Source organism: Eschrichtius robustus, chromosome 1, assembly GCF_028021215.1.
Source record: "Eschrichtius robustus isolate mEscRob2 chromosome 1, mEscRob2.pri, whole genome shotgun sequence".
Classification (NCBI taxonomy): Eukaryota; Metazoa; Chordata; class Mammalia; order Artiodactyla; family Eschrichtiidae; genus Eschrichtius; species Eschrichtius robustus.
Window position 1 is genome coordinate 73,903,867 of NC_090824.1, and position 65,875 is coordinate 73,969,741.

Genomic DNA, 65,875 nt, shown 5'->3' on the forward strand with positions numbered 1-65,875 from the left:
ATCTCCTCTAAGGTTTAAAGACATTTGTCTTTCTCATCAAGCTTCTCCAGTGTCCTTGCTCAAGCCTTCCTGCCATAGACACCTGCTTCCTTATTCCACATTCTCACAAATCCACCAGTACCGTGTTTCATGACTTAGAAGAGTTTTTCCCTTTTTAGTGAGGATGCACTCAGGATGAGATCTGCAACAGCAGCAGTTTTAGAATTAATCATTCTCCTTGTTTGTTTTTAAAGCCCAAGTTAATAACTCCTTCAAAATAAATCTCAAAACTGAGTAGACCAATTATAATCAAAATTCTGGTGCATAGCCTTGCACGTCACAAACCACTGCCTTCCCCAGGTGTGCTTCTGAATCATTATATATTGTTTTCTCAATCTGTTCATGTCATTAATAAAGGCAGATGGAAAAGCAGCTTAGCTCTTTGTCTTTTTCCCCTGTTGGATCCTGCATTAGTTGTCTTCTTTTTGCCCCTTCAGACCCACTTTCCACCCATCCACTCCCAGCCAGGGAGGCTGGCGCACATGGACATTATCAACATACTCTGATGCCTCCAGCTTCTGGTTGGGATCGGCTGGTGGAAAGCATCAGCAGGACATGGAGATGGAGGGCTCAGAGGAAGGTGCAGGTATTTACTACACCGGTTTGTGCCCTTCCAGTTCAAGAGGGATACCTGCATCCCACTTCCCATGGGTGGCCCTTTTCTTGTAGCTACTCTCTGGGTGCCCCAGAGCTCCCTTTCTGAGACTCTTCAAGCCAGAGGTGGTATCCATTGCAGTATCCTTTGCTGGATACTGTAAAATTCAAAAATTCCAAATTCAAATACAAAAATTCTTCCAAACCGGGAGTTCTCCAGTGTATGATCTCCTCCAAAAGGGAGAGTCACACACGAAAAAGACAAATACTAGACCTGAATGTAGACTAGAGATAGCTAGTGGTTGAACCTTGGGTGTCTCTAGCAATGCCTTTAGGGCCCACAGGGTGGTTCTTAGTCTGTAAAGTGAGTGGGATAGACCACATTTACAAAGTACTTTCCTTTATAGGAGGAGAAGGGGAGAAGGTCCTATTTGTCCCTGCTTGCTGCCCTGATGGGCAGGGTTTCCTCCATGTGGGACAGAGCCTGGGGGCTCTGGCTGTCTCTCCTACGCAAAGGATCAGGTAAGTGAGATGCGGGGGTGCCTGGAGAGACAGGAGTGTTGTGCTTGTGTGGACACAGCTGAAGTTCCTTCCCTCACCTGAAGGGGTCAGCAAAGGCCCAGGAAGGGTAGACACATCTTGCCTCCCAGGAGAGAGAAAATTCCCGATAGGCCATCAGTTCCCAAGGGATAGGCCCTAACTAGCCACTGTGTGATTTCTCTGCTTGGGTGTGGACCGATCCTCCCACAAGGCTCCCCTAACTGCATGGAGATGCTGGCGCTGGCCTTAGCTGTTGAAGAATGGGCATCTACGTGGGATACAGGAACGGGAGTGGGCCCGAGGGCCCAGATTGAGGGGGGGCACAAGGGTGTAGAATCCCCCAGCTCAGCCCTCTTGGACACTTTCCCTGGGTTGTCTGTGCCCTGTCCAAAGCCTGTAATCAAGCCATCAAAACTAATAGGATGATTTCCACATTAAATGAAATTGTGGATGAAGAATGGGGATGGAGGAAACCGACTAATGGTTCTAATGTTTTTTCCCAACCTTTCACTTCTCAGTAAAGTGCAGTCATCTGACTCCTTGTTTGTGTGCTAAGAAAATGATGACTCCTCTGAGAAGCTCTTAGCAATAATCGTTTTCTTCCTTGTTCCCTTATGTCTATTGGGTGGGTTCAGGCAGGAGAAACCATGGCAGAGATGGGCAGTAAGTCACAGTCTGCCCCGTAGGAGAGCTTCTGGCTTCCCACCAGTTTCACTGCTTGACATATGTGAATAGTCAATAATATTTATTTTTTAATTACAAGAGTATGACAAGAATACACTTTTTATTTTGGCCACGCCGTGCAGCTTGTGGGATCTCAGTTCCCCGACCAGGGATCAAACCAGGCCCCATGGCAGTGAAATTGTGGAGTCCTAAGCACTGGACCGCTAGGAAGTTCCCCAAGAATACACTCTTATTAAAAAACAGAGGGAAAACAAAAAACGTCGTTTTACTTGACTCCTCTAGTCTATTCCCTTCCTCAGAAGTATCTGTCATTGTTGATTTGGGAAATTTTCTTCTCTATATAAGTCGTGGTTTGAAAATACATCCACAATTATTTGATACTACTCTTCAAAAGGTGAAGACTAATCCCCCACACCTTAAGTGTAGGAGGTACTTAGTGGCTTGCTTTCAAAGCATAGAGTGAGGCAGAAGTGGTGGTTTGTGGTGTCTGAGATCAGGACTGGAATGGTGTTGAGTCTTTCTCCTCTTTCTTGCTCTCTGGGACCACCTGCTCTGGGGGGAAACCAGCTGCCATGTTGCGAGGATACTCAAGTAGCCGTAAGGAGAGGCCCATGTGGTGGGGAACTGAGGCCTCCTGCCAATAGCCATGTGACTGAGCCATAAAGAAATTATTATAATATTAGGTTCTGCCTCTGGTGAGGGCACAGGTTCTCTTGATGTCAGGGTTCCCTGTTCTTGGGAATGAGCAGAGGACAGAGCACATAATCCCCAGGGACATTTTTCTGTTGACAAGGATACCTGAGGGTTTATACAACAGGTATATTTAGCTCCAGAGCTTGGGTTATGTGGTGGTTGCTTATATTTGCTGCACGAATTACCCTTCAGGATTAGAAGATTTATTATCTCAGCTGCTGGGAGAAAGCCGTCAACAGTCAACCCCCTTCGGGATTTCTTTAGCTGAAGAGCGCCCTTCTTCCAGCAGCCCACATCCAGTGATCGATGAATGAGTGGAAAGGAGCCCAGCCCTCTCACCCCAGCTCAGGAGAGCTCTGAAGGGTCATCCCATCTTCAGAGCTCCCCGCAGGACTGACTGAGATGTTCCCTTGAGACTGCATTCAGCTAGACTTCATCCTTTGCCCAACCCTGCTTCCCTTTCTTCCTAACAAACCTCCTACATGTTAATCTCCATCTCAGAGTCTGCTTCCTGGGAAACCCAAGCAGGGATAGTGGGTACCCAGGAGTGGTCTAAGAAAACAGATGATGAGACAGGGTTTTAGAGCTGGATTACTGGCCACCCAACTGGCATCACTGTTAGGAGTGGTTGCCTTTCAGGAATGAAATCGGCAATTTTTTTTTAAAGAAAAATGTATATCTTTCTGTAATATTTGACTTATCATATCCATGTATCATATTGCTTTCATTTATAAATGGTTAATTGCAAATGTCTGAGATGTGGTATTATAAGCCATTTAAATTTCATTCTTTACATTTTTTGTTTTAAAAATGATTGAATGCTATTTAAGAATATCGAGAAATCAGGAAAAGAAGTGGGGAGAGGGTTAATATTTTGTTCCTGCCTTTGAGGCTTCAAAACATATGTCAATTAAATTCTAAAACTTCAGACAATGCAGCCTGGTAGAGAATCCATTTGTGTGTCTTCACCTGGCAACTTCTCCAGTCCCCACTCACCACCTCAGCCTCCCCAGTAAGAGAAGCCACCTCCTGGTGGGTTATGTGTGGGTATAAAAGGTGTGCGTGTGCATGTGTGTGTTGAGTGGTGTGGAGGGATAATGCCCCCTCCCCTGGGTTACACCCGGTCAAAGGGTACCACGTAGTGACTGACACAGCCTCCCCATGTTACCACTCAGAGCAGCCCTGAGCCCTTCTGGTGAGGCATAAACCTGATTTGGGGCTGACAGGGTCAGGGCAGGTTCTGGCATCAGTGAGTCCTCTTTCCACCGCGACGGCCTCCTTCTCTCCCTCCACGATTCTCTCTCAGGGGCCACATAAGTGGTCCTGCCAGCTGGTCTTGGTCAGGGAAACCCCAGCTCCTCAGAGATACTGTAGGAAACTTGGCTGTCAAAGGGACTCAGCTTCCTTCCTCTCAGGGGTCCTGCTTCTGTGTAAATGTGTAGGAGCAGAGAGATATGTTTGGGTTTGTTTGGATGCCTGAGAGCATCCAAGAGCTACGTACAATATCATATTCCAGTGGGTATATCAGAGGAGGCTGATGGGACACCATTTGCTTACAGAGTCTGAATCCAGGCCCTCATTCAGGTTAATATCCTTTTACTGTTATAACAATAATTCACAAAGGGAGAAATCACTCCGTTGTTAAATCCTGTTACATTCCTGGTAACCAGGGTTAGATTCGCCAGGAAATTACTAGGTTTGGTCAGTGCCCTCAGGTTACGTCTCTCTTTGTCTCCCTGGGAATGTCATGCCTTCCCGGAGAGTATCAATTCCTCAGAGGCCCTGGGGGAAGGTTAATGATTCTGCATCTCCAGCATTTTGGCTCAGACACAGGAAACATAACTGGACAGTGTGTGGGGCTGGGGAAAGGAAGAGTTCTTCCTTCTAAGTTTTATGCCAGCACTTCATGACTCTGCAGCTGTCTGTGGAACCCCTGCTCCTGCTGTGGGATCAGCTGTCCTCTTTCTGTCTTAGGATTAGTGGGGCCACTGGTTTCTCTTCACATCTGATTTGGAGATGCTAAGGGTGTGCCTCTAATCCAAGCCCTCTCAATTATCCCTAATGATTCAACAGAAATTTATTGCGTAGCCCTATGTGATGGCCAAATGACCACACACTGCCTTAGGCTTAGAAAATTTATATGCCATTGGTAAACAACATCATTGCAGTGAAAAAACGAGGCAGGTGTCCAGGGGTGGAGAAGGTCATCCAAGAATCTGCTTATAGCTTCAATGCCTTCAGGGCATGAAGCCACAGGATAGCTAGGATGGAGCTAGGAAGGATCAGGGCAAGCTCTAAATAGGAGGAATAAAGAAATCTACATGTACTTAACTCATATCCTGGATGGCCTCTGGAAATAGGCTCCCAGCTCCAGTGCCCTGGTGGATAGCTGTCCATTGTAGTATTGTGGCATCTGAGTCTCTGCATGTGCTTCTCCCCTAAAGCTGTTCTTCCTCCTGAAGTTGGTGGCAGGTGGTACCACCTGGGAAGTCAACTGGGGAGGCCATAGCCCTTGTGAGTAGGAGGGATTCTGCCAGAAGGAGAAGTCATGGCCATCCTAGTGACTGTCACCAGGGGGACGAGAGGCCATTAGGAGACTCCTGCCCCCAACCAAGACCTGCCTAGGGAGTCCAATTCCTTCCTTTTTCTGGGCTTCAAGGAGTCTATGCTCGAGGTCACTACTAGTGGTGGGGAAAAGTGGCTGCCTGACCCTCCTCCTCCACACTTGCTTATGGTAAGCTAGGCTATGTTAGATAATAAGCAATCCCCAAATCTCGGTGGCTTAACCCAATAAGAATTTCTTGCTTGTGTCACAGTCCAATGCAGGGTCTGTGGCACTCCTGGGCAGCTTTTCTTCAAGTAGAAACTCAGGAAGTCTGGCTGTTTCTATCTGGCAACTCCATCATTTCAGAATCCTTCACTTCCAACCATACAAACTGGAGAGAGAGGGTGAGCCAAGGTTCTTGTGGGACAGTTTAGGGGACAGGCACAGGCAGAAATTATGACATAGCTTCAGTATAGTCGTCAGGGAGGCTGAAGCTGCAGCCTTTCCACGTCTGCGGGAGAGGAAAAGGGATGGTCAGCACCACACCAGTCCCTGTTATATTCATGCAGAGGCTTCAGTCCCCATGGTTATTGCAACTACTAACAGTTTTCAGAGGACCTTGCAGACCTCTCTCTCTCTCCATTACAGTGTATGCATTCTTGATTTTTTAAACCTTAATGGCCACCTGTGTACCGATGGCACATCAACATTTGATACCTAAGGCACAGCGTGATACCATGGCCACCACATTTGTAGTCGTTTCATGTTTGTTTAGCTGAATGAATGGAGAAGGGTAAGGACGTCTGAGTAGCCGTCTCTGAATCAGATTTGAAGAAAAGCCAGATTCAGAGGTCAGACTGAGCCAAAGGCAAGAAGAGATCACCACTTCTGCCTGCACATGGAAATGGCTCCAGAAATCCTAATCCTCTGGAATTCTGCTGTGGCACAGAGAGGCCAGAGTATATGAAGAACTGTGGTCAGTGGCAGACACAGAGAATTCTCGTTTAAAGGTAGTAACTCTTACCTCCCTGGCCTTGCACACAGGCCTGGTTATGATTCCCTGTGCTTGAGCCAACCTTGGGTTAATTCTCTTAGTCCTCAACATCCTTTTTGATTTGGTTTGCCCTTGTGTGTGTTGGCCTGGACTTGCTCCTCTGGATTGACTGATACAGAAGATCCTTGCTGGTCCTTGTCCTCAGAGTGAGGGCAGGTCCCTGAAGCCTGAGCTAGGCTGGGCCTGGCCAATGTGAACCTGGCTCTGGCAGGTGCTGTGTTGTAAACCTGTTAGTGGCTGTCTGAATTATCAACACATTTGATCTGCCTGCTCTTCTTCTGTACTAGGATATTACTATTACTAGCAATAAGGAACTTTACCAGTAAATGGAAAGGGCCAGGATTTAATGGTGTCCTGCTTACCTCTCTGTGGTGTGGGCTTTGGTCCTGTGTATTTTCACATGCTTTATTGAGGTATAATTGACAAATATAATTGTATATATTTAAAGTATAAACATGACGACTTGATATACATATACATTGTGAAGTGATTACCACTGTAGAGTTAATTAACACATCATCACCTCACATGACTGCATCTTGGAGGATAACCTCTGAGTACTTGGAATATTCTTCCTGATAAGAGTGTTTTTGCATGCCTGAGGTTTTGGATACACTGTGTTGGTTTGACCTCTGGTGGGTTGGAGGCTGGGTAGCTAAGATCAGTCATGTGAGTGTTTTATGAATGACTCCCAATAAAAACTCTGGACACCAAGGCTTGGGTGTGTTTCCCTAGTTGACAACACTTTGCACATATTCAATATTGATGCTGGAATTAAGCATGACCCCATACGACTGCACTGAGAGGGGATACCTTGAAGCTTGTACCTGGTTGCTCTTGGACTTCATCTCATGTGCTCAGGCTTCAGTAGTTGTGGCACGTGGGTTCAGTAGTTGTGGCTCACGGGCTCTAGAGCGCAGGCTCAGTAGTTGTGGTGCACGGGCTTAGTTGCTCCGTGGCATGTGGGATCTTCCCGGAAAAGGGATCGAACCTGTGTCCCCTGCATTGGCAGGTGGATTCTTAACCACTGAGCCACCAGGGAAGTCCCTAAATTAAATTTTTGACTTCTTTTTTTTTATTATTGCTTGCTTGTTTGTGTGTATGAGGTGTGTGTGTGTGTGTGTATGTGTGTGTGTGTGTGTTGAGTCATCTCAGTAGCAGGAATTTAAATTAAAAATCTGCGTGAGGGCATAACTTGGGGTCCAAATCCTTAGCCATGTTTTTCTTTTCCCCTCCATTGGTTTCTAACTTTGCAAAAGCTAATTTTCCTTGTAGTCTTCCAGGGGTCTATTTCTAGTTCATCTTTTTTGAGGGGTAGTCATTTGGGGTCCCAGCTTCATGACTGGAGTGTCCCCTACTGGACTTTCTTCCTTGGGCAGACCTGTTTTTTGTCTCCTATATCCTGGGAGGCCATGGAAACAGAAGCTAAAGGGTTTGGCATTTGTCAAAAAGGATTTGGAAAATACCCACACAGCAAAAGCTGACTGCAGGACTCAGCTTACTTCTCAAGGCTCCTATTTTCACTTAGTTTTTTGGTTTAAGACTGTTTAACTTTCTTGCTTGGGTTTAAGATGATACATTAAAACTTTTTTATCTTTGATTTTTAAATTATTTACGTCTGCTACATTGTGTCCTTGTGGTTTCTTCCTCTTTCTGGCTGTTTATACTGGCTCCCATAACCAAGGTCCTTTTTCTCTTCATACTTAAAATTTAGAAGGATGGATGAAATATGCTCAAGATTATTAAAATACATGATCACATGACTTCTTGCTAAAAAAGTCAGAGCCTCCTCCCTGCCTACTGCATGCTATCTAGACACTCAGTATTAATACTTTCCTTGTTTCATGCTGTCTGACCACTTCTTTTTATTTCCCAGTGGTTTTTCAGGTTGCTCTTTGAACCTTCTCTAAGCTTCCCATTATTTTTTCAATTGTTTCCATTTATTCTTAACTACTTGTCAAAATCCTAACTACCCTTCACAACCCAATTTAAATAGAGCTTCCTTCATGAACTCCTGCCTTGTCCACAAGGCTGGAGAAAGTAATCTTTTCCTTGCTCAGATCCTGTAACTAGTAAGCATAGTAGTGATAATAATATTAATAATGTTTATTATAAATATTAAGACCAATTTAATTATTATTAAATTATATTTATAGTACTTATAATCTATACTGTAATTAATATTCATTTGAAAATCATGTTTATTATTTATTATAGAAAATATACATAACTATACATAGTCTCTACTATGTATACTTTGCTTGGTAATTGACATTTTTATCATGTCAATTCATCTTCACAACTAAGTATCATTATTTCCACTTAATAGATAAGGAAATGAAGGCCCAGAGAGTTTAATCACCAAGAATGTGCAGCTAGTGATGGAGCAGGGACCTGATTAGGTCTCTCTGATACCAAAGACCATGCTGTCTTCAACACACTAGTAGCTTTTAACCAATTTCGTGAAGCCAGTTCTGCAGAGGTGCTCAGGACTGCCAACAACCAACAGGGGATTAGGCAGAGGCCAAACAGTGAAAAACACTTTGAACAGTTTGAAAACCATTGTATTGGGTTAAATCACATACATTACTGGTATCTGGCCATTTTTGTATGTAAAAATGGCATTTAAAAAGTATGACTCAATCTAATACCACAGCCATCATGCCTGTGTTAGGCCTGGGAGAGGCCTTGGAAGTCATGACTCGTTAGAAGTCCTGGTTGTATATCACAGGTGGTCACAGAGGTCCAGAGGAGACACCTAGCCTATACCAGGCACTCAGAATGTGCTTGCTGAGTTCAGTGGCTGCTCCAGAATTTCAATATGGGAGAAGCTGAAGGGAAGCAATCCAGATGGAAGAGGGGTCTTAAGGCTACATCTACAAAGCACTGGACTGAGAATGAAAAAACCTCAATTGACCATTTTAAAGAGGGAGTGAGGGCAAAGCTGAAGGAGATAACCGGGCAGCTCTGACCTTCAGAGGAGACATGGCTTAGCAGGGAGAGAGGCCCGAGGAGCTGGGATACGCCCAGAGGGGTCTATTTTGGAACAAAAATTAGACTGGCCCAACTTGGAGGACTGATTTTGGGTGAATAGAGCACTTTGAGGAAAAGCTGTATTCCTAGGGTGGTCAGACAATGGAAAGCTTCGAATGATTGGGCTGGCAATTCAATGAGGGAAAAATGCTCCCTGGAGCACAGCCAGATTGCTCCTGCCCCAGGAAAAATGCTGGGTTCCTGGAGAATAACTGGGAAGACCCCACTCCCTGAGACCAGTGGGAAATCAGAGCAAGAGAGACAGCCCAAGCCCGTCCCACAGGAGAGGAGGAGCTGGGCAGGCTTTGGCATCTACCACAGGCTGTGGGAGACAGGGAAGCAGGAATTGCCCTGCAGGGGCTGGGGAAGCGGAGGGAGGGGAGGGCGAATGTCAGAGCTGGGAAGAGAGAGGGACCAGACTTGAGAGGGATTGAGAAACATGACTGCTCTTGTTACGGGCTCTGGGATGTCTCAGGGTCACCATCCTCAGGGCTCTCGTGCCCTGAGTGGCTGCGGTCCAAGAGAGACCACTTCTGGTTCCCCGATTCCGGACTCTGGGCCCTTCTGTCTGTGGATCCCTGTTCTGATTCCAGATTTCCTGGGCCTCTAGATTTGAGAGACTGATACTAGCAGATGGAACTCTCTTTTGTTTGCTTAGCTGCCCCAGGGTCTGAAAGTCACACTCTCACTTTTCTTGTTTTACTTGCTCAGCCATGCCTGCTTCCCAGGGGGAAGGTCGAACTCAACAACTGGCCCCTCTCACTCCCCTGCTCTGTATTTGACACCAAATGACTCCCTCCCTACCCGCTTCCCTGCCCTCACCCCCTGTTCTGCATGTGGGGCAGCAGCTGGCTCCGCAGCAGGGTGGAGAACTTCACATTCACGTCCAGGATCTGAAATCAGAGCAAATGAAGGGTGGGGGAGGGGAGACAGTCAGTCCAGTGCGCGTTTTCACCGTGTTAGCAGATATATCACATTAGATAGTGGGTGTGATGGCCTCTGACATGAGAAGTGGAGAGAATCCTGGCTTTCTTTGACATGCGTGGCGGGGAGGCACCCTGAAGATGCAGGAATATGGGGATCAGGTTGAGGACTCTGCAGACAGAAGACCCCAGAGTCTGCAGGATGTCTCCCCATGTCTCCAAGGGCACCAGTCAGAAAAGAATGTTTCATCTGGGGCGGAGGAGACATCAATCAGTGTGGGGAAGGCAGGCGTTATGGGCTGAATTATATACTCCCCAAATTTATACGTTGAAGTCCTAACCCCCAGTACCTCAGAATGTGACCTTATTTGGAAATAGGGTCATTGCAGATGTAGTTCAGATGGAGTCATCCTGGAGTAGGATGGGCCCTAATCCAATATGAATGCTATCCTTATAAAAAGGGGAAACTTGGAGACACACACACGCAACACACACACACACACACACACACACACACACACACACGGAGAACGGCATGTGAAGATGGAGGCAGAGATTGGGGTGACGCTTCTCTAAGATGGGAACGCCAAAGATTGCCAGCAAACCACCAGAAGCTAGGGGAGAGGCAAGGAACAGAATCCCCCTCATAGCCCTCAGAAGGAATTGCCCCTGCTGATGCCTTGATCTTGGACTTCTGACCTCCAGAACTGTGAGACAATAAATTTCTGTTGTTCAAGCCACCTGGTTTGTGGATTTGTTACTGCAGTAACACAGCTGGATTTCAGGGTTAGAGCCTTGGGCATTAAGCATCCCTGACAAGGAAGGGAGTCATTCCCTTCTCTGTGCCCCACATTTATTGTGATTATTTGGTTCTGTATTGGGCACTCCCTGCAGACTGGTAGCTCCTGGATGGGGGGGACCACAACTGCAATGTAGATACTCTTACCTCCAACTCACAGATGGGGGACTGAGGCTCAGAGTGCAGGCATCTGGCCCTGCTCTCTGCGGGTGAGTCTGTGAGTGGAGGGTGGACACATGGGAGCTGAAGACCAGCTCTGGGCATGGAAGCCGAGGTGGAGAGTCGCACAGAAGGTGAGGATGACGTCCAATCTGCCCCACCCGGCTTCCCCAGACCTCACCTTGTCCCAGACCTGCTCGCTGCTCCCCACGGTACTTTCCGTCAAAGGATTGATCCCTGGCACGCACACCAGGAAGTCAACACCCCTGCAGTGTTCCAGGACCTGTGGGGAGAAGGGGATATTAGAGGACAAGGGTCGGGGAGTGAAAGGAGGTTTCTGCTGCAGTGGGAGGTGATTCCTGTTTGCTCTCCCCAGGGCTGTGCCAGGTCAGACCCAGGAGAGGACCACACCAAACGAGGATGGAGAGCCATCTCTTTCAGGAAGCAGGCACTGAGCTTCAGGACAAGAAGGGGTGGAGTTACACCCCAGGTACCCTTTCATGTCCTCCTCCTAGTCCCAGACACTCCTCATTGGCACTGCTTCCTGAAGTTTCACTGTCAGCTCTCCTTTTCCCCAAGAACACTAGCTCTGACCGTACAATCAGGATTCCCTTCTCTACAATGTTCCGAACCCCTTCATATCCCTTCTCAGGGATCTTCCAGGAGGGCCTGGCCAACCTCTCACACTGCAGCTGGTGGTCATAACCAGACTCTTCTCCTCCACCAGCATGCTGCCTACCCCACACCTCCTCAGATCCTGTCCATATGCACTCCCCCCCACCCCCAACCCCAGCATCTCCTCTTCCTGCCCACATCTGTTGGAGACTGTGGGCCTCCTGGACAGGGGCTGAATGACACATAGTTGACTCGATTCGTGTCATGGTGCCTCTTCCCTAGTACTGGTTATAAGCTGCAGTATCCCCGTGGCCCCGTCTGTACCTCCTTGAATGCCTCTCACCGTGGCTACCAGCCACTCCCGGTCCTTGCCCTTCCCCACATGGCACATCGACGTGCCATCTCCCTGGTTGGGCTAGAACTGGGGTGGTCCGGGCATCACCCCAGAAAGCTCAGCCTAGAGCCTGCTTTTCTAGCCCTCCTAATGGTTTTCTGAACACAGACTTTCCCATAAGAAATCTTTTCTGTTTAAACTAACTGGAGTGGTTTCTGCTGCCTAGAATCAAATCCTGACATATGCACACATAGATTCAAAAATTATTTATTCATTGAGACCCCTAGGATAATAAATACTTACTGCACAGTCTTGCTGTGAAGGTGAGGACCAAACAAGTTAAGGTGTGAAAGGGCTTTGTAAACTGTAAAGTGCCTAAAATATAAGCAGTTTTGTATCTTCTTATAAGGGGTGATGTGTGTTTCATCATTCTATTCCTTCCCTTGAGAGACCTCTGGCCTCCAGCCTCTGGAGGCACCTCACCCCTGCTTGCAATGCCCTGCCTGGGCTGCTTTTCATCCCCCAGCCTCTTCCAGACTTATCTTTGTTTTCAGTGCATTAAAGGAATCCTTTCTGACCCCCCAAAGCTGACTTATTGTCTCTTCCATGTGACCTAGTGGCCCCTGTGCTTATTCCCCTTCTAGCATTTATCTCACTAACTCTAAGTGACTGTGTTGCATTTATCACTTTTAACAGGGTGCCCACCACCTAGTAATTGCTTAATAGATATTTGTTAAAGGAATGAAAAAAATGAATGAATTGAGATTTGGCTGCAGTGAAATAGTGATGTTGTAGGGGCCCCACTAGACCCATGAGTTAAATTCCTTAGTCACACTCTTCCCCTCTGCTGTCCAGTTGTGTCAGTTCAGCTCTGGTCTGGAAACATTTACTTTCAAGTAGCCATTCTTGGTTTTTAAGTGCTCAGGCTTTGAATGGCATCAGGACTTGTGTACACAGTGAACTTGTGTTTCCCTGATGTTTAGGATTCTGACCCTCTGCTCAAATCTCCACAAATCTATAGCTATGAACTGATTTACATAAAACCAATTCCCTTATTTAAGCACTTAAACTTTAGTAAATCTTAGGCAAATGTCAAAGCAGATAATGCTTTCGAAGCAAATATACACCAATTCATAATCTTTTTTCGCAGAAACTTAGCTCCTATGGTTCTTATTCATTCATTATGGTTCCTTACCTCCCCTTCAGCCAAGGATTCAAAATAGAAGGGTTTCCTTGTCCTCCTACTTAACTTTTTGTCAGTGTCGCTCCAGGCAGTTTATTCTTAAATCTCTGGGGCTTCATCTTGTCCAAGGACAGAATCACTTTCTCTCCTTTCCCCAAACCATTTCTCAGTCTTTTTGACAAGGAAGAATCTGCTTGAGGGAAGCAAAAGGCTAAGCATTTCTTTTTTTCTCTCTCTCTCTCTGCTTCTCTGCTCCCATCACATCTTTATTTTGGAAAAAAGATACAGAATCTAGGCGTATACTAGTTTCTTCATTCTTTCAACAAACATTTAATGGGAACCTACTATGTACCGGGCACACAGAATCCAAAGATGACTCTATCATAGTTTTAGTTTTGGTACTCAAAGCTCTCAAATTCCGAACTGGACCTGCAGACAAAAAATGGTTATTATCCATTGTGTTAGGAGAAAAATATGATTAACACAGTTTTATGGGGGCAAAAGGGAAGGAGGGGTACCTCACCTAAACTTGGGGTCGGAGTGGTTAAATAAAATATCCTGGAGAAGACAATACCTGAGTGGACTCAGGAAAAGGAGCTTCTATTATTGTTATTATTATTATTTTTAACTTCTTTATTGGAGTAAAATTGCTTTACAATGGTGTGTTAGTTTAAGCTGTATAACAAAGTGAATCAGCTATAAGTATACATATATCCCCATATCCCCTCCCTCTTTGGGTCTCCCTCCCACCCTCCCTATCCCACCCCTCTAGGTGGTCACAAAGCACCCAGCTGATCTCCCTGTGCTATGCAGCTGCTTCCCACTAGCTATCTATTTTACATTTGGTAGTGTATATATGTCAATTCTACTCTCTCACTTCGTCCCAGCTTACCCTTCCCCCTCCCCATGTCCTCAAGTCCATTCTCTATGTCTGCGTCTTTATTCCTGTCCCACCCCTAGGTTCATCAGAACCTTTTTTTTTTTTTTAAATGAATTTATTTTATTTATTTATTTTTGGCTGCGTTGGGTCTTTGTTGCTGCGCGCGGGCTTTTCTCTAGTTGTGGCGAGCGGGGGCTACTCTTCGTTGCGGTGCGCGGGCTTCTCATTGCCGTGGCTTCTCCTGTTGCGGAGCACGGGCTCTAGGCACGTGGGCTCAGTAGTTGTGGCTCACGGGCTGTAGAGTGCAGGCTCAGTAGTTGTGGCACACTGGCTTAGTTGCTCTGCAGCATGTGGGATCTTCCCAGACCAGGGCTCGAACCCGTGTCCCCTACGTTGGCAGGCAGATTTTCAACCACTGTGCCACCAGGGAAGCCCAGAACCATTTTTTTAAGATTCATGCTTTTTTTAAAAAAAGGTAAATGTTCACTGTAAATTTTTAAAAAAAATATTTGGGAAAATTCATGAGAAAATTCAGGGAAAAGTTGTGAAAGGCTTCAAAGTGGATCCAACTATGAAATGGGTTGGGTGTCTTCAGTGGAAGACCAGGTTTTGCCTAGCACACTCTTCCAGGTGATGGGATCCTGTGGGGTCACTACACCTTTCATTGCCTTTGAGCTATTTACAACTCCATGAGTTATAGATAACTGAGAGTAATGCAAATGATTCCCATCCATAGATGCAACTAAATGGTATCTGGAGCAGAGTCAATTGGTTTCCCTCCCCCACTGTGGAAGAAATCAGCTTTGCATCTATTAAGCAAATTTATGTTAGTCTTCCTTATGGTCTCTCTTTATGTGTGGTTCTTTGAATTAACTTTTGAATCATTTATAATATCTTAGTGGTTCCCTTCATGAATTATTGAGTTACATAAAAATTTTGGTACTTGTTCACATTATATTTGTATGACAGTCATGACTTTACCTTTTAAAAAATTATCCTTCAACAGAAGAAAGGAAAAATTTGATGTCAAGTTAAATATTGGTTTTTTTTTAAAACAATTCCCCTCGTTACCTTTCTACATATCCATTCTCATATAATATCCATGTATTCAATTTTGCAGAAAGGGATCACAGTTCTCATGGCTTTTCTTTGTTCCTTTCTCCATCCCTCCCTCCCTCTTCCTTCCTTTCTTTCCATCCTTCCTTCCTTTCTTCTCTCTCTCTCTCTTCCTTCTGTCCCTCTCTCTCTTTCTTTCTTTTCTTCTTTCTCTTCCTTCCTTCCTCCCTCCCTTCCTTCCTTTCTCCCTCTTTCTCTCTCCTTCTTTCCTTCCTTCTTTCTTTCTTCCTTTCTTTCCTTAGCTGATTCTTCTTTCTTTTTATTTTATTTTATTTTTATTTATTTATTTTTGGCTGCGTTGGGTCTTCGTTGCTGCGTGCAGCTGCGTGCAGGCTTTCTCTAGTTGCGGCAAGCGGGGGCTACTCTTTGTTGCGGTGCGCGGGCTTCTCATTGCGGTGGCTTCTCTTGTTGAGGAGCACGGGCTCTAGGCACGCGGGCTTCAGTAGTTGCAGCATGCGTGCTCAGTAGTTGTGGCTCGTGGGCTCTAGAGCGCAGGCTCAGTAGTTGTGGTACACGGGCTTAGTTGCTCTGTGGCATGTGGGATCTCCCCGGACCAGGGCTCGAACCCTGGTGTCCCCTGCATTGGCAGGCGGATTCTTAACCACTGCGCCACCAGGGAAGCCCTCCTTAGCTGATTCTTAAACGAAGAATGAAATACAGAGTTTGGGAATACAGGAGGGCACACCAAGCAAGGAAGGTAGCATGAATCAAGGCAAGGAGAGAAAAGCACAGTGGGAGAAACTACAACAAGTTTGGTATTCCTGGAACATCCAGTGTGAAGTGGGGATAGGCTGGAGATAAGGCTAGAGAATTAGTCAAGGGACAAATGGTGGCAGTTATTGAATGCTGAGACAGAGAACCTGGGCTTTATCTAGAGGGCAGAGGGAGACACTGAAATTTAATAAGAAAGGTGAAAGGGTCAGACATTGACATGGTTAGATTTTGGCCTTATAGAGACAACTTCTGTGTGTGTGTGTGTGTGTGTGTACACACGTGCACGCATGCATGCACGCGCACGTGCATGGGCTTATGCACAATTAAACTTTCCATCTTTTTTTGCAGAGGTGAGAGGTAGGAGGAAAACCAGGCATTTGGCATCCTCAAAGTCAAGTGAAGATAGCATCTATGGAGAAGAGTTGTCAGCTGTATCAGATGCTGCTGATAGCTGAAGTAAAAGGAGGACTGAGTACTGACCACTGGATTTTGCAATGTGGAATTTACTGGTGACCTTGACAAGAAACGTTTCAAAACATGATTGGAGTGGGTTTAATAGAGAAGGGGAAGATAAAAATAAGAGACTGTAGGTATAGATAACCCTTTCAGGTAGTTTTGTTGTTTAAAAAAAAAAAAAAAGGCAGAGAAGTAGGGCAATTGCCAGATGGAGAAGATGATTAAGAGGAGAGAAAAATCAACACATCCATAAACTGATGTGGATGATCTCAGTGACCCAGGATAGAGGGTAAGATTATCAGTGCAGGAGAGAGAGCAGATCACAGGAGGAATATCTTTGAATAGGCAGGAAAAGATGGGACCTAGAACACAAGGAGTGGGCTTTTAGCTAAGAGCACCTATAATTCATCCGGAGTAAGAAGAGAGAAGATAAATAGGAAGAAGTGTGCTGGGGGCTTGTGGAAGGTCTCTCCCATTGCCTAATTTTCTCACAGAAAAATGAAGGGAGGTCTTCATCTGAGAGTGAAGTGCTGGAGGTTTGAGGAGAAGAGAGAGAATGAAACAGTTGTCAAGAGAGTGAGAGAGTAATGGAACTAGAGCATGATGATGGGCAGCATTAAGGGCTCGCTTAAGATTGGTTAGTGATAGTGGCACTGGATTATGTATTTTATGATGCAACTTGATAAAATAAGCTTTAACTTATTCTAACTTATTTAACTTTCTGATAAATTCATATTGACTCTGAAGAAGACATTTGAAATTTTTATTCATGGCTTTTATTTAATATATCTTGAAATTTTGGTAGTATTGGAAAACAGTCTAAGGAGACAAGTGTCACTAAACAGTTCAACTTCATTCGTCCAAAGGTGATTTTTTTCCTAGCTAATGACACAATCTAGGGATTGAGTGTTGAGAAGAGCTGAAAAGAATTTTTTTTTGGGCTGCGACGGGTCTTAGAGGCGGCGCCCGGGCTCTTCACTGTGGCACAAGGGCTTCTCTCTAGCTGTGGTGTGAGGGTTTTCTCTCTCTAGTTGAGGTGTGCAGGCTCCAGGGCTTGTGGGCTCTGTAGTTGTGGTGTGTGGGCTCCAGAGCGTGTGGGCTCTGTAGCTTGCGGCACACGGGCTCTTCATTGAGGCGCGGGAGCTCAGTAGTTGTGGCACAGGGGCTTAATTGCCCTGCGGCATGTGGGATCTTAGATCCCCAACCAGGGATCAAACCTGCATCCCCTGCTTTGGAAGGTGGATTCTTTACTAATGGACCACCAGGGAAGTCCCTGAAAAGACTGTTTATTTTTAAATACTTGGAAACGCTAGTTTCAGCATTTACTATTTTGTATCAATGCTATTTTTGCTTTTCTCCAGTAGAACTCTCCCCCATATGTGTTCCTTGATAAGAACTGAAGTGTGGAAAGGTCCTTAAATGAAAATTGTCCACGCACACACTGCCCCTGACAATACATCTGAATTCAGAACATCCCAACACAGGCTAAAACACTTAATTTCTAATATACCAGGCTACACTCTTAACAAATAAGTATCAAAAGGAGAAAGATAGGAAGCCCTAAGGCATTTAAATATTAAATGAAGCATCCCAGAAACCAATATTTAGAATAGTCTTTGTTGGCAACTGGGAGGTTTTCTCGTTCTGAACCAAGACATCATAGTAGAATAATATAACTTTCTTCCCTTTTTGAGCTTGGCTAATGGTAAGGGGAGGTAGGAAAGGAAATTTTACATAACCTTGAACATAGGTGCTTTCTCAGGCAGATCATTTTTAGAAAGGACCACATCTAGAAGTTGAAGATCTGGAAGTTGATTTCTTTTTTAAAAAACAAATTTATTGAAGTCTATTTTACTATAAAAATTAAGTATACAATTGAATCATTCTCAGTAACTTTGCCAAGTGGTGCAGCAATCTCACTAAGACAATCTTAGAACATTTTAATCACTCCAATAAGATCCTACAAGCCCTTTACAGGTAATTCCATTCTTACCCCCAGCACCAGGCAACCACTGATTTACTTTCTGCCTCTATATATTTTATAAATTTGCCTTTTCTGAAGCTTTCATATAAATGAGAAAACTGATTTCTTAAAAGACATGTATGCCTACTTGGAAAGTCTTTACATATGTATTGTTCTACAGCATTCTCTTGCCAAAAGGATGGGACACTTGTCTCAGGCATATGGGGTTTTGGGAAGAATAATATCTGTATAAAATATTCTATATATACTTTAAAATTTTATTTATTTATTTATTTATTTATTTATTTATTTATTTATTTGGCTGGGCTGGGTCTTAGTTGTGGCACATGGGATCTTTAGTTGTGGCATGTGGACTCTTAGTTACAGCATGTGGGATCTAGTTCCCTGACCAGGGATGGAACCTGGGCCCCCTGCATTGGGAGCGTGAATTCTTAACCACTGGACCACCAGGGAAGTCCCTACATATACTTTTCTTACCTTGGGGGTGAGTCCCAGGTGCTTTGCTCAATGCCTGGAGAGAATCCGAGTGACAGTAGTAGCTCTCAGTGTTGTGCAGGTCCTCGGGTGTCTGGGCTGCTGCCACTCCTCTCCATGCTTTAGGTCAGGCCATCCCTTTCTCCTCCTCCCAGGACACACCCACGAGATCTCCATGCCCTCTTTCCAGCCTTCACTTTTTTGAGTCATCAGAGCCCCAAACTAGGATGGAGGTTCCTATTGAAAGACACCACATCATGTTCTGTCCATCATGTAGGGCCTCTAGAACACCTTCCCTTAACATCACAGCGAACAGTGACCTCTGTGACTTTCTATAGCACTGTACTCATCCGCTTCCAGGACCCGTGTTTCTTTTCTTGTATTTTATGTTAACCACTATTCATTCAGTTGTCCAAGTCAGAAACTTCAGAGTCAGCCATGATTCTTCCTCTCACTTCTTCCACATCCAACTGTCACCAAATCCTGCCAAAACTATATCTGCTCTACTTAAGTCAATCTTCTCCCCATCCCACTGTTGCTATATTTTATTGCGGTGGTCATGTATCTGGCCTGGAGTGTAGCTGTAACTCTTTTCTGCTGTTACTTCCAAACTAACCTGGGGTGATCTTTCCAAGGTGAAAATCTGATCAAGTCCATCTCGTTGCTAAAATTCAACAATGGCTGTCCATTGACTTTTATGATAAAGTTTAAATTCTTGGCTTCTTGTACTAGGATTTTGTTGATTTGTCCCTGACCTCTCTCCCTAGCTTCATTTCCCTTTGCTTTCACAAGCTCCTTTTACTAGAAACATAACAATTTCCCTGTATTTCTATGCTTGTGCCCTCATCACCTGGATTGTTCCTACTGTTTCCTCAAGACTCAGCACAGGCATCGTCTCCTCTGGAGGCAGTCACGTCTGCAGAGAAGCTTTCTTGGATACACCTATTTGGTCTTTCCAACCAAACTCCATGTCTCAGCCCTGTGCCTCCTCCCACCCCCAACGAGGCTGATCGTACCTTAAGGGCAGAGTCAATGTTTTATACTTCTCTAGAGTCAGGTTTGCATTTATTGTTTGGAGTTCTCTTTTTAAAAATGACGTCTCTCTTGTCTGTCGATGCCTTGAACCTCTTATGACACCATGAGGCTTGTGTGTTGTGACCCAGAGAGTCAAAGCCTGAGATTCAGCTGGAGAAAGTGGGCGTGTGGCCAAGCTGATATTGTTTTCTGTTACAATCAGCCTCTTTCTTCCTAAGGAGTGTCCAACGGCACTTTTTTTTTTTTTGAGTGTTTACTGTGTATCAAACTCAGGTTCATTAGGTGTTTTCATCTTTATAAAAACCCACTGAGGTATTGATAGGTGATACTATCCCCGTTTACACACAGGGAAACTGGGTCATAGATAAGTTAAATAACTTGCCCAACCACATGTAATCACTGTTCATCAGCTGTGGGATTTGTCTCCAAGCCCCATGCCCTTAACTTCTAAGATATCTATTTATAAATATCTATGTGTGTGTGTGTTTTATGGGTCCAATAATGAAATGGATCAAATGTTGTGAGCTTAAACTCAAACAGTTTTGCATCCTGACCCAACACATCTTTGGACGTAAGAGGGTGTCTAAATGTGGGCTGAAGATGAGAACCAAGGTAACTATGGGGCCTCTTTCCCTGTCCTGCCTTCATGTGGGCTCAGCCTGAGCTTCCCCTTAAGGGTTTGCTTGCCTACCCTTTTCCTAATTCCTTGATATAGGAATTATACCTGGAATAATTCTGTTCTTTTTCAAATACTGCATGTCTAAGTCTTGTAGCAAGATACAGGATTTCACAGCCAGTTTTAGAGTCAGGCTTAAATATACAGAGACAATCCTATATTAGACAGTTTCTTGCCAAAGTATGCCTAGTATAGTTTGGCTTTCCTGCTATGAGTCCACATATGCTTTTATGTTGTTTTGTTTGTTTGTTTGTTGTTGTTTTGGGCCACGCAGAATGCGGGATCTCAGTTCCCTGACCAGGGATCAAACCCGTGTCCCTCTGCAGTGGAAGTGCGGAGCCCTAACCACTGGACCGCCAGGGAATTCCCCACGGATGCTGTTGAGAGGAAGGTGATTTGCATCCTTGGCACCTTGACAGGTAACTGGCATTATAACCTACTCTTGCAAGTATTTGTTTTCTTTTTGATTATTTTATTCAGAACAAATAATAATATGACTCAGGTCATGAAGGTATAACTGTGTTCCTGCCCCAAGAAAGGACCAGTTTGTCCCATCTTCAGACAGAGGACTCCTAGGAATATCATATAAAATCATATATAAATATATAATTATATCTATACATATACATGTACCTATATACATAATATATACATATATACACACACATGCATGCACTGTAATTTTTTATTTAGCAGCTCTCATCCCATTTGCTTCATTTAACGTTTTTATTTTTCTTATAATTGCTTTCTTTTCCATGGTTCTTGATGAGGCAATTTTGTTCCTTCTATTTGCTCTCTGCCTCCAAATTTACCTTTAGCTTCACCTCTATGTCTCTGAACATATAATCAGCCAGGAACTCATGTAACTATATAACTTGGTATGTTTATATAAATGTGTTTACATGCTATACACCACTTTGTAACTTTGCTTTTGTCATGTTATAAGGTGTCTTGGAAATCTTTTTGCATCAGCATTTAGTATATTTACCTCATTTAATAGCAATTCTGCCCTTTTTGGCTGAAGGAGCTCGTGAGAATATACAGAGACTAGCAGCCATGTTTCAATCCTGCAGTAAAGCTGACGTCCAAGTGGGTATTGGTGTTCAAGTTGGACAAAAATCATATTGTAATGGGACCTGGGCTTGGCTGTCAGTGAAGCTGTTCTTCAGAACTCTTAGCGATTAGAAAGTGAGCAAACAAGAGGGCACAGAAACCTGTCACACTGACACAGTGGCAGTAGGGTCTTAGGGAGGCCATTCTCAATCTTTCTACCTTCAAGGAATGCTTGAAATAATTTTCAAGGAAAGGTCTCAAGGAATTCTGGCATAAACACTGTTATATTTGAAGCAATGGTTCATTACTATGATAGTAAATTACAGATATAATAATCCAATATTAATACTCAGTGTTCTTTTGAGTAGAGAATCATACTTTCTGTGGATCTGTTTACTATGGCCTATTTATTAGCCTACTCTTTTTGTGTGGTTTCCCCTCCCCACAAAGGATATTCACTCTATTGCACGTAAGTAGTGCACGCGAGGAGACTTCAGTTTTCCCTTGATTAAAAAAAAATCCTACTTGATTTAAAAAAAAAACTTAACTAAATAGGTCTAAAAGTTTTATCACACAATCATACTGTAAGAAATACTAATGAGGTATGGTACATGGTATTTAATATATGCAAGAGTAATTGTTTCTCCTATTTAAAGCTAAAAAGTTTTGTTTTGTTTTGTTTTTTTGGCCAATATATCTTGAATAGAATCAGGTAGCTAAAAATTAAGTAACCTTACTTAAAATTAATCTCTTTCTTTCCTTTTCATAAATTTTAAAAACTTTTAAGGCAAACATAATACATTTCTGTTAAATAACTGGCTTAACCAAAGTGGGGATTCAGTTTTTGAAAGGTCAGCTTGATAGATTTAACTTAAGCAAGGGTTGTAAATTTATTCTAATTAATGTTATTTATAATACAAAAACATTTGACAGTTTTGAAGAGTAAAGCAATTAATCACAAGCCAAAGCAATATGAATAAAAATAGCCTAAGACACTATTTTATTAAGACTGAAAAAGAAATTTCTCACTAAGTGACATGATCAGGCTAAAATAAAAGTCTAGCAATTACAAAGTTATTATGCACATATATAAGTTTCTTGATCTCTTCTGTAGGCCTATATATGCATATAAAATGTTATTTTTGAAGCTAAAAAGAAATAATAAAATCTGTGTTTTTCATTTAAAACCTGTGCTGGAAAATTTATGCTGGGACAGCAGACACCATGTCTACAACCTCTGGTCACCAAGGAGTTCGTCCAGGTTGGAAGAGGACAAAACGAAGAAACTACTGAAACCAGAGGGCAATAGTGTGAAGGAGTTATCTCATTTTGTGAATCAATGTCATCAGCTTCCTCAAAAACCTTTACTAAAATGATTGTGAGAGTGACTAATTTAGGGGCAGTTTCCTTGCTTTTGAATATTGCAGCATGGAAGAACACATTGGGGTTGACGTAGGACCCACAGCTCACTACTAAACAAATACAGATATCTATGCATGATCCAGACACACAGGAGGTTATTCCTAAGCCTGGTGGACTGGATAAAAGCTGCTCTAACACTTGTTTACTCTGAAGAAGGGGGATTATTCCCTTCCTATAAATGCCTAGTGGAACTCCCCCTATGAAGGGGCTGATATACTTTGTATGCAAACCACGGTGGATTAGTTTTATGGTGACCATGATATTTATCTCAGTTGACAAGATACTGTACCAATTCGGACCACTGAGTCACATTTCTTCAGATCAAGGAACGCACTCATCCTCAGAGTAATTTTTTAAAAATTATTAATTAATTAATTAATTTTTGGCTGCGTTAGGTCTTCGTTGCTGCGTGCGGGCTTTCTCTAGCTGCGGTGAGTGGGGGCTACTCTTCCTTGCAGTGCGCGGCCTTCTCATTGCGTTGGCTTCTCTTGTTGCGGAGCACGGGCTCTAGGTGTGCAGGCTCAGTAGTTGCGGCGCACGGGCTTAGTTGCTCCGCGGCATGTGGGATCTTCTCGGACCAGGGCTCCAACCCGTGTCCCCTGCATTGGCAGGCGGATTCTTAACCACTGCACCACCAGGGAAGTCCCAGGGTAGTGGTTTGATAGAGAATTGGAACAGACAATTGAACATTGGTTGCCTAGAGTGAGAGGGAGATAAAGGCTTGGAAGGCTGGTTTGTCGCCATCGTGAGTGTGTGCTCCGACTAAACATGGGGCGGGTTAGGAGGGTCCCCACTAGACAGATTCCTCCACTGTTCTGGAGGATCTGCGGAGGCATGATGGTATGACTGTACAATGTTTCCCACGGGGGGGAGGATGCTGGTGTGATCATACGATTTTCCCCCATATCACCTCAACTTTTTTCTCTTTTCTACACATCAGCTTTCTTTTTTTCTACCCCATGCAGTGATCCCAGTAAGCTAACTTTCATACTTGCCTACTCTCTTCCTCACTCTCAAGTCCAAGCAGCAGCAGAAACACTTCATGATCTCCTTTTACAGCATGATTTTTCCAAAGATTCTATTTCCTTTTAAATCTTGTTAATTGAAGCCAAAGTATCTTTCCCAAGCACTTTCATTGGCTTGTTCAACTGGCTCATGTGATAAAAAGGATCTGCTAAGTAGGCGTGTTTTTGGAGCCATTCTTATCTTTAAAGCACTCAGCAGAATCTGGCCCACGACTTTCTGGAACATACTCCAGAAATTCACCTTTGAGCTCAAATACCCTGTTAGAAGTCTTCCTCTGCTGACCCCGGAAGTTTCACTATGTAGCAGAGATTTTTACGCTTTCTTTGTCCAGGTTTCCCCACAGCTTTAAAAACAAACTTGAGTGACCTGGTCTTTGTTAATAAAGTTAACCATTTTTGTACCACCATCCAGAACTGTTTTTCATTTAATCTCCTAGACTTTTTGACACCATCACCTCCCTGTGAAGAAAGCAGTGTGTTGTGATGACGTCAGGACTGTCTTATTTTACACAAGGGGCAAAGCCTTTCACAGAACCAACCGTTTATAGGGCACCATCAGTACAAATGCCAATATCCTCCAAGATAACCTTTCGTTTCTAGACACTAAACAAAACATGAAATATATCTTGGCCTTTGCTTGTTTCAGGTAACACTTTGCAGTAGAAATTTTTTCTTGAATTTTACCATTATTTACACGTTAATAAATGTTGCAGCATGACATTCATTAGTAAAATCTGTCGACTTACCAACCTGGATATAGAAGAGGTTGTTTTCAGTTTATTACATAAAAACCTTTTTAACATCATGTGACAAGTCATAAATACATCAACACATCCTGCTACGGAAATTTTTCAGTGTCTTGTATTGCATCTGTCCAAGTATTTTACTCACTATACTTTTACATCCTGGAATTAGGAGATTTTCATCACCTCTGTAATTTTTCCTTCTTAGGCAGCAAGTTTGCAACTCCATCACTTGCTTCCTGAGCTTCTTCACTGACCTTTTTTGTAAACAAAAGTTTTTCTCTGTTTGCTTTGAGATTCCAATAGCCATTAGAAATATTCAGCACTTTTCTGGGTCAAATGGCTGTGATTTATCGTTAAGTGGCTTTTCCATTTTGCTGGAGCCATTGCTGCATTTGTAAGTTGTTTGCCTCAAATGAAGTACAGTGCACTAGGACAACTTGGATTACCAGCATGTGTAAAAATCCATTGAGGGGGGACTTCCCTGGTGATCCAGCAGTTAAGACTCTGCACTCCCAATGCAGGGGGCCCAGGTTTGATTCCTGATCGGGGAACTAAAATCCCCCATACAGCAACTAAGCCCGCACACTTCAACCACTGAGCCCGTGTCCTCTAGAGCCTGTGTGCCACAACCAGAGAAGCCCGAGTGCCGCAACGAAGACCCGGCGCAGCCAAAAAAAAAATCAATTGAAGGGTAGTTTTCATTGTAAAGAGGATTTTTTTATAGACCACTTTTTACGATGGTGCAGTGGAATGACTCAGAAGATTATAATTCTTCATCAGTAATCTTATCAGAATTGTCCATGGGACGCGGCCTAGAATTCTCCTCTTCCGTCTCACACCTTATCTTCAAAAATTGCCCCATTGGACCTGTTTGTGAAATACAAATGCTAGTAAAATATAAAACAGAAGGGCCTAATAACTTAATGAGAGAATTGCAAGAAACAGAAAAATTCGCAGTACAATTCACTTCTAGCCTACGTAATACAAGTTTGTAACATTTACAATAGCAAAGCTCTTGGGGGGCATCTGTGTGGTATGAAAATTTCCTTCTGATTTTTTGTCAACCCTGTAGAGCTCCTTCACTCCTGCCAGGTGGTCAGTGGTGTGTCAGGGAAGGTTGGAGTGGTAAATCCAGAGGGACATGGTGACATCATCAGCTACCCCCTCCCTTCCGTGCAATATACAGTGCTTACCAAGTATCAGTGTCCTTCCCTATCTCGAATCAAAAACTGAGGATGGGCTCAACCAAATGACCACAGTTCTACCCTCACTGCCACAGGGGGCTTCGGAAGTATTCTAATTAAATTGCTAACGGAGCTGCTCTGTCGTTGGCCATCACTGGCAAATTTCAGCATCACCCAATTTGCAAAGTTCAAAACTTGTTTATTATTTTTCAATCTTTTTAAAAACATTTATTTTATTTATTTATTTTTGGCTGTGTTGGGTCTTCGTTGCTGCGTGCGGGCTTTCTCTAGTTGCGGCGAGCGGGGGCTACTCTTCGTTGTGGTACACGGGCTTCTCATTGCGGTGGCTTCTCTTGTTGCGGAGCACGGGCTCTAGGCGCACTGGCTCAGTAGTTGTGGCTTGCGGGCTCTAGAGCGCAGGCTCAGTAGCTGTGGCACACCGTCTTAGTTGCTCCATGACATGTGGGATCTTCCCGGACCAGGACTCGAACCCGTGTCCCCTGCATTGGCAGGCGGATTCTAAACCACTGCGCCACCAGGGAAGTCCTATTTTTCAATCTTAATCTCTCTTGGAAACTTGATTGAGAAACTCAGACTGAGAGGTTTATATTATAAGTATGCCCAATTTTGCCAGCTTAATAAACAATGACACCCTATTTTGAAATGTCTCCAAAGACCCAGCTAATTATGAATTTCAGTTACCTGGGGAGGTCCCTTCCCTACTGTGTCCGGGAAGAACTAGGCATGTTTCTCAGGTCTCATGACCAGTCTGGGCTGCTTACCGGTGTAGCTAAGAGCTCCCATTAAGTGCAAGGATCCAGCAGGCTCTGCTGGGATGTTGCTTCCCTGGAATGGGCCCCAGTTGGGCTGCTATTTCTGCTGCCACTAACACCCCTGCTACCTCTTTGTTTAAATTCTTTGTTCTGCCTTTAAGTTGCAACTGTCTCCGCTACTCCCCTCCTCCCTCTTCACCTCAGACACTTTAATCAATCCTCTCAGAAACTTCCAAGTGACAAAATAAAATTTAAAATATCTGTTCCCCAGAAGGCATAAAGGAACAGACTGATAAATTTGTATAAAAAATTTAAACTTCTGTTTGGCAGAAGACAAGACAGACTGTGAAAATGTAATTGCAGAACATATGATAAAATGGCTAATTGCCTTATTTTGCAAAATAACGCTCATGCAAATGAATGAGAGAAAGTAAAGCAACTCAAAAGAAAATACGCAAGTTATAAGAATGGACAGTTCACAGGAAAAGTATAAATAGTCTATAAAATTATGGAAACATTCTCATCTCCCTCATATTTTAAAAACATGGAGATCAAAACATCAACAAGATACAATCTTTCAACTTTTAGATTGGTAAAAAAGAAAAGCTTCATAATATCCAGAGCTGGCAAAAGTATGGGGAAATAGGTACTTTCAGATGTTTCTGATGGGATTTTATTTTATTTTTTTTTAAGATTTTTTTGATGTGGACCATTTTTAAAGTCTTTATTGAATTTGTTACAATATTGCTTCTGTTTTATGTTTTGGTCTTTTGGCCACAAGGTGTGTGGGATGGTAGCTCCCCAACCGGGGACCGAACTGGCATCCCCTGCATTGGAAGGCAACATCTTAACCACTGGACCGCCAGGGAAGTCCCTGATGGGATTGTATTTTGTTGCAACCTTTGGGAAAGTAATTTAGCCTATCTATCAAATATTTAAGTGTGTGTATATTTTGACTGTATTGATTGAGAAATTTCAGTACTTGGGGTTTACATCGTGAATATGCTTGCTAAAATTTCCCCTAAATTTATGTGCAAGAATGTTTGCAAGACATCGTTTAATAACAATTTAAAAAGCAAATTTGTTTAATAGCAAACAACTTAAAAAGCAAACTAATATCTATTGGTAGGACATTTAAGTTGGAGTATATCAATATAATACAGCTGTTAATAAAGGAGATAGATCTGTAAGAGCTTAAAGGGAAAGGTGCCCAAAGTATATTCTGAAGCAATGAGAACAAGGTAGAGAACAATGTGATAGAAATAAAAATTACCTGTCCGTACAAACATGTCCTAGTAAATGCATTCAGCATTTTTCTTAAAAAATGTGCAACACACACACATACACATTAGCAGCAGATTCCATGGAGAGAAAAACTATGGAGGAAGAAAGATTTTATTTTTCATTGCAAACCTTCCTGTTCTCTTTGAGGTTTTCCTTTTTTTTTTTTGAGGGAACTTTGGACTTAGAGGATTGAATTCAATCCAGTCTTTGGTTCATGGAACTCATTGGTTGGGGTAGGACCCATAACCCCAATCCCCACTTTCATTTGCCTCTTTCCCCTTACAGAAAACCATCCAGTTCAATGTATATGTGTTCAGTTGTATGTGTTCTTTTAAGATGTGTATTGTCTGTTGGGTATGGTGTATTAATTTGTATAAGTGATATACACTCTAGATCTCATTATTTTCTTCCTGTTTTCTCTCGGCATGATGCATGTTGCTCTGGTATGTGTTAATTGTTGCTTCTGACTGCTACACGGTCCTCCTTATTTTCCAGTTTACTTCTTGGATAGACTCTGGATAACCTCCAGATCCTTACCACCACAAACAGTGGAATAAACCTTCTTGGAGATGTCCTCATGTGAATTTGAGTGGGAATTTTTTGGAGAAATATATCCAGAAGTGGGGCTTGCTGGTCACGGAATGCAATGATGTATAACTGAGAACTGTCTGATTGCTCTCCAGGGTGGCTGCACCAGTCCACACGCCCACCAACAGCATAAGAGGTCCCGCTATCCCCACATCCCTGCCAACACTTGGTATTCTCAGCTTTATTATTTTTGCCAGCTTAATAAAGTAATATCTTATTATTTTGAAACTTTGTGTTACTCTGATAGCTAATGAGTTTGAGCTTCTCTTCACATGCTTGCCAGCCTTTTTGATTTCCCCTTCTACAAATTGTCTTTTCATTTCCTTTGCCCATTTATCTTTTGGGGTTCCTGGTTTTTAATCTTTTAAGAGTTCCTTGTATATGTTAGATATTAGTTTTTTTTAAAAAAATAAGTTTTAGGCATCACAAATAACACTCAATTTGTCATCCGTTTGTTAACTTTGATCATGTTGTGCTTCATTGAACAAATTTTCCTAATTTTATGCAATTAACTTAATTAGTTTGGCCTTATGATTTCTTCCTGTGCTGTTCTTTAGAAGTCCTTCCCTGCCTCCTATTTCAGAAAGACATTAATCCACAATATTTACCATTAATTTGTAGTCTTTTGCCTTGAGGTCTTTAATCTTTCTGGAGCCTCTTTGTATACTTTAGAAGGTAGGGATTCAGTTTTATTTTTCTCCCTCTAGCGGACCAGTTTTCCCAGCACCCTCTTCTAAACAGTGTGTCCTTTGTCATTAAATTGTGATGCAACATTTACTGTATATCAAATTCTCTTCTATGGGTGTGAAGTTTTTCTCAGTTCTTTACTCTGTTCCACTGTCCATTCTTTTGTTCTTATGCCAATATCATACGGTATTTAATTTTTTTTTTTTTTTTACCATGAGATATAACACAAAGAAAAATAAAGCATAAATCTACCACTTAATGATTTTAAAATGATTATCCAGGTAATTACCACTCAGGTTAGGAAATGGAACACTGCCAATAACCCAGAAACCCCTGTGTGTTTCTTGTCAATTGTAATGCCTTTCCATTCGTCTTAAAGTAACTACCAATCCCAAAGTAACTACCATGCTGACATTTATGATAATTAATCCCCTACTTAAAAAATACTTTATTCAGCATGTATCTATAAACCCTACACTTAAGTTTTGCCTGTTTATGAATTTATATTAATAGGATAGTACAGTATGCATTCTTTCATGTCTGGCTTATTTCACTCAGCACTGTCTGTGAGAATCATGCATGTTTTTAGCAGTAGTTTATTGTTTTTAGTTTCTATGTAGTTTTCTGTTGTAGATTAAAGAAATGTCTACAATTTTTCACTCCCCCCTGTACCCATGCCTTTTGCAGTGTGATTTTATAAATAAAAAAATAAATTTATTTATTTATTTTGTCTGCATTGGGTCTTCGTTGCTGCGCGCAGGCTTTCTCTAGTTGTGGCGAGCGGAGGTTACTCTTCGTTGCGGTGCGCGGGCTTCTCATTGCGGTGGCTTCTCTTGTTGAGGAGCACGGGCTCTAGGCATGTGGGCTTAAGTAGTTGTGGCACGTGGGCTCAAGTAGTTGTGGCACGTGGGCTCAGTAGTTGTGGCTCGCAGGCTCTAGAGCGCAGGCTCAGTAGTTGTGGCACACGGGCTTAGTTGCTCCGCGGCATGTGGGATCTTCCCGGACCAGGGCTTGGGAAGATCCCACATCTGCCTGCCAATGCAGGCAACCTGTGTCGCCTGCATTGGCAGGCAGATTCTTAACCATTGCGCCACCAGGGAAGTCCTGCAATGTGATTTTAAAGCTCCTTTCATGGAAACATGGAGTCTATTTTCCTTTCCCTTGACTCTAGGCTGGCATTGTGACTTGTTCTGGCCAATAGAATGAGGTGAAAGTGTTACTAAGTCCAAGCTCCTACGGCTCGCTGCACCACAGTCCGATCAATCGAGAGACGAGGTGTTGGGGCAAGGAATAGTGACTTTATTCAGAAATCCAGCAGACTGAGAAGATGGTGGACTAGTGTCCCAAAGGACCATCTTGTCCGCGTTTGGATACTAGTTTCTTTTATAGAAGAAAGAGGGGGAAGTGAGGAGGTAAAGTAAAAAAGGTGGTAGGTTGTTGAGAACATTTCCTGGTTCCAGCCAGACTGTGGAGGGGATGTGTTAATTTCTTCTTTCCTGCAGCCATTCACAGGTGAGCCTGGTTGGATGTTTCCTGTGAGCTTAAACAAAGGTATTTTAGCTTAACACTCAGGCATGGGAGGCAGGGTTCTCGGAGATGGGCCATTATGTATACTTTAAGCTCTCAGCACCACCCCTTTAGTGATTACCTTGTAAAAAAAGCTATAGAATACAAAGACTAAAGTAAAAGAAACAGATCCAATATGAAGTCAGATTTGTTCTTCCCTATTACAAAAACGACCATGTGCCAGTTCTGAGCTTTGGCCTCCAGAGCTGTTGTGTGTTTCTAATCTATGTATTGGGACCTCTGCCTCTGCCACGTGAACAAGCCTGGGCTAGTCAGCTGGAGCATAGTATACGGGGACCAGAGCTGAGACAGCCTGGTTATCTGAGCTGAGGCCACGGAGACGTGACCGAGAATCTATTGACTTACTATGGTCCCTGGAGAGCTTAGAAGACACTTCTTATACAAATGCAGTGAGGAATATGCTAGTGATGGTTGGGTGCTTCTACCAAGGACCCTGAAAGGATTCCACTAAACCTATGTCACCCTTCCCACTCCTTTACTCCTGCTTCCTAGGACTACATATCAAATAAACTATCTGTACCGAGGTCTTTATCTCAGGGTCTGCTTTCAAGGGAACCAAATTCAGATAACTTGTGACCCTAGCAAATAGAGCTTCAGGATGGGATTCTAGAATACTCACTGATATCCAGGACCTCCTTGATGGTGGTGAGTGACATGGTGAGTGAAGTGGATGCCCAAAGTTGACCTTGAGGCAAGGATTTGTGTAAAAATGATTTGTTAGGAAGTGCTCCCATGGGGGGAAAAACACTAGGGGAGATAGAAAGTGGGATCAGCACAAGATGGAGGCCAAACAAGAGTGCCATATCAAGCCACATGCCACAGAAGACAACTTCGGTGGCTCATCCCTGCAGGGAGCTTGACATTAGCACTTGGAGGGCAGCTTCAGATGAAGGGTGGAGGTTATCATAATACTTGCCCGCTGGGAAATCAAGACGCTTCTCTCTCCTTCTCTGCAGGACTCAGATGGAGCACAGTCCCATCGAACATCCAACTGCAACTGTGTCCAAGGATGCCTCTTTGCAGGATGCCAAGAGAATTTGAGACTCTTCTCAGAATCTTCTGACTCGTCTGCCTGTGATTTCCGGCCTGAGTTAAGTGATGCTTGTTGGTGATGCGTGAGTACTTTTCAGAATGCTTGAGGATTTAGGAAGCTTCAAGAACGGTTTTACCCTACAAATAAAGTGTGAACTAGGAGTTCAGAAAAAAAATGTGTGGACTGAATTAAGATCATGATAATGCTCATGTGTTTCTAGTTATAGCAGAATCAGTGTCTTCCTGGTGGGATGAGTGATGCTAGTAAATGTTATTTATCTGGTGATCAAAGGTGCTTAGAGAAGGAACTGAGGATGTTTAACAGAGAACAGAGCAGACCAAAATGGGATGGGTAGGAATGATAGAGCTGTGTTATCGTTTGAAGAGCTGTCATGGGGAAAAGAGAATTGACTTGATCAATGGTGCTCCTTGGATAGCTATAAGACCAGTGGGGAAGAGCTACGGGGAGACATTTTTCAGCTCAATTTAAGAAGGTATTTTCAAATGCCCAGAGCTGTCCATAGATAAAAGATACTGCCCTAAGAAATAGTGAATTCCTTAACACTAGAGTTATTCAGACAGAGGATGGAAGATCATTTTGCAGGGGTGTTGTGGAGGGAATTCAGACATCAAATAGGGATTAAAGTTAGATGATATTCCCAACCCTGAAATATGATGATTCTTGTCCTTGATAAAAATAAAGGTGAACTTGCTGGAAAACCAAGAGAACTCTCAACAGCCAGGGTCAGAACAAAAGCCAGTTGAATAAAAGCTTAGTGATGGCATGAAACTAATCACTGCTTCTAAACCGAGTCATATTAGAAGAAAATGAGCTCCTATACTTGTAATGAGCCTTATTTATGACAGTTTTGCTGAAATCAAATAGTTCATGCTTCAGCTGAATTTAAGTGCAGTGACAATTTACTTAATGAGTCTTCTGGAACAAATTGTTCTTAGAATCAAATTGGCCAAAGTAGAAAGGAAATTATTTACAGTACTGAGATGTTTTCTTTAAAGCTTAACAGGATACAGTATAGTGTACCAAAACTCCCACATCTGTGTGCAGTTGTGTAGGCCAGAGCTATCTCTAGGTATTTTCCATGTCTCTGAGTACAAATGAAGATTAACAGAGATTTAGAAAATTTGAGAAGTCAGAAAAAGATATACTACTGTAATCTACAGGGCCACACATGGAGCCTATTTAGAGAGTCAAGCCCTAGCTCTGAGTTTACTCTGCACATGTGTCCTCAAGAGTCTCTTGGTTAAATATCTCCAGGACAAATGGCTGGGTCATGAGGTAGGTATATATTTAACTTTCTAAGATTGGGAACAATATCACACTCTTGATTATTGTAGTTTTAAAATAAGTTTTGAAATTAAGTAACATTTGCTCTCCAACTTTGTTCTTTTTCAGAGTTGTTTTGGCAATTCTCGGTCATTTGCATTTCCATATGAAGTTTAGAATCAGTCTGTCAATTCCCAGAAAAAGGCCAGCTGGGATTTTGGTTGGGATTGTACTGAATTTACAAATTAATTTGGAGAGAATTAACATCCTAACAATGTTGAGTCTTCTAATCCATGAACAAGGTATCTCTCATTTTATTTAGGTCTTTTAAAATTTCTTTCAACAAAGTTTTGTAGCTATCAATGGACAGGTCTTTCACATATTTTGTGGGGGTCTGAATTGCTGACTGTAATTGTGGGTTTGTCTACTTCTCACAGTTCTATCAGTTTTTGTTTCATGTACTTGGAAGCACTGTTATTAGGTGCATAAACACTTAAGATTGTTATGTGCTTATGTGAATTGAGCCTTTTATCGTCATGAAATGACTTTCTTTATTCCTGGTAATATTCTTTACTTTGAAATCTACTTTGATATTAATATAGTTCAAACTTTCTTTTGATTAGATAGCATGGTGTATCTTTTTTCATCCCTTTGTCTTTTTTTTTTCCTTTTCTTATTTGGTAGGGGGAAAGGGTACTACCATTTATGGACTGTTTGATGTAATGATTAAACAAGTTTTCTTTTAGCAGTCAACTTTGGTTGATTTGGTACAACTGTATAGTTGTATCATTGTTATTCATTTGCTACAAACTAAGTTTTGTTTTTATTTTGGCTGCGTTGGGTCTTCGTTGCTGTGCGCTGGCTTTCTCTAGTAGCGGTGAGCGGGAGCTACTCTTCATTGTGGTGCCAGGGCTTCTCATTGCGGTGGCTTCTCTTTGCTGCGGAGCACGGGCTCTAGGTGCACAGGCTTCAGTAGCTGTGGCACGTGGGCTCAGTTGTTGTGGCTCACGGGCTCTAGAGCACAGGCGCAGTAGCTGTGGCTCATGGGCTTAGTTGCTCCATGGCATGTGGGATCTTCCCGGACCAGGGAACAAACACGTGTCCCCTGCATTGGCAGGCGGATTCTTAACCACTGCATCACCAGGGGAGTCCCCCTTTTTCTTTTAACTTATTTGTGTTTTTATATTTAAAATGCATTTCCTGTAGGTAGCATATAACTGGGTATTGCTTTTTTAAAAAAATCCAATCTAATGGCCTTCAACTATAAATTGGAATGTTTAGACCATTTACATCTGAATTTGGACTGTAGGTACAATAATATTGAAATGAATATTTAAAATATTCAAATGCAGTTTGAATATGAACTGTGGATTCGGGCGATAATGTTGGGTAGATGTTAACATTTTCTTCAGATTCATAGACAATTTGTCACCCATCTCAGCTAAGGAATATTTAACATGGACCGAGTTTTCATGTTGTCTTCCTCCTGCAGATTGCTCAAGATGAAGTGACATATATTTTTGCTTTAACATTCCTATTTCTAGACTTAAGGGATGCACTTCTGTTTTCATTTTTACTTGCAACATTAACCATGCCCATATCAAAACAACTTCCTTGTACATTAAAATTTCTCAAGTTTGTAGATGAGTTTTATGGATTGCACTTAATTTGTCTGCTTTTTGGTGATAGAGAGAGTGGCTCCTCCTGTAACTCCCAAAGAGACATCTTCCAATCAGACTGCAGGCATGGGTAGCCCTAAGAAGTTTTCCCCTGGAGAGCTAATTCAATCTCTGGTGTATAAGTTTATGGCAACTTCAACCACCCAAGTGGCACTTCTCTGAATTGAGTGCATTGTCCTAGCCTTATCTTCAGGCTATGACAAAGAAGTGGAGAAAATGGTGGGAGGAGGGTGGAGTCAAATTGGAAGTGAGGTGGCATGTGGTAGAGAGAAGGCATAAAGAACATTGTGCACAGATCTGTGGAGCTGTGACATAGACATATGTATGGGCAACTTAATATGTCTCTGAGTTCATCTAAACTCAGAGTTCATTGAGCTTCTTGGATGTTTATACTCATATCTTTCATCAAATTTGGAAAAATTTTAACCATTATTTTAAAAAATATTCTCTCTGTCCCTTTCTCCCTTGGCTCCTTCTAAGACTCCCTTGATCCATAAGTTTGTCCACTTGATGATGACCCACAGGCTCTGTTCACTTTTCTTCAAACTTTTTTCTTTCTGTTTCTCAGAGTTGATAATTTCCATTGTTCTATCTTCAAGTTCACTTTCTTCTGCCTGCTCAAATCTGCCTTTGAATCCTTCTAGTGAATTTTTCATTTCAGTTATAGTAATTGTCAGCTCAAGGATTATTTTTTTTTTTTACGTTTTCTGTGTCTTTATTGATACTTTAATTTCATTCACCAATTGTTTTCCTGACTTTCTCCACATTTTTCTTTAGTTCTTTGAGCATCTTTAAGGTAGTTATTTTAAGGTCTTTGTCTAGTCTATCTGCCAGCTGGTCTTTTTCAAGGTCGGTTTCTGTTGATTTTTTTTTTTCCCCTTTGACTGGCCCATACTTTGCTGTTTCTTTGTATGCCTTGTGCTTTTGTTGTTGTTGTTGTAGTTGAACACTTGACATTTGAATGTAATAATGTGGAAACTCTGGAAATCAGATTCTCCCTTTTCCCCAGGGTTTTCTGTTTTTTAAAAAAAATTTTGTAGGCTGTCTCTGTGCTGGGGATCAGCCTGAGGAGTAAACCTAAGGTCTTCTTAGGTCTTTTCTGAGCCTTGAGCTTGCACATTTACTTTGTAAGTTTGCCCGTATATACAGTTTTTGTTGTTATATAAATTTATTTATTTTATTTTACTTATTTTTGGCTGTGTTGGGTCTTCGTTGCTGAGTGCAGGCTTTCTCTAGTTGTGGCAAGCGAGGGCTACTCTTTGTTGTGGTGTGCAGGTTTCTCATTGCGGTGGCTTCTCTTGTTTCAGAGCATGGGCTCTAGGTGTGTGGGCTTCAGTAGTTGTGGCACACAGGCTCAGTAGTTGTGGCTCGCGGACTCTAGAGCGCAGGCTCAGTAGTTGTGCTGCACAGGCTTAGTTGCTCCGCGGCATGTGGTATCTTCCTGGACCAGGGATTGAACCTGTGTCCCCTGCATTGGCAGGCGGATTCTTAACCACTGCGCCACCAGGGAAGCCCTATACAGTTGTTTTTGAATGTCCTAGTCTTTAATGTCTGGCTCCCAAAAGGGGAAAAAGAAAGCAAAATATGAAGTGTGTGGGGGAGAGTGTCAGCCTTTTATTTATTTTAATTACTATTATTTTTAATGATATATTCTTTTTTTTTTTTTTTTGGCTGCACTGTGCTGCTTGCAGGATCTCAGTTCCCTGACCAGGTATTGAACCCAGGCTACAGCAGTGAAAGCCCAGAATCCTAACCACTAGGCCACCGGGGAACTGCCTAGTGTCAGCCTTTTAAATTCCCCCAGAAGTCTCTTCAACCAGCAGAGGAGAGGCTTGCAATAAAGGGGGGAGGTGCAATAACAATGACTGCCTCTTTGTCTGCACTTCTGTGATCAGAAGCAGCAATCAGCAGTCAGAGCACTGATCCCTGATATTTGGAGGATAAGGTCCTTTTAGCTCAAACTGGCTCCTGGAAGCTGTATGCAGGCTCCTCCAGGGACAAACGCACAGCTGTCAACCTACCAGGTGGCTAAGAGTGGGGGATGGGTAATTGCTACTGTGCTAGGAACTGAAATTGACTGAAATTAACTGCAATTTACTATCCAAGCCTTCCCCTGGCAGATTCTGCTGGTGCAGTTGTTGTCTAGGTGGGGATATAGATTCCTGGCCATCTTCCCAGATTCCTCTCTGTGTATACAGTTTTATAGGCTGCAGATACCTCCAGGAACCTTCTGTGAATCCAAGAACAAATTCGGAAAATAGAGATTCAAAAAAGATGTGAAGGGACTTCCCTGGTGGTGCAGTGGTTAAGAATCTGCCTGCCAATGCAGGGGACACGGGTTCGATCCCTGGTCCGGGAAGATCCCACATGCCGCGGAGCAACTAAGCCCGGGCACCACAACTACCAAGCCTACACTCCAAAGTCTGAGAGCCACAACTACTGAGCCCGTGTGCCATAACTACTGAAGCCCACGCACCTAGAGCCCGTGCTCCGCAACAAGAGAAGCCACCACAATGAGAAGCCCGCAACGAAGAATAGCCCCCACTCTCCGCAACTAGAGAAAGCCCGCGCAGCAACAAAGACCCAATGCAGCCAAAAATAAATAAATAAATTTATAAAAAAAAATAAAGCAAGATGAAGAAATATAATACTTTCAACCATTTTAAAAAAAAAAAAGAAAATATGTGAAGACAATATTGTCAACCTTCAGGGTTTCTGGCATCTCATTCTCTGTTCCTGCTCTGTATCACCTCTCTAGGGTTACCTCCTCCTTAGCTTTTAAGTACTTGGTGCCATCTTGCTCATTATCTCCTTCCCTAATAACCTTAGAAAGGGTCTGATGTTAGTCATTTACGTAAATGCTTATTCTTCTTTGCTTCTTTTCAAACTTGAAGATCTCTCCAACTTTAAGCAACAGCTATCCTGATTTCTCACTCTTTGCGCCTATCAAAATGAAAGCAATCTGATCCCAACTATATGTGCTTATTATAAATAATAATTGACTTATTATTCTTTAGGGTGAATGATTTTCAGCCATCGTGTTTTTCAGTGAGACTTTTGCATTTTTAGCCTTTCGTTTATAAACGTGAAATGGAAGGTTTTGTCCCCAGTTTAATTTGGATTGCACCAAAAGCAGACCCTCAGACCAAAATTTGGGTGCAAGTAGTTTCCTTGGGAGACGAACCAGGGGAGAATCGTGAGGGAATGGGGAATGAAACAGGGAAGGGAGAAGAGCCAATAAAGTGTGTGTTTAAGAGCAAACTCTTGAACTGTGGGCTAGTGCCCACTGCTGGGCACCCTCTGAAACGTTGTATAGAACACACTCTGGCATTGTCCCACCAAGTGACAAGCAGCTGGAGTAGTGATTCCCCAACTCCCACCCCTTATTGGGGTGGGCTGCTCTGCAGGCACTAACTAGTTCTACGTGCAGAGCACAAAACTGTGACCAGAGAAAGCCCTTAGGGAGGGAGACACACGTGTTTGAGTTTGAAGCATTCAGTGTGTATGGGAATTGTCCACTGAAGATGCTTGTGACTTCAATGTGGGCCAAGGGGATATGGGCGGGATACCCATAGGGTCTGCTACTGTCCCTGACTTTCAGGCATCAAGCGTCTAAATTCATTGTATGAGAGATAATAGCTACTGCCCTGGCACATATCTGTGGAATGCTGAGTTGTATGAATGCAGGTAGACTAAATCTAGTCTCTTAGGATGGGGATCTGGGGAAGAATGAGGACCCTAAGAGCTGGTCTTTCCCCTCAGACACCTCCGGCTCTGTCGTGGTCCTTTTCTGTTGTGCAAAACCTGGGGTTCAATTCCTGCTTATGGACTAGCTGTGTGTTCTCAGAGCATTTTCCTTCAATGTCTCTAAGTCTTGGCTTCCTTAACCATAGAATTAATTAGAGATGTAAACAGCAGGCTCACAGAGATGTTTAGGAGATAATCTATAAGAAAGCATTTACTAGTGTGCTCAAAATGCATTTCCCCCTTCCTTACAGCCCTCTCCCTTCCTACCTTTAGTTCCTTCCCTTTTCCAAGACTCAAAAGCACATATTTTATTTTCTGGCAAAGCTGACATTATTTTAGCTGGTTTTATGATAGTTTCATACCACAAGCCCTCTTTTCTGATGTCCTTTATTATTTCTGGCAGTGAAGGTTTTGAACTAGAGTGTGTATTTGGAGCATAGACTCGTCATTAATAGAGGTGTTCCAACACAGTGGCCCAGAACCACATGGGGCCTGCACATCAAGAGGCAAGCCTGAGCTCTGAGCTCATGCCCCTCAGAGGTGGGAGTAGAAGCCAGCTACCACGATGATTGCGCCAGTCATGTAGCTGGCGTCTGGAGAGCACAGGAAGGACACCAGTCCTACACAGTCCTCAGGCCACCCCACTCTGCATGGAAAGAGGAGCTGGGGCTGAGGGTGGTGACACTTCCCCATGAGCCCCGGACTCCTGTGGGATGCTGTGAAGTCAAGACCCCGAGGGGATGTGTGAAGGGCTGCAAGTGGAGATATATGGGCTCTGCAGGGACTTTTGCTCATCCCAGAGCTAGGCGGGTCATCAGATCTCAGAAAGAGGAACGGGTAATAGCCTGCAGAGGGATGGTGTATGATCTTTTATCCATCATAAAGGTTCTGGGATCATGTTAATCCAAATCTACAAAGGACACTGCCTCACTCACAACCTGCCTCTGTATTTCATGGAGTCCCTTCATATGCTCCCAGAAGGCGGAGTCCTCAAATAGCTAAAGGAAAAGTCAGAAGGTTAGCGCTGCTGGTACAGATGGAGTCACGTGGGCTCCACATCATGCAGGCCTGTGTCTTTGTGGAAGGGCTGCTAGGGGACACTCTGGGCTGGTTCCCTCACAGAGGACTGAAGTCCTGATTCTGTTGTTGATCCCAAAGGCTGTGGATCAGAGCATCAGAATGAGAGTCCACAGGTCCAGGTCTAGGAGTCCAGGTCCCTGTTGTGCATGGCCTGGCATGGAAGGCACCCGAGTGCTCAGTGGGGCAGGAGCGCTCCTTGGTCCTCACCACTTGGCTGAAGACTCCTGGCACCAGGCAGATCACCCAGATGTTTGGTGCCAGTTCTTGGTGAGTCCCAGCAGGGTTGTTTTACTGACTTGGTAGGCTCCTAGTTTCTGTGAACAGACAAGAAAGTAGATGACACGTATGGGAACTGGGAAGGAGAGTTTCAATTGAATTTCTAGGCCTGTGCCTAGAAGTATATCCCTTCAGCAGCAATTGCAGAGATCATTGATAATGTCATTGAAAAAGGATAAAATGCTGCCATGTGTATCCTTTCTGGAGAAGGAAGATCTGAGATACCCACTGATCAAATTTTATGTAGGTGTGCCCCACCCAGCAATGGCCTGCTCTGGGATCTTCCTGGACCTCTCCACTTTTCTTGGCAAATGGGGTTGTGTCCTTTCTCCAAATCTAAAGCCATAGAACTTCATACTTACAGCTTCTGGGCGTACACCCCAACTGAGGAGACCAGAACTGCAGAGCTTCCCCTGGGAAGAGAAAGAAGGGGTAAATCCAGATAGAGCCACAGATGAATGAAGCAAATACAGACAGCTGGGGCATGAACAGAAGTGGACACTGAGGACCATGAAGGTGAGCAGGAGGCGTTTAGGTCAGGATTAGAGCCCCCTCCTGCCTTCCTCCAGCCTGTCTCCTCCGTCCAAGAGCATCCTGGGGGCCAGGACCAACTTTTAGTTTTCATGCCACACTTGAATGCTCAATAGCCACTAAGGAGTACTAGTATGGACACTTTTTAAAATATGATCAAAATTTGCCTTTATTCTAGACTATTAATCTCTTTTCTGGCTTGAGGGTGTTCTATACCAGGCATACTTAGGAGTAATATTAAAAGCACTTACCAATAGAGCTTTTGGAATCTCAATCCCAGAAGTTCCACGTTCCCCAGGTTATGGTTTTAAAACAATGGCTCTCCCTCACCATGGCCACCAGCTGTTCCCGGTCCTCACCCTTCCCCACGTGGCACACGGTGCCCATCACATTCAGGTCCACCCCCTTCAATGCTGCCACCACCAGGCCCACATTCTGCTGCTTCTGGCTGCTGACCACCACGTGGGCCCCATCCTGGACCAGATGCCGGGTGATGGTGAAGCCGATCCTGGGAGCAGAAATGGAGAGGATGTGACATGTCAGCTTTGGGCTGAGACCATCTCTTCAGGTTGTGCTTCTTTCTCTGAGACCTTATCCCCTGTCCCCTGCCATTTGGATTCTCTCCACAGCCCAGAGCTGATAATCCCTCCCTCTACCTATGGGTGGTCAGAGGACCAGGAGTGATGGGGTGAGTCAGGGCATGAAGCAAATATCCCAGAGTCACTCGTCACCCAATGGACCCCCAGGGAGGAGCTCAAAACCACTGTGGACCCTGTGATCACAGTAACCTGATTGACCAATGTCTTCCTGCTGTTGGCTCCGCTGCTGGTCTCCTCCAGGACAGTGAGACTGCAAGGGGTAGGAGGCCTAGGCCGCCGTCTTAAACATGCTGGCCTCTGTCTGGGTTACCCTCTTGATGAACTTGGCCTGGGGAGGTCTCTGATAGAGGTCATGACAGATCCAGTAGGTAGCTTCCCGCTTTCCTCTCTGCTAGCCGATTTCAACGACCTCTTTCTGCACCTGCCCATGTTTCCTCACACCTCACATGTTCCTCTGCCAGAACACTCTTGAAGAATACCCTCTTCTTCAAGTCTCTGCCCCGACCCCCAGCCCCTGGCTCTTAGATTGGAACACAGTTGGCATTATCTGTGTTTTCTAAGTAACTAAGAAGTGTTTGCATTCTTAATTTGCCTATTCATATTGTTTGTGCTAAAAAAAAAAAAAGTTCATAAAACATTCTCTATCTCATAGTTTCCAAACTATGTTTGGTCTATGAAGACTTTTTAAAAAATATTTATTTATTTATGTATTTATCTATATCTGGGGCTGCGCCGTGTCTTAGTTGCGGCATGTGGGCTTCTTAGTTGCGGCAGGCCACAAAGACTTTTTAAGAGCTAGGAAAGCAGAAGTGAGGTGGGGGCTGTGACTGTGTTACTTCTGTTCCTGAGCTTAATTAAGCTGGGCCGCAGAGTTAGTTGCTTGTTATTTGTGGGGGTGATTGGGCCTCCCTTCTCTCTGCTGTGTCCTGTCTGGGGGTCTGCTTGGCTGCAGCGTCATCTCCCACGGAACCCAAGCTATAAGGGTCAGGCAAGGCCAGGGGCTGGAATGTTGGGTGAACCAGTCTACCTCCCCCTGACAGGCACGGTCCTAAGCTCAGGAGATGCCACAGAGAACAAGAGAGACCCAGGTCCTGCCCTCAAGAAGATCACCTTCTAGTGAACAAAGAAATACACACCATGCTGCAGATGGATAAGTGTTGGGAAGTAAAGCCAGGCAAATCTAGGGCAGAAGGCCCTGGCATGCTGCTTTACAAGGGGGTCAGAGAAGGCTTTTGAGGAGGTGACTTCTGAGTGGAGAACCGAGTGATGTGGGTGGGAGAGCAAGCCTTGTGAGCGCTGGGACTTGAACCTGGTTGGTGTAGAGTCCAGCGTTCTCTTGTCTACGCCACTGTTACATGTGCAAAGGTAATCACAGTGCCAGAGCAAGCAATGGTCCCCACACTGTTGTCCATGAACCCCGGGAAGGATTCTGAAAGACTAGTTGGGCCCTCATACATTCTTGAGTTAACATCTACATTTAAATCACTATAAAGGAAGTAATTTCTGGCATATTTTAAATATTCATATTTTGAAATAAAACTGTTATCTCACTCTCTCTCACTCTTATCCAATGAGACCTAAATACCTTAATAATGTGATATCCATCATTATTGGTTTTAAAGAATACATGAATATGCAGTCCCTGGCTTCATGGGGACAGCTAGGCATGGATTGAGGCCTGGGTGTCTCCTTCTGGAGCTGACAGCAGTGGTGGCAGCTCCTGATCCCTCAGCTGCTTCAAGTGGCCCAGGTAGCAACTCCCTTGGCCAGACAGTTCTCTGTGGCTTCTGGGGATCAAGCCCTTCCTGATGTTGCATCTTCTTTCTTTAAATATTTTTTAGGGGAAGGGAGAGGGATAAATTAGGAGATTGGGATTATATATAAGATAGATAACCAACAAGGACCTACTGTATAGCACAGGGAAATATACTCAGTATCTTTTAATAACCTATAATGGAAGAGAATGTAAAAAAAGAATATATAACATATATATATATATATATATATATATATATATATATATATATATATATCTGAACCACTTAACTGTATACCTGAAAGTAACACAACATTGTAAATCAACTATATTTCAATAAAAATATTTTAAAAATATTTTTATTGTGATAAAATATACATAACATAACATTTACCACTGTAACCATTTTTAAGTGTACACTCCTTTGGCATTAAGTACATTCACGTCACTGTGTAAGCATCACCACCATACAACTTTTTCATCTTCCCCCACTGAAACTCTGTGCCCATTAGATAGCAACTCCCCACTCTGCCTTCTTCTTTCCACATCTTCTTTCTCTTAAAAAAGCACTTTGTAAAGTGTCAGAATCTTGTCCTATGATAAAGCATTTACCACAAGTTAAATAGAAGTGATGTCCCAGAATCGATGGGCAACAACTTTGCTGGCATTCAGTCAACACACAGAAGTGCCAGGTGTCCTGTCTCCCAGCTCCATCTCTCCCTCCCCGTCATCAACACCCTCCGTAAGGTGCTGCTGAAACCGCAGAATGCATTTTGGGACTTAGTAGAGCATAGGTTCTTCTGTTTCAGCACAGAAAGAATTCAGCAAGAGGCAGAGTGACAGGTAAGGAAAGAGTTTATTAGTATAGGACGCTTGTGAGAGATACAAGCAGGCAGGCAAGGGAGCGCGCACCGAGAACTTAATGGGTTACATTTTCATAATCAAAGGAAAAGTGGGGAGGGGAACAAGGCCACCTTCTTCCTCATTCTTGAGTAGACTTCAAGCTTCTATCATCATCTCCTCCTCCACGTCGGGTGGGGGAGTTTTCTTGTCCCTACATGGTCAAACTGGGGCTGTCATTGTGCTATTCAGAAGGGTGGTAATATATGCTAAAATATGGTAAATCATTTCAGGTTTCAGAATAATGTCACCTTTTCCCCTATATTTTTGTTTTTAGTGCATGCAGAGGAGCATGTCCTGGGAATCATTAACTTACTGACATCACTGGGCAGGATGTGGATCTCATTCCACCATTGTTTTATTGTTTTGGGCATGTCTCATGCTTCTGTTGCATGGTTTTGTTGTTAAGCAAGCCTGCTTTCCTTTTTTTTTTTTCTTTTTTCTTTTTTAATATTTATTTATTTGGCTGCGCCAAGTCTTCGTTGCAGCGTGCGGGATCTAGTTCCCTGACCAAGGATGGAATCCGGGCCCCCTGCATTGGGAGCGTGGAGTCTTAACCGCTGGACCACCAGGGAAGTCCCTACAAGCCTGCTTTCTTGAGTGATCGTTAACTTACAGGGGTCTCCCATACTTTTCTCTCTACTTACAATCCCCTAGTGGGATTAACTATTTAATCATCGACTTTGTCCCTTTACTCTGTCCCTATCACTCCCACAAAGGGTTCACAGTTAAAAGGGGAGAGTGATTCTACTGTCTTTCTAGGGTGGCAGTTGAAATCTCTGCTTAAGGGGCCTCCCTGTTACTGCCTTGCCTACCTGTTGTCTGCTGAAGGCAGCCTGATGTGGTGGAAAGAAAACTGCCTAGTGAGTCAGGAGGCCTGATTTATTCACTTGTCCCGCCACTAATTAGATGTCTCCTTTGAGCAAAATCACCTACTTCTCAGGGCTGTACTTTGCTAAATTATTAAGTAGAGAGTAGGGCAAAGTGTTTGATGAGCTTTAAAATTCGGTGGCCTGCTTTTCCCTGAGTGGGCCTCTTTCCTTTCAATCTCGGAGAGATACCCCTTTGTTTTCTTAAATATGGTCTTTCTCCATATTTAGCCTCATCATTCACTCACTCCCCACAAACCATGTCAACCTTGAAGTATTAAAAATATAACACTCACCTCTCCAGAAACTCTATAAAACATTTTTTCTTGGTTTTTCTAGTTGAGGTTAAACCTCTACTTTTTTTTTTTTTTTTTCCTAACTCAGTGGCTAGAAGTATGAAGAATATTTTCAAAGGCCAGCAAGTTTTGTTTCATCAAAGGTGACGGTCCAAATTCATCTTTGCGGAGCAGGGGCCTTGCTTTTTTGACACTGAAAATATTTCAAGGGCCCTTTGGTTATGCCAAGTCAAACCAAAATACTACTCTAGGGTGGAGAGACAGGAAAGAAACAAACTGCTATGCAAACAGTGCAACCGTTTGTTTTCATTGTGGGTAGATTTGGCATCTCTGTAAATCATTATACGTGGTGGAAAGCTAGCCTTAAACTTAGATTTTCTTTGTTTCACTGGAAATGTGTTCCCAGGTACAGAAATAGCCCATCTCTGGCCCGTCTCTGGCCCCTGCAACTTTGCTGCAGGTTGGGGTGGGGTGGCAAAGGAGAGCACTGGTTAATGGGTAATCTCCTGTGGATGGTCATAACCTAGACAATCTAGGAGCAGATGCAACTAGTTACCTGTTATACATTTTCTTTTCTGCAGCATGACTTGGTCCTGTTATTATATAAGGCTAAAGCAAAGTTTCGTGAAATGCTATGCCTGAGAAATATAGGAATGTATCTGTGTCCAGACTTGAAAGAAAGTGGTTTGAGGGGAAAATGATCTGCGTGGAGAAGCTAGTGATGAGATGGAAAGACTGTCCTGTGGTGGAAATGAGCAGCAGTCCGACCCAGGCAAGGGGGCAGGGGAGGCAGAGACAATTTGGATGGATTTGTGGGATCTTTAAGCATTCCTTGGGGATAGTCAGAAACATCAGGGAATCTTGGTAAAAGATGGAGTTTTCTATGAGTAAGCAGGATGGGGATTCAGGGAGACTATCCTAAGGGAAGTGTGATCCTTGGGTTACATTAAAAAATAATCGCTTGATTACCCAACAGTGGGCTATACACTGGTAGGTTATAGACACCCAAGTTTGGCAGGAGAGGTAGTTTTGGGTTGAGGCACAGCAGATGTCAAGTCAATATAACTGCTGAAGGGAAAAATGAGAAAGATTTCCTTACCTCCCCCCTACTCTGACCTCCAAAATGTGATGGGTGCACTAAGGAAAATGCTATGTACTCAGAAAACAAAGGTTTAAACTCTCTCCTGGTTTTGCTACCAACCAATGTATAATCTTGACTACGTTCTATGATCTCCTACTCATCAATTTCTTCATCTGCAAAATGAAGTGAAAGGTCATAACTAATATCCTTGTCTAGTCCCATCCCCACAGTCTTTGATGCTGACTGTAAGTGGAAAAAAAAAACCAAGGCAGCCTTTGCCTCTTGGGTGGAACAAGCATGGCCCCCAGGGGGACTCCAGGGCAGAGATTTCAAATTCTAACATTTTATAGAGTTCATGTAAATAATAACATGGGTGGAAATTTAGAGTTTTATGTGGATTGACGTGATTTCTAAAATGTTGACAAGTAATTCAAATTTTAAAACAATACTTTGGGTCTACAAAACCCATCTGGCTGACACACTGCCAGTTTGGGGGTCTGTGTGCAAGGAGGGAAAAGGGAGGGAGAGAAAAGAGGTGCTGGTGTATTAGGGCAGTGAAAGCGTGCAGTCCTAACCCCTGGACCGCCAGGGAACTCCCAAGAATTCTTATCTAATATAATGTGTCTCCTCATGACTCCTCTAGAGTAAGCCTCCACGAAATTATCAGGTTCATACACCCAAATGCCCCTATTCCTGTTCTCGGAGTTCTCCTGAGAACTCCTCAAAGGGCTTTGAGTAAAGAGACCTTTGAAGCCATGCATTCAATCGTCATTGCAGTTCCATCACTCATATAATTAAATACTTATTTTCAGCACATTCTTCCCTCTGGCTGACGGAGGTGAGGTCTCTTTAAACAAGCTACAGAGTCCTTCTGGATCTCACAGAGTGACTTGTGTTGTTATTTGGCTAACCTGGGCTTGTCATTTTCTTTCTTCAAGGCTTCTAAAGCAATTAATAAAAGCCGGCAAACTCTCAGTCCTTATGATCATCACTGCCCTCATATTGTTCAAGTGCCTTAGCAACCTTGTAACCCAGCACTTGACCTTTACCCTGCACTGCATCCCCATCTTAGGAATCTTGTGACGCTAAGGCACACCAGGGGTCATGCCCATTCCATGCTGTCCGGCAGTGGAGCCCTCACTTCCATTTGACCAGAGAGTGATTCAGATCCAGGATCCTACTCTAGGGTCTGCTTTCTACCATTTCTGTTACCAATGCTTCTAGCCTCCCCCTCCCCAATCCCCCCCAAAAAGTAAAAGCAAAGCCCAACACAAGGCTTGCATATAGGCAATTTTTGGAGAATACTCTCAGGAGAAGGAGGGAGGAAGTGGGGAAAGTAAAACAGAGAGGAAGGGAAAGCCAAGGCAAAAGTGTGTTTTCCAGGTGGTCACCACTGTGGGAGGCTGGGGCTGAAGCCACTGGGATCCTCTGAGAAGCCACATAGAATGGACCTTGGATTCTCCACTCAAAAGGATGGGAGGGGGTGCTTCCCTGGTGGCACAGTGGTTAAGAATACGCCTGCCAATTCAGGGCACACAGGTTCTATGCCTGGTCTGGGAAGATCCCACATGCCCTGGAGCAACTAAGCCCGTGCACCACAATTACTGAGCCTGTGCTCTAGAGCCCGGGAGCCACAACTACTGAAGCCCGTGCGCTTAGAGCCCGTGCTCCGCAGCAAGAGAAGCCACCGCAATAAGAAGCCTGTGCACCACGACGAAGAGTAGCCCCCGCTCGCGGCAACTAGAAAAAGCCCGCGCGCGGCAACGAAGACCCAACGCATCCAAAAATAAATAAACAAATGAATTTAAAAAAAAAAAATTAAAAAAAAAAGAGTTTGGTAGGGGGATCAGTTGTTCACCAGCTCTTTCCTGCATTGGTCAAGGGTTGTCCCAGGGCTTGTTAATTCCCTTGCAGTTTCAGACCGCCCATGAGTCCCATGGCCCAGCATTAGAGACACACTGGGAAGAGAGCAAGAGAAACACAGAGCGCTGAGGAGGGTGGTGTCAGTTTACACCCTCATGAAGCTTATAGCTGCAGCAATGGAAAGAATAAAAAGGGAGCCCAGAGAATGTATCCAATTCACTGTCCTTTGTTGTTATCTTCTTTAGACTGATTCTGTGCACTAAAAAAATCAAATGCATACTATTTAAAAATATCTAGCTGTATTAAAAAACAACAAAGACCCAACGCAGCCAAAAATAGTAAGTAAATAAAATAAATAAATTTATTTTTTTAAAAAAGTAATCGATTCTTAAATATTTTTCTCCTGTTTCTTAAAACTGATTTCAAGTACTTGAGAAATACCTCAGCGACTTTAGACATTGGCCAAGACCCTTAAGTCATCACAACCAAACTCCCAAACTGCACAAACTCTCTCCTTTGGATGATGACCTGTTTAAAAAAAATATGCTGACGTCAAAGGGAAGTAAGACTATGTTGCTCTTTCTCCCATATTCTATGACCACAAGGATTCTAGAAAAGCAGCCTGACTTTATTAGACCTAGAGGCTCTGGTTTCCCCAGGAGCTGGTAACAAAGCAGGAAGTACAGGAGAGTTCACACTCTAAGGGTGTGAGTGACAGGAAATGGGAAGGAGCTGACAGGAAACGGGAAGGAGCTGACAGGTAAAGTTGCTGTCCTTTCTGTCCCAGCCAGACTGTTGTGAGGCACTGTGACTCTGCTCAGCCTCTCCCAGGCATCGGGCATGACCGAGCAGCTGGAGTGCGTCTGCTGAGGCTGTGGACAGCTCTGTAACATGCCCCTTTGAATTTGCTTGCCCTCCTTCCCCCACTCACTGCCCTTTGTCCTTCACTTTTGCAGCCTGGACCCTCAGTAAAGTGTTAACTTACAAGCTTTGCCTTGAGTTCTGATTTCTAAGGACTCCACAGAGACACAGCTCTCTAACTGGTGTTGGAGTGGGGTTGGACCGTTAACATAATGACGAAGTACAGTTGCAGCCTTCAAGTTCTGTCCTGTGAGTTTCAGCTCCCCAGAAGAGGCGGGTACCAGATGGTCAGTGCATCTGCACCCCAAAAGCCTGGCCAGCTCCAGTGGAAGCTCAGCCCAGCCAGGGTCAGCCTAGCTCAGGCCTCGGAGTTTTGCCTTCCTTCGATGGAGACAAGGGCCAACAAGGGTCTCCTCTGTTGGGTATATTCATGGGAGAAGACCCAGGCCAGCATCACAGGTATAGCCTTCTAGCCAAATTCAAAGGGAAGTAGGGGGCCAAGATAACTAACCACGTTTTGTCTCTGACGTGGGGAAAGCACAACCAGGCCAGTGTGCAAGGCAGGGGAGGGGAAGGAGTGAGTTGCTTTCTTCTAAACCAGAATGCCAACTCTAGTTGACCACAGCACCCTTGTGTCATGTGGATTCTTCTCTCTGCATCACTGCAGTTAGCCAGGGGGTTATTAGCATTTGTTAGCTCATGGATTTGGACGTGGCAGTACCAAAAGGAATTTTAAGGGTATGGGGCCAGGACCCCAGGCATAAATGGTCTTTTCTTGCTTTTGGCTCAGTCTGACCCTGACTGGCTTCTCCTCAGATCTGATTTGGAAACAGCTTCAGGTAAAATAATTTAAACAAGTTTAGCCTTTCCCATCAGTTCAATTCAATTCAACAAATATTTATCCAGTGACTGCTCTTTGATGACCAAGTTATCACACTCAGTATCCTAGGCCTAGAACATGCACCGTGCATTTGTAAACAGTTACAGTTGATATGGCAGAAGAACTGAGGGAGGAGTGTGGTGGAGAGGAGACAGATCTGCAAGCCTTCCCTTAGGGCATGAAAGGCCTGGAGGCCTTTCAACAACAGTGAATCTGGAAGGGCTGGGGAGCTTGCCGTGTGGTGATTTTGTTGTGTATTCTCAACAGGAGAAATACAGAGAATCCAGGGCATTTTGGCTTCCTCTACCTGGCTTTCCTGCAGACAGCTTAAACTCAAGTGTGTCTGACTGAATTCACCTTCCTCCTTTATTTATTTTTTTAAAATTTTATTTAAGTATAGTTGATTTACAATGTAGTGTTAATTTCTTCTGTACAGCAAAGTGACTCAGTTATACATATATATATTCTTTTTCATATTCTTTTCCATTATGGTTTGTCACAGGATATTAAATACACTTCCCTGTGCTAGGCTGTAGGACCTTGTTGTTTATCCATTCTATATATAATAGTTTGCATCTGCTAATCCCAAACTCCCATTCCTTCCCTCCCCTACCGCCTCTCCTTCTCGGCAACCACAAGTCTGTTCTCTATATCTGTGAGTCTGTTTTTGTTTTGTAGATATGTTGATTTGCATCGTATTTTAGATTCCACATGTAAGTGATATCATATGGTATTTGTCTTTCACTTTCTGACTTATCTCACTTAGTATGATAATCTCTAGGTCCATCCATGTTGCTGCAAGTGGCATTATTTCATTCTTTTTGATGGTTGAGTAATACTCCACTGTGTGTGTGTATGTGTGTGTGTATACACATATGTATATATCATCTTCTTTACATACACATCTATATATGTGTGTATATATATATATATATATATATATATATATATATATATACACATCTTCTTTATCCATTCATCTGTCGATGGACATTTAAGTTGTTTCCATGTCTTGGCTATCATAAATAGTGCTGCTATGAACATAGGGGTGCATGTATCTTTTCGAATTATAGTTTTGTCTGGTATATACCCAGGAGTGAGATTGCTGGATCATATGGTAGCTCTATTTGTAGTTTTTTGAGGAACCTCCATACTGTTTTCCATAGTGGCTGCACCAATTTACATTCCCACCCAGTGTCAGAGGGTCCCTTTCCTCACCTTCCTCCTCTAACTCTCCTTTTCCTCCTGTACTTATGATACCATCATCTCCCCAGTTAGACATCTGAGAGTGTAACAAAATGAGCCCCCTGCTACTGTGTATGCTATGTCTTATATGGTGAATGGTCATTTTTTTGCACAATGCATATTTTTTTGCCCTGTTCTGAGGGGCCGTAGGTTCAGACCATACCCTTCTGGTGTCACTGGAAGCACATGGCCTTGGGTGTTCATGTCAATTATCAGGGAGGCTCTAGACCCTACAAAGGGATGCCCCAGGGAGGACTTAGGGGAGGAGGAAACTCCTTTCTCTTTCTGGACCTTGCTGTCTTGGACTTGGGCTTTGAAGAGTCTTGTTATGCTTGAGGGCACTGCCAGGTTGAGGAAAGATAGCCTGTGTTGCATGGGAGTTATGTGTGTTCCAGATCCATATCTGAGACTTCCAGGCAGTTTGACATTTGAGAAGGAAAGAGAAGCTGGGTGAATTATTAAGCCACCACGTCTGTCTGGGCTTAATTTGCTCTAGGGATTCTGCCCAGAGTGTCCCTGAGGTTCTGTAGTAATATACGAGGAGTCATGGGCTTTGATGGCATCTTGTGTGCCTTCTACCCTCGATATAGGTGTTTGGCTTAATTTGCTTGTACCAGATTATCTTTGTCAATTCAATATCATCCACACTGCTTTCTCCATTCTCTGCATTGCAGGGAAGTCTGGAGCTCCATTTCCCAGTATCACCTTCCTGTATTGGGTTACAGCCTGCCAATTAAAGTTGCTCACAGGACATGTGGAAGGCAGAAAAGTCAGTGTCTCTGTTGGCAGTTGTGAACGAACGCTTGGACATATGATAGACGTATGATTTGCTGCAGCTTCCGGCCCCCTCCTGAGAATCACCTGCTTTGGTGTTACAGACAGCTGGGATTATTGCCAGCAGTTTCCCTAGGATCCACCTCTTCTTGATTTCATGAACCAGCCAGTTTCCATACTGTTTCTCCAACCCTTCAAATCATTGTGTAAGCTTCTAATTAACTCCTTGAAATACAGAAGTGCTTCTCCTTTAGCAAGAGAGCCCTGACTGATAGAACATTGCTGTAGCACTTACCTGCCTCGTGATGGGGGTCCCAGTGGTGGTCGGGGGTAGCTTTCACTCCTATTAATTATTAACGTGTAAGTATATTAGTATTAGTATATGTAATTGGTATATTAGTATTAGATTTATTAGTATAATAGACCAGGAAGATTCTGGATAATTCCTTCAGCACTGTGACCAGAGGTCCTTGCTGTATGTGTTGTACTACAGCACTCACTCCTGATGGAGCAGGACAAATACGGTCAGTTCTTATTGCTTCTTATCTCGAGGCCTTTCGTTTGCTGGAACTCTGTGAGATTGAGCCACTTCACTTGAGACGGGCTGGTTGGCCGATCAATGAATGAATGACATTCCTGTTTGGGGAGAATGAGTGGCAGGTGATAGGTTTATACAATAAAAGTGCATAGTGAGTTAAGTAGTATGGAGTAATCATCACAAACCCTTAACTGGCTATCTGGGTTCCTATCCCTACTCTGATCCTTCTGGTTCCAAATTCCCACCAGCTGTCTTGGTGTCTGACCCATGATAGGACAGAGCAGTGTTTATGATAACTAAAAAGTCTGTAGAGAAAGAATATTTATTTAAAAGTGGCCTCCAATGTGCCCACCTGGAAACAAATGTCTCTGGGGAGTCAAGATGGGTAGCATCTTGGGGGTTAGTCACTTCTCTAGAACAAGGGTTTTCCACAGGGGGTCACGTTCATGCTTCCTAAAGAGCCCCTTCATCTTCTAAGGACCAGGTAAGTGCAGTGCAACAGTGTATGATCCTGTTAGTCCTTAATGTTTTCTAGGTGACACAAAAGCCCACCTGCATTTAAATCGCTATATGTTTCTTGGAGCATTTATAATTTTCCCTACTGTCAATCTGGCACATCTGCCACCAAAAAACCTTGACGCTGGAAGAAATCTTGGAGTTCATCTTTTTAACCTCTAAATTTTAAAGATCCTGAGCTCAGGGGGGGTGAAGTGCTTTGCCCACAGTTCCTATAATTTAGGAGCAGAGGGGGGACCTCGATCCAGCTTCCCAGCTCTCAGTTCAAGTATTTTCCCCCCCAGGCTAGCCCATAGCTGTGCCAAAGGAAAAATTTCCTGAACAAAGTTAAACAGGCAAAGAAGACTTTGTTCAAGGTTATTGCAACAGGGGCTAGGGTCCTGAGCTCAGGCTGAGCTCACCTCTAGGGAAACAAAGGGCAGGAGAGTTTTTAAGAGCTGAGGTGGGGATGTTCCAGGCTATCTGTGTTTGTTAACTGGCCCTACCCAAAGGAAAAATAAACTTTATTGCATCTTCATGACAGGAAGTAGTTTTACAATTTGGAGCAAGTTGCCCAGCCCACCTAAATTAGACTCCTACCCTCCCACAGAAACTGGGAGATAGGGGTGCTATCTCCTTTGATGTTTATATTTCAAAGGGATGGCTCCCTGGTCCTTGAGAAAGACATTCCTGGGTTGTAAAACTGGCAAGATGCTTTTCAAAAAGATTTACAACTCAAAGGGGCAGAAAGAATTCACAGTGACAGGTTTTGAAAAGGAAGCACTCTAAGAAAAGGGAGGTAAGGGCTTGGAGTCAGGAAAAAGCCTGCCTAAAGTCCAGTCAAGCTGAGGGGAATGCTGAGGCTCTCTTGGTCAGATACCACAATATCTACTACTTACACTCACTCCAAGGCTGTCCCTCTTCTATGCCTTTCAACTCAGCTATAAATTGGCATATTTTGCCAACTTCCCAATGGCTCATCTTCAGCCATCATGGAAGAACAACAGTGGCATGGCATGGACCATCCATGTCCCTACCAATGTCACCTCCCATGTGAGTTTCCCTCCCTCTTTCCCTCCCCCTCTCACTTTCTTCACTCTTCTTTCCTTTTCAAAAATTACAGCCACAGAAATTACATCAATAGTAGACAGAAGAAACGTGTCCTCCTATTATCTAATAAAGAAAACGCATATACCTGAGGCAGGAGATAGATGGGCCGCAGGGTAAGCAGCAGGAGTTCGTTCCCTGTGGACAGAAACTCCAAAATATCAATAGCAGGACAATTGAGAGAGGAGGCTGGGCCCTGCCCAGATAAGAGATAAAAGACCACATATTCCACATTCTCGAAGTTAAGGAGACCTTCCCGACTACACATGCGTAAAAAGGCTCCTTGGAGGTCAAAAAGGGAGGGGGCACCACCCCATAGTAAGTGATGTCAACTTACCCATAGGTCTCTTCACTAGAATACCTCTTGGCTAAGAGATGTGCATGCACACAGAGGAGGACCCTGTGATATATGAAATATGGACTTAGAACCAGGCAAAGCGGGACTTCCCTGGTGGCGCAGTGGTTAAGAATCTGCCTGCCATTGCAGGGGACACAGGTTCGAGCCCTGGTCCCCTGGTGCAGGAAGATCCCGCATGCCGCGGAGCAACTAAGCCCGTGCGCCACAACTACTGAGCCTGTGCTCTAGAGCCTGCAAGCCACAACTACTGAGCCCACATGCCACAACTACTGAAGCCCGTGTGCCTAGAACTCGTGCTCCGCAACAAGAGAAGCCACTGCAATGAGAAGCCCGCACACTGAAAGGAAGAGTAGCCCCCCCTTACCGCAACTAAAGAAAGCCTGTGAGCAGCAACAAAGGCCCATCACAGCCAAAAATAAATACATAAATAAACAAATACATTTTTAAAGAAACTAGAAAAAATAAAAATCCATATGAGATAAAAGAACCAAGCAAAGCAAGATGATTGGTCAAAGGAAACCTGGAAGAAATGCCCCATAAAACTGATTCAAACTACCACGAGGGCGTGACTCTCTCTCTGAGCCCCCCTGTGTGTCTATCCACATGTACTGTATGTACTCTTTTTCTTCCTAATAAACACTTTACCTACTTCACTACTTTCCATCTCTGTATGGAAATTCATTTCTACACAGCTGACAGGCCAGGGCCTTGTCACCGGCCACTGGTCCCTGGTGGTCTAGTGACTAGGATTCAGCGCTCTCACTGCCGCTGCCCGAACTCAGTCTCTGGCTGGGGAACCTAAATCCTGCTTCAAGCCGCTGCAGCTCAAGGCCATCTGAGATCATACTTACCAAGAAACATCAGTTTAAGTACTAAAGCCTTAAAACGAATGGAGAATAGATCATAATCCTGTTTGCTCTTACTGAAAAGGCTGATGACTTTCTAAGTTTTCAGGAAATAATTGCTGTCACCCCAGATTCAAGGGGCAGGAATAAATGTAAGCCCATCGCCAGCATCAGTAACTCTACATGTATAATTGAGCACATACCACTGAACCCACAACTGCAAACTACACACTCAAGTCTAAGGGCAGGTGAGCAAAGACTTTCAAGGAAATATTTACTGTCTGTATTGTGAATTATCAGAAGACAAAATTTTATGTTAGGATGTTCATTAGGTGGAGAGATCAGTATGTGGGGGGAACCATGCTTTCAGGTACACTGAAGTTAGAGTCATTGCAACAAGTGCGGTGCTGTATCATGATCATTAAAATCTTTGTAATAAAAAAATTCTCAGTACTTAAAAAAAATACTAGTCACAATCATCACTGTTTCCAGCCCCTTAAGTAACATACTTTGAGTCAGTTGTGTAAGCAAGAGCCAAGCCTGTCCTGGTGAGGAGAATATTTTTTGGCCCCAGAAAATTCGCATCCCTACCAAGGGGGATCCTACGCTGAGGTGGAACTGTGGTACCGCCATGGTGGCCTACTCTGCTCTTGAAATCCTTTCCAGCCTCCCACCTGCCCCACCAGAGACAGCGAGTCTTGGTATGCATGCTTGGTTGTTCCCTATCCTCTTAGGGGATATCTGTTCATGGTATTACATTCGTATTACAAAACTGGCTTAAATCCCTGTGCAAATGTCTTATTTATCTTTGTTCATTATTCCATTCAAGAGGTTAGTTTTTTCCCCTGGAATTTCCAAAGATTCTTTCACTGAGGCTTAGCACATAATAGATGCTAAATAAATACTGAATGAATGAATGAATGGATGGATGAATGGCATTATTTGTAAAACTTCCAGTTACCTCACATTTCTAGGCCTATATAACTAAGAATCTGTTGGCTAGTCTTTAAACAAGCATTTGTTTAAGGGGTAAGTATTTACACGTTACTTACATGTGTAAGTAGAAGAAGGAAAGAAGGCACATTGCTTCAAGTTTCTTTTAAATGTTTTTACAACAGCAGTGTTTCTCTTCCTCCTCCTCCTTCCCTTACCTCAACCCACAGAAAGCAAAGAACATTTTCCATCACAACCCACTACACACGTGCACACACACACAAACGAAAATTTCACAAATCTCACCCATGCTATAATTTCAGTGTACTCTGATATTTTTTATTTCATTTCTTAAAAAATAAATATGAATTGAGACCCACTATATAAGTTTTATGACCCATTACTAATTGAGACCTACAATTTGAAAAATATTGCTCTTAAAACTACTTTAAAAATAATAGTGGAAAAACTGCTGAACATATTTTTATGAAAGCCATCCTTGGGAATATCTAAAATTTTGAAAGTGTTAAATTCTAAAAGAGTAATATGATGTTGGAGTGGGTGAAGATAAAGGGAGATTGGATCCATAACCCTTAGGGTTACAGGGCTCCAGACTTGAGGGTTTAAATTTGGGAAGGGGAAGAAAAATGGGAGTAAAAGATAAATGGCACAGATAGGAAATACTAATAACTTCATTTGACAAATTCTGCTAAAAGCAGTTGGCTACACTCCTGAGTCAGGGGACCTAAAAATGTCTAATTCCCATATGGTATCACCAGCACACTGTGAAAAAATATGTTCTTTTAAAATTAATTTCATTCATTTATTTTTAATGACAAAGTAATACATAAATACATTCTTGTCATTAAAATTATACAGAAAAAAATTTCCTCTTGACACTGTTTCTCCTCTCTAATCCCAGCGACTTTTCAAGAACTATTTTCAATTTGAATATACTTCCAGATCTTTCTAATGCATTTATGTTGGGCTGGAAATACAAATGTACATGGACATACAGGAATATATAAAAAACTTAACTGGTTTATAATGAATGCTTTGTTCTGTAACTTTTTTTTTTTTAAGATTTATTTGTTTGATTGATTGATTGATTGCTATGTTGGGTCTTCGTTTCTGCGCTAGGGCTTTCTCTAGTTGCGGCAAGCGGGGGCCACTCTTCATCGCAGTGCGCGGGCCTCTCATCATTGTGGCCTCTCCTGCCGCGGAGCACAGGCTCCAGACACGCAGGCTCAGCAGCTGTGGCTCACGGGCCCAGTTGCTCCGCGGCATGTGGGATCTTCCCAGACCAGGGCTCGAACCCGTGTCCCCTGCACCAGCAGGCAGATTCCCAACCACTGCGCCACCAGGGAAGCCCTGTAACTTGTTTTTTACATAGCAATATGTCCTAGAGACTTTTCTACATTAGTGCATACAGAAACAGCTTATTCTTTTAAGTGTAATTATTGGCATGTTTGGGTTTAGGTATACCGTTTTATAAATTTGTTTTTGCTGTTCCCTCTGTGTTTCACTCCTGTTTCCCCTTTCTTGCTGTGATGTTGTGGTATAATAAGAAATATATAGTTGGTCATCTTCTCCAGTTCCTGGCACAAAGTTCCTAAAACTCTTGGAACCTCCATTGTGATAAGTCTGTTTATATGCTAATGAGATGACTCTGGGAGGCTGGGAGTGGTTGCCAGAGGAACAACCACCTGATTAAAGGGTTGGAACTTTTAGCCCCGCACCTGACCTCCAAGGAAAGGAGAGGGGTTGGAGGTTGACTTAATCGCCAATGTCCAGTGATTTAATCAGTCATACGTACGTCATGTAATTTCTATAAAAACTCTAAACTAAGGGGTTCAGAGAGCTTCCGGGTCAGTGAACACATGGAGGTACTGAAAGGATGGCGTGTCCCAAGAGGGCACAGAAGCACCATACTCCTTCCCACACACCTTGCTCTGTGCATCTCTTCCATTTGGCTGTTCCTGAGTTGTATCTTTTATAATAAACTGGTCATAGTAAGTAAAGGGTTTCCCTGAGTCCTCTGAGCTGTTATAAAAAATTATTGAAACTGAAGAGGGGGTTGAAGGAACCCCTGATTTATAGCTGGTTGGTCAGAAGTATGGGAGGCCCAGACTTGCCATGGGCATCCGAAGTGGGAGGCAGTTTCTGGCACGGAGTCTTTAACCTGTGGGGTCTGCACTTACTTGGGGTAGTTAGTGTCAGAACTGAATTAAATTGTAGGATAGCCAGTTGGCATCCATAGACAGCTGGAAAACTACTCAGTGTTGAAAACCTGCACATTTTGTGTCAGAGTGTTCTGTGTGTAGAAGAAACTGGTTTTCTTACATTTGCCTTCTTTTGAGTTATTTGAATATCTTTTAAATATTCCATTTTAATTTATCTATTGGGATTTCATTATACCTCTTGTACAGTTTTTTGTGGTTGCTCTAGGGATTACAAAATACATCATTCTTTTACCACATTAATTGGAATGTAGAAAACTTACCACCTTATAGGACCCCTTTCCCTTGCTACTTTATACTATTGTTGTCATATATAATATTATTTGTACATACTTTAAAAATCCAATCAGACAATGTTATAATTTATGCTTCCGACCATTAAACATATTTTGAGGAACTTAAGAGAAGAACATTCTATAAACAACAAGGTCCTAATGTATAGCACAGGGAACTATATTCAATATCCTGTGATAAACCATAATGAAAAAGAATGTGTATGTATATGTATAACTGAATCACTATGCTGTACAGTAAAAATTAACACAACATTGTAAATCAACTATACTTCGATAAAGTAAATTTTTAAAAAAAGAGAAAAGCATTCTATTATATTTACTCAGTATTTGTCATTTCTGTTCCCTTACTTCATTCCTGATGTCACAGGTTTCCTTATTGTATTATTTCTCTTCTGTCTGAAGAACTTCCTTTAGCAATTCTCTCAGAACAGATCTGCTGGCTGTGAATTCTCTTAGTTATCCTTCATCTGAAAATGTCTTCATTTAACCTTCATTCCACCTTCATTCCTGAAGGATATTTTCACTGAAAATAGGGTTCTGGGTTGACAGTCATCACCATTCTGCTACTGAGTCCATCCAGTAAGTTTTTTATTTCAGTTATTGATTTTTTAGTTCTAGAATTTCCATTTGGTTAATTTGTTTATTTGACCTGTTATATAGTGTTCATTATATGAATATACCACAATTTATTTGCGCATTTGTCTGTTGATGGACAAATGTTTCCAACTTTTCTTTATTACAAACAATATTGTAATGAACATGTTTCTTCATACATATGTATGAAGATTTCTTTAGAGTGTGTAGCTCTAAATGGAACTCATGGGTCACAGGACATTCTACACCCAGTTATGCACACCCTTCCTGGAGTCATTCAGTCCTGATGTCTCCAGGCCTAGGCCTTTGCTCGTGAGGAATGCTTCTCCTCACCTCATCCCACACCAGATTGGGTGGGTACCCATCAGCTGCATGGAGGATATCTGCCAGTGCATGAGGGCTGCAATGTGGTGGCTTCTCAAGCAGCTGGTGGGTAGCAAGCTTGGGCAGCTGCATTATACCTCCTCCACCTGTCCGATGAACAGCTGCAACTTGTCCTGCACCAGGGTCCTCAGCTCTGCCTGTGCTCTAGTCTATCGACAGAAGATTCTCCAGGTTGAACTCCAACCTCCAACTCCTTATTTCTGCCTTCTGATGCTCTGCTTGTGACAAGAAATCATTCAGGTTTTGGCTAGGCATGACCCTGGCCTTGCTCACCACTTATGGACCCAGATAAAGGGCTGTCCTGCTGTGACACCCCCAAGGGGCCAAGACACACATTGCTAGGTGTGTGTATGGGGAAAGTAATGCCCTGTGGGGCAGTCTTTAACCAATGAGAGAAATAGAAATAGAATGTGAGCCACATACGTAATTAAAATTTTTCTAGTAGTCATATTTAAAAAATCAAAAGAAGACAGAATAAAAGAATACATGTTATTTAACTCAATTTATCCAAAGTATTATTTCAATGCGTAATCAATATAACAATTTTTTAAAATAAATTTGTTTTATTTTTGGCTGCATGTTCGTTGCTGTGCGCGGGCTTTCTCTAGTTGTGGCGGCGAGCAGGGGCTACTCTTCATTGAGGTGCGCGGGCTTCTCATTGTGGTGGCTTCTCTTGTTGCAGAGCACAGGTTCTAGGCGAGTGAGCTTCAGTAGTTGCAGTGCATGGGCTCAGTAGTTGTGGCTCACAGGCTCTAGAGTGCAGGCTCAGTAGTTGTGGCACACGGGCTTAGTTGCTCCGCAGCATGTGGGATCATCCTGGACCAGGGATTGAACCTGTGTCCCCCGCATTGGCGGATGGATTCTTAACCACTGTGCCAGCAGGGAAGTCCAACAATTTTTAATGAGAATATTTTACCTTCTCTTTTTAATCTTAATCTTATTTTACATTCTTTTTAAAATCTTAATCTTAAATCCAGTATATATTTTATTCTTACAACACATCTCAATTCAGATGTTAAATTTCATCAGAAATACCTGGCATGTATTTAGATTTAATAAAATTTATGGTTGAAAAAGTAGATTCACCTACCTAAGCTGTTCCAAATGTACCTAAAAGTTTTCCAATGACTGAATTGAGCATCAGTTTTAAATTTAAATTTAAATTAGTTAAAATAAAAAATTTAGTGTCTCAGTCACATTGGCCACAGAGCAAGTTCCCAGTATGCTTTATCTTTATATGGTCTTTCCTCTGTGCTTCTGTATCCTAATATCCTCTTCTTTTTTTAAATTAAAAAAAAAATTTTTTTTTTAATTTTTATTTATTTATTTATTTATTTTTGACTGCATTGGGTCTTCGTTGCTGCGCGCGGGCTTTCTCTAGTTGCGGCAAGCGGGGGCTACTCTTCATTGTGGTGTGCAGGCTTCTCATTGCGGTGGCTTCTCTTGTTGTGGAGCACTGGCTGTAGGCACGCGGGCTTCAGTAGTTGTGGCACACGGGCTCAGTAGTTGTGGCTCACGGGCTCTAGAGCCCAGGCTCAGTAGTTTTGGCACACAGGCTTAGTTGCTCCGCTGCATGCGGGATCTTCCCGGACCAGGGGACCAGGGCTCGAACCTGTGTCCCCTGTATTGGCAGGCGGATTCTTAACCACTGCACCACTAGGCAAGTCCACTAATCTCCTTTTCTTATAAGAACACAAGTCACACTGGATTAGGGCCCACTTCAATGACCTCATTTAATCTTAATTACCTCCTTAAAGACCCTATCTCCAAATACAGTCACATTTGGAGGTACTGGGGGTTAGGGCTTCAACATATGAATGGCGGGGGGTGGAGTGACAGTTCGGCCCATAGGAAATATTAGCCTGTATGTTCTTTTCTTCTCTCTTTGATTATCCCATTTGGCCATGAGACAAGATGTTGCCAATGCCCTCAGTGTATTAATTATCTATTGCTGTGTAACAAATTACCCCAAAATTTAGAGACTTAAAACAACAAATATTTATTAGCTCACAGTTTCTGTGAGTCAGTTTATCTGGGTAGTTCTGGCTCACAGGCTCTTGTGTTGTTGCAATCAAGATATCAGACGGGGCCAAAAGGGGTTAGAGCATCTGCTTCCAAGATGGCTTGCTCACATGGCTGTTGGCAGGCATCCTCACTACATGGGCTTCACATAGGCTGCTTGAGTGACATCACAGTATGGCAGCTGGCCTACCCCAGAATGAATGGTCCAAAGGAGAGTGAGCAGGAGGTGGCAGTACCTTTTACGACCTACTCTCCCAAGTTACACACTGTCACTTCCACAGTATTCATTAGGAGCAAGTTACTAGGTTCAACCCACACTCAAAGGGATAGGAATTTGGCTTCCATCACTTGAAGGGAGGTGTACCAATGATATTTTGAGCATATTTTAATACCACCACACCTAGTAAGGAAGTAGAAGGTTGGGAAATTTCACATTTTTAGCCTCTAAGTTCGAGAAGTATAGTCCAAGTCTCAGACAAAAAGAGACTTAAAAAAAAAAAAAAGTAAGCCAATAGAACAGACTAGAAAATTTCTATGAGCTGGTGTGAGAGAAGAATTTTTGGCAGAGATGCAGAGTGGGAATGGTGTAAATCTCCTGTCCTTGCCTAGTCTAGAGTGGGGATAACTAACAACCTGACAAATTCTCCATAATGTTTAGGGTTCGAGAATAAAGAGGACCCAGGCCGTACTTCTGATAAGAATAGATACTACAGCTGATCTTAGCCAAAAGGCCGAGAAGCGAGAAGCGGTTGCCCAGGCCATACTTCTGAGCAGCAAGCATCAGGAAGAAATCACCTGTGCTATCAGGCCATGGAATCACACAGACAAAAGGTGTTTTGCATGTGGGGCAAGAGAAGGTCAGAGACAGTCTTATGCTTTCCAGGCCCTGGGCCAGTGTGGGGACAGGTGAGGAAGGCCTGGGGTGTGTCATATTTAGAAATTAACTGAGAGGAGAGCCACAGGCCTTCAAGGATGTCCTGATTTGGACGAGGAAGTAAATAGAATTCATGATGGCTCCTGCTGACTGAAGGGTAGGAACATTTAAATTTTTAATTGTTTTCCAAAAATATTGTATAAATGTGTAACCCATAACTGCTACATCTGCCAGCATTTGTAACAGCAATCTTTCAAATTTTGGTCATTCCGATTAGTGAAAGATGATATATAAATTATTAATTTTATTTTCCATAGTTACTAGGAGTTTGAGGATCTTTTATAATTTTTTTTACTGTTTGAGTGTTCTCTCCTGGGAATTGTCGGCTCCTCATCTGGCAACATTTCCATATTGTCTTTTCCTTACATTTGTAGGAGTTATTTGTCTATTTGGACACTACTCCTTCATCTGCTACGTATGTTGCAAATGTGCTTTCATAGTCTGCCACTTCTCTTTTAAATGTGTTTATGGTGTCTTTTGCCAAACAGAAGTTTTCAATTTTAATATAATCAAATGTATTAATCTTTTCCTTTATGGTCTGTGCTCTTTGTGTCTGCTTTAGGAAGTGCACCCATTGCCAAATCACAGAGATATACTTCTATATATTTTTCTACTAGTTTAAAAGTTTTATTTGTTTTAATTGATCTAAAATTTGGTTTTTCCACTTATAAGATTGTGATCTAATTTAATTTTATTCCAAAAGATGAGCCAGTTTTCCAAGCCTTTTTTTCTGAATAGTTTATCTTTTCCTTGGTGAGTTTTAATGCCTTCTCTAGTATTCACCCACATGTGCATGGATCTGTGTCTGGGTTCTCTTTTCTATCCCACTGATTTATTTTTCTTCTCCTGTGATGATACTACACTATTTTATTTATTTTTAAATTTTTATTGTTATTTATTTTTTAAATAAATAACTAAATAACTATTTATTTATTTATTTTTGGCTGCGTTGGGTTTTCGTGTTGCGTGCAGGTTTTCTCTAGTTGCAGTGAGCAGGGACTACTCTTTGCAGTGTGCAGGTTTCTCATTGCGGTGGCTTCTCTTATTGTGGAGCACGGGCTCTAGGCTCATGGGCTCAGTAGTTGTGGCTTGCAGGCTCAGTAGTTGTTGCGCACGGGCTTAGTTGCTCCGCGGCACGTGGAATCTTCCCAGACCAGGGCTTGAACCTGTGTCCCCTGCACTGGCAGGCAGATTCTTAACCACTGCGCCACCAGGGAAGTCCTATTTTATTTTTTAAATTGAAGTACAGTTGATTTATAATGTTTCAGGTGTACAGCAAAGTGATTCAGTTACATATATATATCTGTTCTTTTTCTTATTCTTTTTCATTACGGGTTATCACAAGGTATTGAATATAGATCCCTGTGCTATACAGTAGGTCCTTGTTGGTTATTTCATGTATAGTAGTGTGCATCTGTTAATCCCTAACTCCTAATTTATCCCTCCTCCTTCCCCCTTCCCTACACTGTTTTAAACTCTAGAGTCTTCAATATGTCTTGTCTAACGGGGCAAGAGACCTCCCTCACACACACATACCTGTGCTCTTCTCTTTCAAAACTGTCTAAACTATTAATGTGCCTTTACTTTCCCACTGGCATTTTAGAACAGTCAAGTTGCCTAAAAATCCTGCCAGGATTTCAATTGAGATTGCATTGAATTTATAGATTAATTTGAGGGATAACTGACATCTTTATAATGTTAAGGTTTCTCATCCAGAAACCTAAACATCTGTTTATATTCACCTTTTGTTCTATATCTTTCAATCAAGTTTAAATTTTTTCCTATAAAGATTTTTGTGCATGTTTTGTTAGGTTTATTTCTAAATATTTTCTGTGTATTGATTGATGTTGTCTACTTGATGTCAGTTTCCAAAATATGTGTTAGGATATCCTCCTATGTTTTTAGATTTGCCTTTATCTCCTTGTAATTCTATTTTTATTTTGTATATGTAACAGGCTGTTAAAATTGAAATTTTGTTCAAGGCACCAAAATACTCTAGATGAGAAATTCCAAAGCCAGGTGATCATATACAAATATTCAAAGAAAATGTTTAAAAACTTGTTCTATGACTTTTAAACCTCTCACCCAGTTTAAGGACACAAAAAAGGAATCAGAGTACGGAGGGGGACGTACTCCATTCCCGAAGAGATCTGTGAAGAGATTTCTTTGGAAAGAGATGATCCTTTGCTATTAATACCCACCCCACCCCAAACTTTGGGAAGAGGAAGGAGGTGCTTTACCTCAATTTTCTTTAATTTAAGCAACTACTACTTTCCCCTAAAACCCTAAATTTCCAAACCTGTCATCCAATCCCCTCCTCAAAGGGCTTTATTTTAAATTTGCAAGTAGTATACGCAGTAGACATCACAGGACCACAGCTCAACTCCCAAAGCCTCACGTGGGATCAGGAACGGGATGAAGGTAAAGGTGACGTCCTTTTCAGCGTCACGATCTCCTCACTACCGCATCAAAATAGTTGAATGCATAGAACATCACGTTCTTCCTGTAAAAATGTGATGGAGAAATGGCTGGAAAATGTGTCACTGACTTGATTTAGGTCAAAATGGGCTTCTGCTCCGATCATCTCAACACTAACTCACTGTATTCAACCAGGAAGGCTAGAAGTTAGAATGTTTATGACCCTGTTCAGGCAGAAATTTTAAAATGTAGAGTGTTTGGACTTCCCTGGTGGTGCAGTGGTTAAGAATCTGCCTGCTAATGCAGGGGACACGGGTTCAATCCCTGGTCCAGGAAGATCCCAGATGTCACAGAGCAACTAAGCCAGTGTGCCACAGCTACTGAGCCTGCATTCTAGAGCCCGTGAGCCACAACTACTGAGCCTGCGTGCCACAACTACTGAAGCCCGCGCACCTAGAGCCCGTGCTCCGCAACAAGAGAAGCCACCAAAATGAGAAGACCGCGCACACTGCAACGAAGAGTAGTCCCCGCTGGCCGCAACTAGAGAAAGCCCGTGCACAGCAACGAAGACCCAACGCAGCCAAAAGTAAATAAATTAATTGTTTAAAAAAAGAAAAGAAAATACAAGGCTTAAAAAATATATAGAGAGTGTTTGAGTTCCTTGCACCTTTAACAAACAAGGTCTCTCACACAGTTAGATTTGGAATTCATGATGACTTAATCAGCGGGGAGAAGGGCTATTGCCTGCAGGAGAGCTCTAGGGAGACCTGTGAGAAATAAGTGACTACAGACAGAGAGCCTGAGTTCTTTCTCTCCCCAAACAGCCTTTCCCCTGGGGCTCCCCATCAGGCTGAGAAGCCTGGGACAGGTTTCATGTTTCTGCGTGTTAGAGGCAAGAAGTGTAAACACTTATTCTAGAAATGCATTAGCGCCTGTAGCCAAAGTATCAGAGCTAGTGGAATGATTCCTGTCTTCACCAAGGTTCTGGATGAGTGAAAGAAGATGTAGGAAAGAAAAAGGAGGGAAAAAAACAGGCAAGCTGCTAATGAGTCAAAAGATTTCTATAGAACACTTCACT

The 65,875-nt window shown here is 43.0% G+C and overlaps 1 protein-coding gene across 1 annotated transcript; it reads right to left on the reverse strand.

The window, feature by feature from the left end:
• Positions 1-10,000: 10,000 nt before the first annotated feature.
• On the reverse strand, positions 10,001-41,537 carry LOC137760039 (dehydrogenase/reductase SDR family member 2, mitochondrial-like). Its single transcript, XM_068536961.1, has 6 exons — positions 41,530-41,537; positions 41,270-41,358; positions 40,840-41,018; positions 11,245-11,346; positions 11,063-11,119; positions 10,001-10,075 (listed from the first exon to the last, which is right to left on the reverse strand). The coding sequence occupies exons 1-6, from the start codon at positions 41,535-41,537 to the stop codon at positions 10,001-10,003; spliced, it is 510 nt and encodes a 169-aa protein (XP_068393062.1).
• Between the last annotated feature and the right edge of the window lie 24,338 nt (positions 41,538-65,875).

Coding starts and splice junctions, on each gene's coding strand:
- LOC137760039 (XM_068536961.1), bottom strand. Junction 41,019..41,269: donor GATCACAGGGTCCACAGTGG/TTTTGAGCTCCT, acceptor TTTCTGCTCCCA/GGATCGGCTTCACCATCACC. Junction 11,120..11,244: donor GCGAGCAGGTCTGGGACAAG/GTGAGGTCTGGG, acceptor CTCCACTCACAG/ACTCACCCGCAGAGAGCAGG.